At 41.8% G+C, this 52,543-nt stretch overlaps 1 protein-coding gene across 7 annotated transcripts; it reads right to left on the bottom strand.

Moving 5' to 3' along the window:
• Positions 1 to 6,032: 6,032 nt before the first annotated feature.
• Positions 6,033 to 49,168, bottom strand: PELI1 (pellino E3 ubiquitin protein ligase 1). Of its 7 annotated transcripts, none has more exons than XM_088053457.1 (8): positions 48,880 to 49,168; positions 45,200 to 45,443; positions 13,947 to 14,088; positions 13,575 to 13,704; positions 11,915 to 12,016; positions 9,736 to 9,933; positions 9,431 to 9,619; positions 6,033 to 8,454 (listed from the first exon to the last, which is right to left on the bottom strand). In XM_088053457.1, exons 3-8 carry the CDS (start codon positions 14,015 to 14,017, stop codon positions 7,888 to 7,890), a joined length of 1,257 nt encoding a protein of 418 aa, XP_087909583.1. In that variant the 5' UTR covers positions 14,018 to 14,088; positions 45,200 to 45,443; positions 48,880 to 49,168; the 3' UTR covers positions 6,033 to 7,887. The 7 variants fall into 7 exon arrangements, with proteins under 7 accessions (XP_087909583.1, XP_014110172.1, XP_087909582.1 ...); XM_014254697.2 differs by lacking the exons at positions 45,200 to 45,443; positions 48,880 to 49,168 and adding exons at positions 36,579 to 36,743; positions 40,215 to 40,274; XM_088053456.1 differs by lacking the exons at positions 45,200 to 45,443; positions 48,880 to 49,168 and adding exons at positions 36,579 to 36,743; positions 39,067 to 39,189.
• Positions 49,169 to 52,543: the final 3,375 nt, after the last annotated feature.

The raw sequence follows: 52,543 nt of genomic DNA, 5'->3' as shown, positions 1-52,543 counted from the left end.
AACTTCTTTGATGCAACCTGTGAGCTTTTATTTGTTGTTTGGTTGGTTTTTGGTTGTTTTTTTTTTTTAATAGTACAGGAACTCCAGACACACTGATTTTTTTGAGTACCAAGAGCAAAGGTGGGTTAAATATGCCCCATCCTGGGCACTCCCATAGCTGCTTTCCTCTTCCTTTGCTGTACCCTGGGGAAACCAACCTCTGACATACCACTTTTATCCTTCTATTCTGTGAATGAGCCACTAAATTACAGTCTGAAAGATTGTTTGGGGCCAGCAGAGCCTAAGCCTCTTGCATGATACTATTCAACATATTTTTTGCTGCAGAAGCATAAATAGAGCCTGGCTTTATTAACCATCAGCCTATGAAGTTAAAAGTGTAACAAAATGCAGACACACATGGGCTATAAATATATTTATGCTGTTGTGAAGAACACTACTCCTAGGCCTCTATGATATGGAAAACACTACACTGTTTAAATAATGTTTATTTAGCAATATTGGTGTAGGGCCAGAGGGGATGGGTTGTTGTTTGGGTTTTTTTGCTTTAGGGCTGGCACGGGCTCCAGGCAAACCCCCATTCCGCAGAGGCACTTAGCCTGCTCCGGTGACGGCTTTCCCTGGCAGGCAGCGGCCAGGAGCTGCCAAGGACTTTTGTCATGAGCATGATTCATCATTGCCCAAAGGTGCTTCAACACACCTTCTGCTGCTCCTGCTCCAGAACAGGTGGAGTGAGATTTCCAAGCGATAACGAGTGACACTGGCAAAAAAACGCTGAGTAACACTGAAAGCCCCTGGAGCCATGGTGGAGCCGAAGTCACCTGGCTCCTCAGGAAAGCTGCTCTGGATCCACTTTTATCATGAAAAAGTGAAACGGCATTAAACATCCAAGCCCTGCGTGGTTATGTGGCATTTAAAGGCCTGCTGCTTGCTTTAGCTCCCCTTCAAAAGCGAAGCAAGCTGCTTCAACAGCTTTGCTGTGCAGAGCCTGGGCCCAGCTGTGTCCAGGGGGCCACAGAACTGTGGGAAGGCCATATCCCTGTGACCCATCTCAAGCAACATTTATCCTCCAGCAATGGGCACAGGTGACAGCACGGCTTCATCCTGGGGTGGGACCCATGGACATGTCCCCATTACAGAGCAGCACTCCAGGCAAAGGCCAGCTGGGCAGGAGAGACCGTGACCTCTCAGGCCACAGCACTTTAGAGCCTTTCAGCCCCTTTGAGGTTACAACTCAGGGGACTGTCCTGGCAAAACTAGAATGGGTACACCTGCATCATAGTCCTATGGAAATTGCCAGCCCCTGTGCCAATGGGAAGCACAGGACAGAAGGGAAAAGGGCCAATTAAAAAGCCAGGCTGCCTCTGTGTTGCTCAGGGCAAACTGAACAGATGATGGCATCGCTGGAAGCTGCATTTGCTTTTAATTGTCCTCATTCCACTGAATAACTAATTCTCTCCTCCTCCCACACAACAGCACAAAAAAAAAAAAAAAAAAGCATGGGATTTTTGGAAAGGATGAGTTGACTCAATTCCTTTCATCAAGCACATGACAGCAAGCTGCAGTTCTTAGCTTTGCATCCAGGCAAGTTTAGAATATCACTGCATGCATTTGTTTTGTTTCAAATCTTCTGGGATCAGCTAAAAATATTGTTTTGGAGAAATGTAGATATGGAAGCACTGAAGGCTTCGTGTTCATCCAGCTCCTAAATTGCAGCCAACCAAAGGGAATGACAGTGGTAGATCCCAATTGTAAGATGGTTATATTAAAAAGTTATTTTACAGAGAGCTGAGAAGTGGGAGGTGCTTGGAATCTGAGCATGATCCTTGGAAAGAAGTGGATCCCTTCAGCCCAGAGACAGGCTGTACACAAGACTCAACTTTCATGAGCTGTTTCCCAAGAGCCCAGGAAAGCCACTGTTCTTCCCTCACCCTTAACCAGCTTCTTTTCCAGCATTTTCCAGGACAGACTGAAGGGAAACGCTACCTAGGCTGCAAACTAGGTGACCAAAAAAACCTCAAAATACATTCTGCAGAGCCTGGGTCCAGCCAACATGGGTCAATGCATTAAAAGTCCCATCTTTTAATAACATCACTTAAGGAAAGGCATAAGCACAGCAAACACGATTGAGAAATTTTCATATAAAACATTTGCACAGAGAACTGAATTTAATTTTTTTTTCTTTGGGGGGTGTTGTTGAAGCAGAAACAAATATCATGGTCAAGACAATTGTATAAATAAGCAGACAGAATCTTGGGAGTGAGTAGCAAAGAAAACACAGATAAAAAAGCTTTTCACACTGGTTTAACTGTATTTAACCACACTCAAATCTGACTGACAATGTGAACTACCATGTCCTCCCTCCTCTGTCTGTGACGCTCATGCTCCGTGCAGTGTTCACAGAGAATCCTCAGGAGTCTGGCATGTGGCATGCCAGGGCTGGAAGAGGGGAAACATTTTCTGGAGACCTTTCCACTACAAAAAAGAAAAATAGACCATTCTGGCCCGAGTTCTAAGTCCAAAGAACTCCAAGCTCATTGTTTTTCTGGAAGGCAGCAGATCCCCAGTAGCGATCTCAGCACAGAACTGGTACTACAGATGTAGATGAGGTAAAGGAAGGAAGTCAGAACAGATTAATAATTTACTCCTGCCTCAGAGCTGTTTAGCGACACTAAATCAGCAAAAGTATTCAAAATAAAAACATTACAATATTGCAGGCATTGCCAAATTGCAGAGAAGTTGCATTTGTAACAGGAAAGTCCTTCTTTGAGTTGATCCTGAGGTCATTCTTACTCCAATGAAATATCCCTGCACTGGAGCAATGGGCTCTCAGCAGGGCTGGCAGAACACAGGATTTGATGATGCTTTGCTGCTGCCTCAAACACATCCTCATCAGCAGAGCCAGGCAAACACCACACCCAGCAGAGTGATGTTGGTGCTGGTTCCCATCCCCTCCTGCCAGCCCTGCAAGAGGGGCTTGTAGGACAAGGACTGAGAGCTGGGCACAACAGCAGCAAACCCAAGAGTGGCAGGGAGTGGGCAGGGAGCTCCTGACTGCCAGAGCTGGCACTTTGCCTCTGGTTACTCATCTTCCCTGGAGCTTAGCCTCAAGGACTGCAGCCCCAGGCGATGCCTTACCTGATCCCACAAGGGCTTGTGCTGGGCAAGGCAAACAGGACCTGCTTCTGCCAGCACCTGCTCACTGTGACTGCAGAATGGACTGCATTGCCAGGGCTGGAAGGCACAGGGAGGACGGGCAGCAGCAGCTCAGGGGAGCCCAAGGCAGGAACATAAAGATTCAGGCACTGGAGTTTACAGCTAATGCCATTCCCTAATGCTGCACCTGATCCCAGCCTCAGGCATGACATAGCCACTGGTCCTGCTGCGGTTCCCCGAGGCTGGGTTTGGAATAGCTGCTCTCACAGAGGCAGCACCTTAGGCTTGAGGGGATAAAAGCCCATTTTTTCTGCTCTTTAAATCTGACCCCTTTTGCTTTCAGGCCAGAGAAGCAGCACAACTGAAGGAGCTGGCTGCTCCTGCTGCAGTAGCACTCATCAGTGTTTCCCCAGCTCAGCTTGGTGGCACCATCCACGTTACCATGGGATACTGCCTCCCAACAGCACAGTGATGTAGAGAGCTGTCCTCTGGGAGAAAACAGGCACCTGAGCTCCTGCTGCTGCCCTGGAAGCAGCACCTGGGAAGGGACAGGACTGCTGCTGCCCCTGCACTTGCCAAGGAGTCCCTGATCCAAGTCACAGGAACCATCATAGCTCCTGCAGAGATGCTTTCCCAGATCTTCTTTACAGTATGCACAACAGTGCGGGTACAAGAGATCTGCTATAGTCACAGAAGAGCCTTAGAAACTGCATTTCTAGGATGATCACAGCCCTTATGTTAAAGCTGAGTGCTACAATTAAAAATAGATGAGCTCTGCCAGTGTTTTTACAGAAAGGGATGGGCCAAGACGAGGACCACAAAATCTGATCTAATTCAACAGCAACTAGGCCTAATCTGGGCTGAAAGACAGCATGCAAGTAGCTGTAGTCATCAGGGTAGATTTATATTGCAAACTGGAAATGTATTTTTAGAACTGAGCCTGGAAAGTGTCACTTCAGAAGGAGATCAAGCTTGCCATGGAAGAATCGTTATGGGATTTGCAGAGCACTTTCCAACACAGGAGTCTCCTGAGGTGACTTCATGTTAAAACTTCCAGAAGGCCAGGCTCATTCCTGCAGGTGCAGCAAGCCCAGCACAGCTGGGATGGGAAGGCCTCATCCCCAGCCTGCACCACACTGCTCAGGGCCACACCAGGCACTTGTGGGGCTGCTCCAACCCAGTGGCTGAGTCAGCAACGGAACCAGAGCACTCTGTTCTCCCCAAGGAAAGTCACAGCAACCTTCCTGTCCATGCTCCTGCCCTCCTGCCAGCACCCTGTGCTGCCCCACTTCTGCTTTGGGGAAAAAAAAACCATAAAAACAAAACAAAAGGGCTTTATTAGCCAGCTGCTGCCTTCCAGCGGTGTTAAATCCATGCAATTTCCTACAGCTGAAAGGCAAATTAGTTCATTAAATCACCTGCTTTACACACTGCACAGAACAGGGCAGCCACACACAAACCAGAAGACTGGCTGCTCATTTCCAGAGGCACTTCTGCAGGGCTTCACTGAACTTTAAGAAACGTACCTACACTAAGTGTCATTTTCCCATTCATTCCCTTATTAGTTCCTTATACCTGCAGTGGTCTTCCAGGGAATAGTCCTGTCCTATCTGCTGCTTGCACCACCAATGCTTCTTGCTAGCCCAGCAAACCCTTAAAAGCAGGTGAAAGCCACAGAGCTCACCTGGGGCTTCGTCTTTGCAGCTGCAAGGGGCTGCTTTAGGCTGTCACAAGTGGAGTTGTGATTGTATTGAAGCCAGCAAGATACCACCTCTTGCAGCACCAAAATTTGTTCAAAAGGGTTTGCCTTAAAGTTCAGAGTGCTTCAGTCATCTGTTTGAGTACTTTTAATCTGAAATACACTTTACCATTTACAGAGGACTATTGCAATTATTTATCGAAGAACAGAAGGCTGGGGAAACTCAAACAGGGTACCAGAGTCAGAGGTGCTGTTGTTGGTGTTGGAACTTGCTCCTCAAACTACTCAACCATTGCTATGCTGCCTTTGACAGTAGGATTTCCCTCTCTCAAGTGTTTGAGTGCCCATGTTCTGCCCTTCTAAAAAGGGGATTAACAAGCTCAACTTGGGTGAAGAAAAGTACAAAACAGCAGAATGTGGGGCAGACTGAAGAGTGACCTTAGCCTAACACTCACCAGAGACACAGCCAGTTCTGCTCAGACACCTTTGTCTGGGTTGTCTTTTTTGGGGGGGTAAGGAGTGGGGTAGAGAAGTACAGTGTAAGCATAATGTATCATCTTAAATGGGGATGAGCCTTAACAAGGGCTGCATGTTGGGCATGACCCTCTCTTCTTCCCCTCTGTAGTTCCAAATGTACCCAACTGCACCCCTGGCTCCACACCAGCCTCCAGCTGGGCCTCCAACACCACTTCCCATATTCCTCCTACCATCCTGTGCTCCTTCTGTGCTCACAGTTCAGCTCTGTGTTACTCATACTGCTTTGCAGCTGTCATTGTGTCCTTTAGTCATGTTCCTATAGTCAACAAGATCAGGACCAGAGAAGTGTCAATTAGACTTTGTGGAAGATAGAATCAAGAGTTCTTGTCATTTTCAAAGAGCCCACACATTTAGTTCAGTTTTTGCTTACATATCAGTATTTGTAACTTACTCATTAAACTGTGTCTTTTAAACAACAAACTCACCTTCAACACAGAGTTAAATATAAAACACATTGAGAGGACACATCTGAAAGGAGCCATTCAAAGCCATGACCAGGGAAAACATCCGAAGTCTTTACAGCTGCTGCTTCTCTGTGCTCTTAATCCGCATGTGCAGAATAGAGAGACACCTGAGGTGACAACTGAAGGGCCACCCCCAGCCACCTTTCCCATCTCTTGGAAACAAAGCCAGAGTCCCAGAATTTCTGTTTTTGAAAAGTGTTTACTCACGTAGTTTAAATAAATTAATTTGCAAATAAAAATTAAAACTACAGTATACTATAGTTTGAATAAGATGATTAGAACAACTACAATACAGGGATTTCTTGCTGCATAAGTTTCATTACTTAATGCATATAATCTGGAAAATGTCAAAAATCAGTTATATTTCTATGGAAAGGGAGTAACAGCAGTTACTTGTCCATGACAGCTAACTCAACTTATAGTACAGGTTTCCTGACACATGCATTTCCTGAGTGAACCAAACAATATATATAATTTCTTTTTAAAAATGGAGAAAGAATTGACAGTCAAAGTAAGTAATTCATGACATCTAAGCAACACAGGTCTCTTTAAACAAAGAAAATTTTAGAACAGCTTCAAAAGAAAAATGAAAGCTTTGCTATAAAGTACAGAAATTTGTTACTGTCAATTATACAGTACATATTTTTTTTTAAAAAAAAGTACGAAGCTGGCCGAAAAAGTTCAAATCAATCCTAAAATCGTCAGGTTGTCATGAAGCACAGTGGGCTGGCAGCAGAGCTGCATGTAGTGCACTGGTCTTTTCTGGTAGATACAGAGGGGAAGGAGGAGGAGGAGGAAGGGGAGAGCACAGAGAGACCAGAAACCAGAGCCCACGGCAGCATCTGACGCTGAGGGTGTGAGCCCAGCCCAGCCCCAGCACTCCCAACAGACTGCCAGCTGTGCCCAGCTGCCTGAGGATGCAGGGACACGGGTACACATCCCCTGGCTACCAGGCTCCACCTCTGTTCCACATGTGGCCCAGATGAGCATCTGCACCTGGCAGAGGAGCAAAAGCCAGGCCTGAGCCCCCCCCACCTGTCAGCATCTAGCTGACACAGCCCTCTCACGCTGGGACTGTGGCCAAGTCACAAACTGCTCCCCACACACGGGCATCCACCTCTCCCCTTGTCCCTCCCCCATCCCTAAACAGCAAGGAACAGAACAAGCCTCATCTCTCTGGTCTGTTCATGTTTAACACTGAAAAAACCCTCACAAATGTCACTAATGCTAAATAAAGAGAAGTGTTAGCGTGAAGGGAGAAAAAAATCCTTAATCTAGACTAAGTTGCATATTCGAAGAGTCTGGTAAATATTCTCCTCATAACCAGATCTTAAGTACAGTCCTACCAAAAAGACATTTTAAGAAGTCCTTCTTAGCTACCTTTCAACACGGTTAAAGCACAACTTTATGCCATCATAATTTGCATTAGCTTTGTTTAAAAAACATTTTAACTATTCTAAGAACTCAGTATTTTAGATTAAAAGATTTTTCTACCGTTTTCATCCCACATTCTTCTCCATCCAGAACTACTCTACACATCCAATTGCTGGATGTAACACACTATGACCATGCTACTCTCTAAACATTCTAAATATTTTCAGTAATAAAGATAAATAGAAAAGAGTTAATATACATGTTATATTTTACAATGTTTGCATCCAAGCTGTAAACTAATGTTCTTTGAACTATTTATCCTCCATATACAAAAAGAATGAAACACCTTTCAAACACTGTGGGCATGTGATTCAAAAACCATTAAACCGAAGGCATTGAAGTTCACTCTACAACACTTTCTTCACCTCTTCAGAAGTAGTTATTAACTAAAAAAAGCAGGATGTCTCCCCCTTCTCCCCCCATTTCTTCTATTTCCAGACTTTTCTCAATAAAGAGGGATTTAGCTGTTGTAACAAAAAAACAAAAAAATTCTTCATCTTAATGCAAACCAGCAAAGCCCAGAGAATACGAAAAACAGTTGGTTTAAAAATGAGAATCGCTTAGCTTATCAGTTTACTGCAGTCCTTGGGAACACCTGTGTTAGTCGAGAGGCCCTTGGAAAATGAGCCTGATGTAACCCTGCTCACCAGCCAGCTGATGCGCACAGAAGGGACAGGCTGCGTGAAAAGTGTGAGTACCATGAGGAAGAGGAATTTGGGACCAATATGCAGTTGTCTTTTCTGAGCACACGTGTCCACACGGGCTGAATGCATGAGTTGGAGGTCCAGCATCCACATAAAATCCCGCTTCACACCCGAGCCACAGAGGCACGTAGGGGCCGACGGAGCGGCACATGGGGCACTCGCGGTCCTTGCCGTCCCTCTCCTCTTTGTTCCCCCAGTTGTGGTAGCCGTGCACGTGGCCGCAGTTCAGGTACACCCACGGCTGCTTTTCATCTACGACATCTTTTCTCTTCATGCTGGGGAAGGCCAGGGTGTTGAAGCCCACGGGGCACTGGGGCCTGGCTGCATTGATCTCCTGCCTCAGAGCCTCCAGGTGCTTGACGGTCGGCGTGCGCGAGAGCCCCTCGGCCGTGCGCCACAGCAGCGTCGCCCCGCACAGGTCGATCAGGGAGCCGTCCTGCAGCTGGTTCGTCTCGTTCTCAACCTTCACATAGACACAGACACAGACAGCTGTCACCTAAGGGTCTCTGAAGACTAACAACGTGCACTTCCACAATACAAATCTGCCTGGAAGAGCCATCAAACTTTCAAGCAGCTTTTGACTGTCTCCACAAGACACCCACAGAGAGCCCAGTATCAGCTTCTCTCTGCCTATTTTTTTTTATTTTTTGGAAAAACCCCATCCCAACACCTTAAGAGATTAATGTGTGCATTAAAATAGACCGCAGTGAGTCAAGAAAAGCTCCTCTCCCATCGCAACAACTCCCTATTCCATCCCTACAGCGCTCCCAGCTATGTTACTTGAAATTCCTCAAGGAGTATCACAAGACTGTTTTAGTTCTCCATCATATTTTAGACTGTTTTCTTAAAACACCCCTTTACATATGGCTTTCCCCTCATCCCATTAGCACTTCTAGCTAAATATGCCACTTAAAATGTGCAATGTAGCATTTCTTTTTGATGAAACATCCCAAGTCACACCAAACCCAGATATCTCCAGGAAATGTCCCCAAAGCTTTGGAAACAAGAGGAAGAGGGAAAACTGAGAATGCCAACATGGAAATGAATACCAATAAAATTATAACTATTCTTCATTATTCTATAAAAAAGGAAATGTGGGAAAACCTAAAAGCATAAACTCACAAGGGAGAACCAGGAAAATACTTGTAGAATGTGCAGCGGCCTAGGAGAGTTTGCAGAAATACAGAGTAGACTGGGAACTCTATTTAGGAGAGCAGCCTAGATGTGCAATGAAGTACTAGTTTGCAGATAAATTCAGTCAGTTATTCAGGTTGAGTAAGACACTTTTGTGCACACAGACACATAAAAAGCAGTGCAACTAACTGCAGAGGTGACAACTGCATGGAACTCCAGCAGATTCCAGCTCTGTGCCCAAACTGTAGCCCTTATAGCTGCACCATATTAAACAGGTTGCATAAAACACCGGTCACTCCTCTCACCATTTTTCCCCTCTGTTGAGCTGATCTGGTTTCACGGAGGCTGAACACATTCCCACACACAGAAATCTCTCTCCACACCCCTGGCTTGGAGTCTTCTGTGAATCCATTACGAGGGTGCATAACAAGAACTCCATTTGTTGTTAGTCCATCCATTTGCCCATCTGATGTCTTCCATTTTGCAGCTTTCTCCTAAAAGAAATCACATCAATGAGAACCCTTAATTTGGCTGAAGTGGAGTTATGAGTTAGTTTAAAAAATAAACCTGCACTTAGCTTTTAGTGTAAAAAAGAAAAAAATTCCCTTACCCCAAGAAAAATGTTTTTTGAGGAGTCAAATCCTGCAGCATATATTCTTGCTGTAAAGGGAGGGTTACGTTCACATATGATTCTGCAGGCAAACCTTGATATTGTGCTCTGCACAGATTGTGTATCCGAATTACTCTGACTCCCAGGAACTGTATCTGTTACTACAAAGTCTATAGGACTCTCCGTTGACCGACCAATCTGGAAAAGCATTTAAAAAAACAAAAAACTGGTCAGAGGTTTTTCTTTGGGTCAAGGACTATTCAAATTCAAAGCAATTAAAAGCAATGATACAAAAAACATTACAGTTTAAAGCATTCCTGTCCACCAGTCTATTAATTTAGGTTTCTATAGCTTCATCTGAATTGATGAATTTTTCTGCCTCCAAAAGATCAAAGTTATTCTGAAAGCTGGGTAGAGCCAAATGAAGGAAGGAGAAATAAAATGATGTAATTAAGTCAGTTCTGAGATGATTTCCCATTGAAGGCCTTTTCATCAGAGAGGTTACACTCAGGTCAGGCAGACCAGCTGCAGGGGCACCAAAACAGCCAGAGAACAGCAGTTAGAGGGAAGAACACTGACATGCAGTCACTTTTTATTGCCCAGAACATTCTGAATGGTGCCAGAATAAGTCAATGTATAGATGTATGAAAATCAGATTACATGAGCTGTCTCTTCAGCTCTGGCAGGCACTGAGAAGCAGTAAAGCTTTTGTGAAAGGCCAGGTACCAGGTGGTTGTGGTGGAGAGGGGCTACATTTACACACTCAGAACACAAGAATGTAACATCTGAGTACAATCAGCTTTTCCTGGTAGCTGTACCTCCTTTTCTGGCTGCAGGGAACTATGAGTTTTGCAGTCCCACACAACTGTACTGAGTTTGATAGAACTGCACAGGTATCCCTGCTTTTCCAGTCAACTTATCTTGTACTTTTCCTTGCAAAGAAGAAAAGTAATAATCCTTTCCCAAACATTCACATAGTTTGGTTTAAAGCCCCCTTACACACTACTACTCTCACTTCCAGAGCTCTCAGTCTTCGAAAAAAGGTGGCTATATTAAGACTGATTAACTGCTGAGCAGGAGACCCAAAAGCTTGAGGTGTTTTTTTGGTGAGGGCAGGGGAGCTTTCATGAGAGTAAAACTGCTTTGTCAGAATTTATTTTTCTACTGCTTCTTAGGTAGGATAACCTGTGAGTACACGCCAGAGGCGATTTCAGAGCAGCACACATGCCAGAGCATGCCTGAAGAGAGAACACTCACACAGACATCAGCTTATGCTGCAGTGATTTCATTACAGTCCTTTTGCTCTGTTGTAAGTATTTGCAGTTGCAAAGCAGCTTCCTCCACCACTTCCCAACACCTGCCACCTCCTTAGATCCTGCAGTGGCGTCAGAGCTAAATGCTGTGACAGCAAAACTCCTTGCCATAAACTAGTGGCAACAACAAGGGGGAAAAAAAAAGCTACGCAAGATCAGAGTCTGGGAATCAGAGAGAACAAAGCACACATTAAAAAGAACCCCAAAACAAACCCCTTCCTTTTGAGAAAAACAGGAAACAATTATGAGATATGAGGGCACACCACAGCTGCAGATGTGTTTGTGGTCCCTTCTCATACACACAGGAACTGCAGCAAAGTTGTGAACTGCCATCATCAGCACTGAGGCTCCTCTCTTCACATTGTCTAGTGCTTTAGACATTTCTGGGTTTGCTTAATGAAGTTCACAGTATTTTTCGTATTAGTTGTGCCAAAAGCTTTCCTGTGTTTCCACACTGTATTTCTTCTACCCTGTCTCCAACTGGCTGATCCCAAATCCCTTTGGAACTTTGCTTCTGGCATTTACAAGTGCTTAAAGAGAATGGTGCCCTTTATTCTTCATTTTGCAAGGAGGGACTAGGAGACAGATTATGTGACTTGCAGACCAGCAATCAAGGGCAAAACCATAATCTTGTGCATTAGTCACAAACCCCCCCCCCAACTTTCACCTTTGCCCAAGACTAAAAGAGATGTATAGACACACACACTTGTTCACAGGATAGCCTTTGGAATGAACAGAATTAAACTGCTCTGAATAGTGAGTGCAGAAACTGACACAAACTTCTGGGTCTGAAGGAAAAAGCCTGCTGAGATGCTGCCTTGTTTGAAACTACCAAAAATGAGAACACACACATTTACTTCACGTACCTGGAACATATCTGTGTTGCTGTCATGAGTATATTCAACTACTACTGTCTGGGCCCGAGACAAAGTGTAAGATATGCTGTGTTGGTCCTTATTACTTATTGCCTAAAGAAAAATACCAAATATTATTGAACCAGTGCACAATAATTCTACAGTATACAGCAGCAAAGCAGCCTAAATATAGATATATATATATATACACACCAGCCTCTTGTGCTACTTAATGCATTAAGGCAGATGGTAGTTAATGACACACCTGCAGCTCAACTCCACAAACCCCAGTCCTGGCCACTAAAAAAAAGCTGCAGGATTGATTAAGCAACAGACCAAACTGGTCTCTTCACCACATGCTGCAACTAAATAAACATTACCAGGGCATATTATTAGTCATATTTTGTGTTAAGGCAACATTGGCCTGAACACAAAAGGACAAAACAACCAAATGCAAAGGCTAAAACTGAATGTAGCAGCTTCACGGCCATCTCAGTGTGAACCTGGCTAACAGCAAAGTGAGGACAAAAACTTAGGGACTTCATTCTAAAAACAGGATTTGAGTTAATACTAAAATCAGTAATGACTGGTTTAAGATACATAGATTAAAAAATGGTGGTAAATAGTGTAAAACATAGTGTAAACAGAGAAACTCAACATAGGTTGCAGAAGTTGTAGCAAAGGCTTGTTTGTTAGTCTAGATGTTCATTCTGCAATTACCTTCTAAGAACTAACAAACACTTCTAAAAGTGCTGCTAAACAGCACTTACCAGACCATAAAAAATTTGCAAAAATAAATATTCTTTTCACAGAGCTACAAATGTAGCTCTATTACAAGAATTTCAGTAGAAAAATGCTTCTGATTTCAGAATACTTTATACCGTTCCCTGAATTTAGAATCAAGATCCTTAGGTGTCAAGGTATTCTGGGAGTCAAACACTTAACACTACCAGATTTGTTTAAAGACCTGATCTTGTCACTAAAGTTTCTAAACAACCACTAAGCATCCTCAAATTCCATTGTTTTAGTAGAAATGCTTCATTAGTTATTGAACACAATTGCACACACATTTGAATAGCCACAATATTTCACAGTAATACCTCAACTATGATGTGTTAGTTTTGACATGAAATACAGTTCAACTTCAGGGCCTAAGCTCTTCCTTTCCTGCTTCTGAATGGGAACTCTGATTACAAGCCCTGTGAAACATGCCCAGCAAAACCCACCTGTCCTGATCCCTGGGGAATTCCTACCCACTGGATGGAGCACCAAGTGCACGTGGAGCTTTGCCAAAGGATCATTTAAAAGTCAGCTGCACATCAAACAAAGTTAGCCCTGAAGCAGAGTGAGTGCAAAACCACAAAGTCTAGAACAGATATCTGTACTAAGTTTGGAAGGAAAACAGAATATGAAGTTTTTTATATAACTAGCCTGTGCCCAGAGCATTCATGTTTCAAAACTATTTCTTTTTTTCCTGGCCACGGCAAGGACTATGCACCAAATCTTCGTTGAATTGTTTTTTGCTAACCCTGACAGGTACTAAAGAACTTTGGATAAACACAAACCATTCCTTTCATAGTCAGATATTTATGCTGTTTAAACCATTTCCTAACAGTTCCTTATATGGCACAAGGAGAAATCAGACATACTTGAAGGGAGAAATGGAGCTTACCTTTGCTGCTTGAGGGGTACAGGCAATGTGCACAGTGCTGGGTTTCACCCCATTTGCCTTGGGCCTTTTAAATAAAGCAAACCTACTTTTCCTTCTTCCTCTATCTCCATTTGGGAGAGACCCATTGTACCTACCATACAGCACAGAAAAAGAACAAAATCAATCATTTGTGTATTACTTAGTTTCTCATGAGATACAGACCCACAAGAACTTTCATTCCAAGCACCAGGTATTCTCAATTAGTATAGTGTTACTAATTACAGATTTTCAATTAATCACATTTAAATCAAAGAATTGATTAACACAATATTGAAACATGCCCACAGGATTGCAGCACAGAAAACCATCAGACTCTTACACACAAACACTTACCCCAGTACAATCAATTCACCATATTTGACTGGTGCTTTTGATGGATGATTTTCTTGATCAGGAGAAAACATGAGCTTAGCTAATGACTTCTCAAACTTCAGGTCTCTGATCAAGAGTTGTGGCACACTTTTTTCATTATTTCCTGTAAAAATAAAACCAAAATTAAGTGTAAGAGAAAATACTCTACTCCAATTACACAAACTTGCACATCAATCTGCTACCTTAGGTACAACATTTTGTTTTGGTTTTGCCTGAAATAATTTTTAAAAACATATATATATATATATATATAAAACCACACAAATTAAGACTGAATTGCCTTGAAAAACTGCCAATCATCAAAAAATTAGTTTAGAAAATTCCACTATGGCCTTAAAACATCCACACTTGTTTTCCTCCATGCTAGTTTTTAGAATAAATGTCACATAGTTTCATTTATTATATTTCATTCAGCTGTTGAAAAATAAAGCCAGATAGGCATTAAATTTAAAGAAATAAACCACAAATCAAGACCAGCCCATTAGCTGCAGAGGCAGAAGTTTTCATTAGAAGTGTCTAATTCAGAGCTTTCCAAGAAGTTTCTGGATTTGCATATGGAAGTTGTATGACAATTTGATATTGAGCCTACCATAAAAGTTTAGGGTGTGCAATGTGATTTCTCATGTTTAGCCAGAGACAGAAGTGATATAAACATCTGTTTTAAAGAGATTTCCTGAGGGAATTCCATGTAACTCCTAATGAAAACAGTCCTGAAGTGCATTTTTTTACTCAGACTTCTGCTTTGAGGAACAGTTCATATTATATTTTTTACAGCTTCTCATTAGTAGCATTTCCAGACACTTTTGACCTATGCAGCTCATGTCTGACCTTCCTCTAGAGAAAGCCTATCCAGCAGAGCACTTGATAAAGTGCTTGATAAAGAATAAAGCTGATGAGAGCCTGTTTGAGGCTTTCTTTAACAGAAATAAGAACATTCCCTTGGTCCTTCCAGGTGAGTTTTCATACCAACTCCAAGAGCTGCTAACCTTTTTTGGTACTGATGGTTAATATTCTGCCTTCTGTGCAAATGCCCTTTTCGACCCACACAGCACTTTTTGAATCCTGTCATCAACTTTGATCACAACTACAGTGCTGTATCTCCACTTTCTTCCACCTTGACTAGGCTGTGATTATTAGCAGAAGAGATGGCATCATGCAGATTTTATCTATCCCCATGTTATGTTGTAAGAACAAAGAAAAAGACGTGGCAGTGCTTGACAGCCTGCTCACATTTGTTCTGAAGCTGATGCAAATATCCCTTTACTGACCTTATCTCTACACCCTCTCCCAGTCTTTGCTCCTCCACAGAGAAGCTTGGCCTTCAATATGTTTTCTCAAATCTACAAGCTCATATTCAGCATGCATATGTTGGTTGCCATCTGCAATCAGCTCACAGTACTCTCTAAAATCTCCAGTTTGCTCCTTCATGCTATTCCACATATTTGGGATGGCTTCTCATTAATACAGGCAAAGACATCACACTGTCCTCCAAAGCATTTGCTATGATGCCTGCAGAACACAACCAGGAGAATAAACAGACATCTTTTAGTTTCTCCTTTCATCTCTCATTATTTTCCAAATCTCTTCTTTTTTTAAAGTCTGAGTACTGTAGATTTCATAGTGCTTGAAACAAGTTAACTGCAGCTTGTCTTTGTGGCTAGCAAACACAGTATTACAACAGTACCCTGACCCACTGAGAGATGAGCACATTGCAATAAGCCTTTAGTACATTTAAAGACACTGCTGTGACACGCCTGTGTCCCCTCTCCAGAACAGTGACACCAAGCTATTTCTGCTGCCTGGGAAGCAGCGGGCACTTTCACTCGGCAGCTGTCCTGGTTCAAGCCTTAGGATACCCATCACTCAATTGGTGCTGAAAGTGAATTTTACTGATCCAACAGTCTCCCCCTGTCCCACAGGAACAGTGGCATTGGCACAGGAGAGAATCAAGGAATGTAGTTTGCTCCAAAGCATTTCTAGATTGCTGACCCAAGTGTAGCAGTAACTCCCCTGGGATTGTCAAGTTACTCATTGTTGTAGGTTTTACCTTTAGAATTCTAAAATGAAGACACTAAAGCAAACTTATCACATGAAAATGTAACCTTAAATGATGCCAGCAATCACAACACATTAAAGTGGAGAATGCCCCATTTGATAAAGAGAGCCCCACAACATTAACTGTGTTCATAATTTTCATTCCAGGACCCTCCTTGCCTCCTGGCATCACACCCTGCTTTGGAGCATCACACACGAAACTTTGTGCCTGTGAACCTCAGGGCAGTTTTACTGACATTAATACTGAACTATATAGATCCTAGTGTTTCACAGTGCTCAGTTCTTTACACTCATTTCCCTTCTGAAGTATTTCTACTTATGGAGTATAAATCTTCATTTATACATGATTTATACAGATAAATCATGTATATAAAAATAAGGATGTATTTTCTATCAATTATTTTTACAATCAACTTCAGCATTTCTTGCTTTATTTTAAGATCTTCTTGCATTTTATTTGCTTGCACAATTGTCTTCTGAAAGAGCTCATCTTCTCATGTCCCCCCCTTATGGATAACTTATTTTCTGCTTGAATACTGATCTTCTTAACAGCCCCTCCCCTGCAATTCAATCTTCTTCAGAGACAACTAATTACATCTTGGCCAATGGTTGTCCTCTGCCTTCACATTTAACAACTCACAAGAAATACTGCCATGAAACTACAGCAGTGCCTGTAATGAATCAGCATAAGACTAGGAAACACCATGACACGGTAAGCAAAGATTTGAACAGTATAACCCCGTATTACTGTGTTAAAGAGCTAATCCTTTCACTCAGAGAAAGTGGGAAGGCAAACATTTTAAATAACTTTAGCCATTAGTACAAGAACAGGTTTGGTGCAGCTTCTCCTCTTCCTCCATTTATCCAAGTGAACATTTTTAATGGAAAACTAAAAGAATACATGTCTCGGTCTGAGTCAACTTCAAAGGCTCATGAAAATAACACCTGAACAGTTAAAGGAGACTCTAATGCTTTACCTGCACAAGTGACCAGAGAACTGTGCAGAAATGATAAAAGGGGTCAGCAGTTCCCAGGGACAGACTTCAGCAATACCAGGAGTTATACAGAAAATCTGAGTATAAGGAAAGATGTCCCACATCTATTGCTCAGTTCCTCTTTAAAACTTTAAAACTTTCTTTTGCTTTACATTTAAAGAAATCCACTCAAGTTTATTTTGCACGTGATGGAAATCCACTTCTTACTAGACTTCAGGAAGACTTGAGCATTAGACATCTAGAGCCATCATTAATAACACACCCTGCTCATCATCAGACTTTGAAAAGTCTGTCTGGAATGTTTGAACTTAATTTTTTTTCTAATGCATCTCAGAACCTTTATGAGCTTCATACACCGCTTTCACAACTGCTACACCCCCAGGTTATCTTAACTCAAGCACATACAAGATTCAGCACTCCTAAAAAAATAATCAGTCCAACATACACACTACTTCTCTTCCAGTGTGATTGGCCTGCTGCACTGTACCCAAAAGGAAGATATTTTTGTTCCCAGAAATAACAAAGATCAATTATATCCTTCCAGTGAGGTCCTGAAGATCAGCCCAAGGGAAATTGCATGTCTCCAAATAAAACTCAAGTGTTGTCCCAGTGAAGATGAGCCTAATCTGCCATGGGATAACATCTCCACTCCTGAAACAAAGCAGGCTTATGGATCATTTGAAGCTGAGTGAAGAACTTACTTGAAGGAACACTGCAGAGTAGAAAAAAAGGATCCACCAAAATATATAATGGGCCTTCTCTTGTAGTATAACCTAACCAGTTTTTTATTCCTGGAGTACTAGTTTTCTTCAAAAAGCCTAATTGAAAAGACAGCTTGGCTCTGAAGGGCCAGTATATAGCTAAGGAACCAACAGTTTGAATAAAACAAGCAAATTACATTTCTGCTGCTTTTTGCAGCAGTGTTTCCAGACATCAGTGGAACAGGCTTCAATGGAGCAAGCTCTGAACAAAACTCTTCTAAACTCCTCCAAGTACCTTCAAGTACTCATAAGGAATAAGATGTCAATTACAAGATCTCATCTCATCCAATGTTCTTCCAAAAATCATAGAAGTGGCAGCAGCAAACATTTAATGTCAAGATCTCTGCTTCTGCCAAAGAGAAGAGACCGAAGCCTGAAAATGCTTACCTTTGCACAGTCCTGTATTATGGATTTGAAAAGATTTTGAGAGTAAAACAACTCCCATGGCTAAAGGCAGGCACAACTGTTCATGGTTAGCCCCAGACCACAATGGGTAGCAGTTAAAATCCTTCAGTATCAAAAATAGGAAAGTGGAACAGGAAGAACTCATCAACAGGTAATACCTTTTTATTCTTAAAACTGGTTCCTCTGGGGGCAGCAGAAAGTTCAATGCTCAATGCTCACATGCAACTGTTTTGAAGGACTGCAAAGTGACAACAACTGAGCTGAGAAAAGCATTTAAAATTTGTTAGAGGAAAGTAAGTCTGGTTTCTTACAGACCTTCCTGCTCTCTAGTACTCACTGAAGTGTGTTCTTCACTTAGTGAGTATTTCAAAGAAGACTGCTATAGCTGAGAAAGCAAGCCACAGATTTCTGACTCCATTCCAGCAGAAGGAAAAGTCCTACCATAGTCTCTCCTGTCTCACGCAAATACTGGTCCCTGAATCCAGACTATCCCCTGGGAAGACCTCCCATACAGCACTTCAGAGTATGTGAGGTTAAGAGCTAACTTTCATTGAGCACATCATTTTCCATGGGCGACAGACAGATTAATTTCAGTTGGTTTTGAAATACCAGCTCTAGCTTAACCAGTCACCTGCAACCATTCAGCTGCCTCTCCTGGTCATGAGACTCACAACCAGTCTTTACTTGCTTCAGCAAGTCTTCAGATTTTGTTTGAGTAAGGCACAGAACCTTGTGAATTAAGTTTGCTATTTTGTAGACCAAGTATAGCTTCTGGAATTGCAGCAAGAACAGCAGTATCTTAATGGTTAAAATGGGGTGGGGGAGGGGAGAACATAAATTCAATGAGCCCAAGCAGAGATTCATTAAACACTCGGCTGCAAGCTAAAAATACTAGAATAAAAGTCTCTTTGTAATAAATTACCGTCATTTTCTAAACACAGAGCCAGCATTATAGGCTGCTAGCAACTGTAGCTAGTGCCAGACTAGCCCTTTTCTAAAATACTGCATAGAAAACCACTTTCATAGTATAGAAAGAAGTCCTCTGTCAGTGAATATATTAAAATAAAAATATGCTGATTCAGATGCAAAAAATGGGAATTTTCCCCTCCCTTTTTATATTATATTTATGTTCTATATCTACATATTTTAATGTTTGGATTTTTTTTTCCTTTTAGAAATAAAGCACAAGACATTTTATCTGTCAGTGTTTTTATTTTTTTTACTATTTGCAGTTCTGCATTGACTATCCTTGCAATTCTCACATCCAGCTCTTCCCTCAGCAATTCTGTGCTAAACCAGTGGGAATAGGGACAAAATGGAATCTAGTCCTTTTGAGAAGTATAAAGTGACAGAACAAGAAGCAACAAACAAGACAACACAGAAAATCCTGATTAGCTATTATGGGAGGGAAAAACCTTCAATCCACAGAGGCTATGAGATCTCCATCCTTGGTGATCAGCTGCATGTGGCCCTGAACAGTTTGATCAAAGGCAGTCCAGTCCCATTCTGAGTCCAGGGACTACACCAGACAACCTTCCAGTCTAAATTATTCCAGGAATACAATTAATTTTAGGAAGACCAAACAATTCTATCAAGCAACTAGAATATGCACTTTAGGTACACTTTTGACCAGTTAGACAGAAATTATAAGTAACTCCATTACCAATGAAACAAGATTTTATCCTTATCCCTCAGGATTTACAGGTTAGTGTCTACAGCTTTACTTGGATTTAAAACTCCATGCTGCAAATAAACAATTCACATTGAATAGTGTGACAATACCTGACAATACACAAGTAGGACCCAAGTTTGCCAACATCCACCTACACATTTAAGCTCTTTATCACTCCATTTCCCACTAGGTAAGTCTCCAGTGACTGCAAGATCAGAAACCAACATCCTCTGAATATACATACAGTATTTCAGCACTGCATATTCTCTTCTATGGTTACATCTCACCACTTCAAAGGAAAAATCTTGATTTTCAGATTTAAACAACCAGAATACTAAAGTTAAAGTCACTGTGAGACACTAACAAGCTGTACAGAATACTAGTCTCTCAAGATGAAGATATTTGCAAGCATGGAAGGAGAAGGCAGCAATAAGTAAAGAGAGAAGGAAAAAAAAAGTAAGAAAGATGAAAAAAACAACCCAAAGCCCCACAGTAATTCCCATCAGACTGACTGCATATTTGAGTACATTCTCCCACCAAGCCCAGGTTGCCAGGTTTCACAAAAAATATCAATAATGTTACTGATCATCACTGGTGCAAGCAACAAGGAGTCAGCTCCTCTCATCACCATGTTTCTGAAAGCTGAGACAAAGGTTGAAAAATCAATTTCTTCTAAGTGATGGGTGAAGTAACTTTCACCACTGGAAATTTTTTCTCCTTTAACTGTTTTTCCTATGAATTGTTTTGTAAGCATGTATTTAAATAGTTTTTACTGAAGTGATCACTGGGTAAAAAGCGCATGTTTATCAACCATGGTTTTAACACTTCTCCCAGTTTCCAGTCAAAAACAAGCTCACGTTTCCTTCCCACACACACCTGCACCATTTTAACATCAGCAGGTTTTAGACTCCACTTTTGAGATTAGCTACATCCTGTATACAGCTTGCATCCTTCACTACAGATGCACAGGGGTGCCACAGTGAGGCATATAGTGCAACTTAAATGCCTATCACTTTAAATCAGTAGCCATACACCACCTTTCTAAGGAGGGAAAATTCATTTTCTTATTCATAGAAAAGGGAGTTTTTCAGCATCAAAAGTCCCTAAGAATAAGCCTTGGGAGTGTGCAGTATCAGTCCAGCCTTTTGCCTCAGTATGGTTTATTATTTCCTTAGTCCGTACTGTACACCTTTTCCTTTGTAACTCAGAATAAGCTTAGTCATTCACTATACACACACAAGTGTCTTATGATATGAAAGCAAGACAAAAACAAGACATCAAAAACAAGACAATGAGGCCAAGCTCTGAAATGAGCAGGGAGCTGATCCTGCACACAACACCAAGCATAAACCAATACAACAGCTATCTACTACTATGCCTTGAGAACATCTGTAAAATCTCAATAGAGAAGTTTTTCTTTGTCATAAGCAGAAAGAAAGCATCTTTTTACCATGGACACCTGCCATGAGTGGGCTGGTCATCCTAGAAACAAGTCATGCAAGAGTCAGAGCACATACACACACAAAAAACCATTGTCTGTAGACACTTTGAAAGGGGCATTAACTTGACAGACAAGAGAAAATCTACTGTTTTGCTCTAAGGCCACAGCTAATTTTGTCCAATCTAAGAAACAGCAGTTTTGATTGAATTGGCATCTAGCATTCTGCTTCAAGCTCTGTTCCAGCCTCAGAAGCAAGTCTGAGAAGTTCTCAGTAATCTCAGGAAAGACAGGAACAGTGCCTTGAGGACAAGGAACCTTGCTCAATGAGCAAGGGTAGTGTTTTAGAACAGGACTTCTATTGTAGACACCTATATGAAAATCTGTACTTTATGATAGCACTCAAAAATAGCATTCCTCTTCAGAACACTGAAAAAACCCAAACTATCTAAGCACAGGGGCCTCTGCTAACTTCAGTTCTCTTATTCTGAACTGCTACTGATGACATGAGAATGTGGTTGGGTGTATTAAACCTGGAAGATTTATGTAATCAATAATGATCCACTCCAACAGACTGACAAAAATCAATTCTGAAAATATTCCCTTGGGAAAAGAAATAGTCCAGAATTTTTTTCAGTTATGAAAAGTAGCAGCTGATCCTCCTCTGAGGAAACCACGATAACCTCCTACGGGTTATAAATGATGTAATTCAGACTGCGTGTGGGAAGCCAAAAACATTTGTCTTTTAGCACAAGGTGTCTATTTTAAAGCTGTCACTGCAATATTATCTGTATCCTTAATTAGCTGAGAAAGTTCTTCACCAGTTAACCTGCTCCATTTACACGCAGTCTGAACCCCCTTGCCCCCCATCTCCTCCACATCACCTTTCGGATATAGCGGTGACAACACGCGGAGCCTCGCACAGGGCTCAGCCCCTCCGGTGCGAAGGCCAAACACCACAGCTTGTCCTTGCTCCATCAGCTGAACTACCTGTCAGAGTTACTCACACAAGCTACTTCAGAAGATAAATTTGCAGCTTTCTCCATGAAGTTCTGGCTACACATGCACTTTGTCTGCTAGTACGAATTATACTGAAAAAAAATACAGTTTTGATTTTATTTTCATTTCATTCAGATTATCAAATGAAGTTTATTTGTAACCTGTAACCTGTATGAAAAAGCCATAAAATAATACTACATAGAGGCATGCTAGGAGAACATCAGGTGTTCCTCTGTCACAGCATACCTATTTGTATCTTTAGAGAGTGCCTTGCAAAAGTACAAAAATAAAAGAAAAATCCTTCGTACAATACTAGTACAGAAGTATAGTTCTGCTGCAGAGAACTCTACAGTTAGAAACCTTTAACATTATCCTCTCCCCTGCTTCAGACAAATTACACAGTATTACCTTAAAAAAAACCAAATGGCAGTCTCAACTTTCACTTAGAGTCAGCCACAAGAGTAAAACTTCCTAGGAGTTAAGACCAAAGCAGAGGCTTCTTGTTCTTACACAAAGCAACGGAGCTTTTCAAGTCCAGGAAAATCTACTGCCTGATGCACCTGTAATGGAATATATGGCTGAGGAGACTGGGCTTGAAAAGACCACAATGACTTCTTGTTCTACATGCCCGAACGTTACAGTTTTGCTTTTTATGAGTCTCGGACTTCCTGATAAGGCAGTTCATGTACCAAAATATCTGCCAAACAGCTGTTTGTATGACACTAAAGTCTTTTCACACAGCATACTATACTATCTTACAAAACCAGGAGTTACAGTCATATTTAAATCCTTTTTCTCAGTTTAGACAACAGAAATATTCAACAGCTCCATGAGAAATTCCCCTTGGTATTTTGTTAGGTAATGACAGTGTCAAGGCACCTTGCTCTGCACCCTAAAAATGAGAAGTGACTGACACTTATGATCAAACAGCACTTACTATGCTGAGCACTTTAAATGTTTCTGCCTCTGGTGGAAGGGGAGCCTGCAGACACACTGCCCGCTCTCAGATTTCTTTTCCACCACATCACTGAAAACCACTGCAACTGACGAGACTTTTAGAAGAGAGACTGAAACAATACCACACTAAAGGGGAAAAGCAACGGCATGCAGAGCACTTACCAGGATATTTGTGTCCTTGCAGTATTCCTACACAGTAGAGAAGAAAAAACCCAACCCTTCGATCTTGTTAAAAATCAGCTGAAATCCACCAACTCCTTTAAACCCCCAGCAACTGCCAGACTGAGTGACTGCTCTGTGTGCTTTTACTTGAGCCGTGGGAAGCGCCTCCTGCCTCAAGAGGGGCTGGCTCTGCCTTGCGTAAGCTGGGTAAACACCACGGCACCACACAGCATTGGCTGGAGGCAGAACAAGCATCCTGCTCCTACTCCATCAATTCATCCATCCCTGGTCCCAAAAAGGAAAAAAGGAAGCAGAGGGTGTGTTGAGAACAATACTGCAGCCCAATTGCCTGGCAGCTCTGCAGATGAGGTTCTCAGAGAAACACTGATTTATTTCCTTCTCTTACATAACTGTACCCATGCATGCTATACCTTTTCTTCTTTTTTTTTAAACCATAATTTATTAGCCCAGCTAGCTTTCCTCACCTCCCACACAAAGAGTAATTTCTTAATACACGGAGAATTATACCAGCAGAATCTCTTCACGCATTGCTATCTCCATTTTCACTAATACTGTAGGACTGGACACATGACACACCTGCAGATTCCACCGGTGTGTACTGGACCAATTGTCAGAGCCAATGATTCCACAACAGCTCAGTCCTGTAGGATGAACGTTTAGAAAGGCAAATCTGCATGTGCCAGACCAGGTTATGAGCTCATTTCTCATTCCACCAACATCAAAATCACTGCATCAAGCCAGTGGGTGGGATAATTTAAATGTCTGAGCCATAAAGTGGTGATCAAGTTACCACAGCTTCCAAGTTACCTCGTGAAATTGATCATGCAAATGCTGTGAGGCTGCTGCAGTCACGATGTGACACAGCAGCTTAACCTTTACATCAAGCTTTACATCACAGCTGTAGTGGGTGAAGAAGGGGTACCTGGTTACCCTGGCTCAAGCAATGTAGATACAGCCTGACATTTCACATCTGTGTTGTACATGTAACTGTTGCTCCTGTTTCTGCTGCTCCCTCCTTGGCTTGCCACCTCAATCTTTTACACACAATTTTATGGACTGATCTGCCAACATTTTAAAAACTTTGTTTATCTGCTCTGTTATTTTTTACCTGGATCTTTTCCCCAGTTCACCTCACAGTACAGCCACTGGGTAACACTCAAACCTAAGAACTGTCAAAACAGCTTTTCTGTTCATAATGCCATAACACAGCATAATTTGCAGCTCCACAGAAGTCAGCTTCACTGCTGAGAACAAAGTGAAGGTATCTGTATTTTCTTTCTTCTTAACCTGTACTCCACAGCAAACTTTCCCCTAAGTAATATAGTATAGCTGTCCTGTTACAGGACCTTGTCACCTACACAGAAAATTTAGCTGCAAAACACTTTGTCATAGGTTATTCTGGATAATAAAAGAACACATAGGCTCAAAGACACTTCTTTTTCTCCTACCATAGATGCCACTTTGCTCCACAGAAGTGGCTGAGCCACAGCTGCTGAACACTGTAAAGTGTCTGGAGAAACATTGATGGACAGGTGCCCCCTTGTTTCCACTCTTCTGGTCACCAAAAAAACCCACAGAACTGAACACTGCTCTGAAAAGGTATGGTCATCATCACAATTATCAGATTACTAAGCTGGCAAGGGTCTAAGAAAAAAAAACAAAACCACACACAAATCTCCAACTATTTCAACCCGAATAATTTCGCTTATCTGTTTGTGTATTTATTCTGTAATCCCACTATACCAATGTAAATGAGGCGATAGGGACCTTCTGCATCAATCTCAACAGAAACACCAGAGACTTATGAAGCCAAATCTTGAGACTTAGGTTGAATCTTTCTCCCTGCCAAAAATCAAGAGCCTCATGCTACTGGCACACCAACCCAGCTTTTCCACTGGTAACATGCAGATCATTAAAATGGCAATTTTTACTGGGGTAGAGGAGTCACACCACCCCACCTCTCCCATCACTTTCAAGTATTTTCTGTTTTGTCCCAGCCTATAGTTGGCAGCTTGAATGCTGTTTTAATCAGGGTTAAGGGTTGCTTTTGTGATTTTGTTTTAAAAGAAAAAGAAAAAGGAAACCACATCAGGACTGCATTAGTATCACTTAACACACAGATATGGCACCAAGAGTACAAAAGGTGCTCTGTATTCAGGTATTTAACTACAGTGATTAGTTACATTGCTATGACCACTTTCAGGTTGCATTACTTTTCTCACACAAGTTGTAAAACTTGAGTTGTACTGTTTCAAAACATCCTGAAAAGCAGAACTTGAAGAGTAATTTGCTTCTAGAATTCCTTTATTCTCATTTTACAGGCACAGCTGTTCAGTGTTCAGGTTAATAAGCTTGTAGATTACTTTATGCTGCAGCCACCTAAGAAGCAGCTGCAGGTGGATTTGCTTTCTGACACCCCACCCAGACTCCTGCAGATAACAATCCTTACCTGCCTCCATATTAGTGACCCTCTGGAGCTATCAGGCAACACCACATAATGTCCTTTTTATAGCTAATCATGCCCCATCTTAATCCAGGCTTTTTGAGGGTTTATTTTGCTCCTGGGCACACTTCTACGTGGCTGTCTCTAAATCTCACCCAACCAAAGTTTGAACAACCTTGTCTCCCTGCCTGTGTTTACTCACAGCCATGCTCTACTCAGCTGTTCTTGTGTCAACATTGTCCCCCACTTTTATGGTGAGGAGGGTGTAATGTTTTTCATGGAATCACAAGAACTATGCCATACCTTGAGGACTGGAGGCAAATGCCTCCAGCATGCTGTCGCTAGGTGAGCTATCTGAATTCTCCTGGAGTACAGATACCATGCCAGACTAAAACAATGCAATCTGTAGCCCAAAATATCACTGCTAATTTCATGAAGTGATGCTGAACTGCAGGGGAGGTTCTTTCCTTGAAGTTGTTAAAGAAATAAAGGGCTGTATCGTCATGTTCTTCTATCTGACTCACAAACAGATGCTGTACAGTTTGATACAATTACGTGATTTCACATGACATTCAACATGAGCTCTGAAGAGGAATGCATTTCTGGCTGTTCCAGCTAAAAAGACAGCCGTAATCACAGAGAGGGGCAACAGGCAACACTATGGCTCTAGTGCCCAGACTGGCAAGAATCCTGAAAGGCAAACTCTTCATGCTGGAGTTAACCTGATCATTATATTACAGTTATATTTCAAGACTGGCATTCTAAACACCTGTTGATAATTTTATTCAACAAAGCAGGCAAGGAGTGGAATAAAAACCCCACACAAGAGCTTGAAATTGCTGCACATAGGGTATATAGAAACAGAGACTGAAGGAAAGGGAAGACTGAGAAAAGGGAGCAAAACACCTGGTGGAAGACCAAGACGTGTAATGATCACACAGGGGAGGTGTATTTGTACACTGAATGTTGAATATACACTATACACAACCTGAACTCTGTTTCCCATGAAGTCAGGGGCTGAACTCTGATCAAAGCCAATGATATCCAAATAAGAAAAATATTTCATGTATTGTAAGGCATTAACACTGTTAGGGGGTTCCCAGAAGCCTAATATCAGGTGCATGGGGGAAGAAGAAAGAAGGGAAGATTACTGACTTACCACCCCTATTAATTTTTTATTGTGTTACGTCACATGTAATCTCTGTGCAAGAAGTTCCCATGTCACACTACTAGTAAAAAGTCATACTACAGTGTTTTAAAGAGATTTTGGGGGGGACCAGCCTGAAGCAAAGAACATGCTATTTAGAGTATACAATAGAAATGCTAATCAAATAATCTGCAGGAAGAGGAGAAGGGAAGGAAATGACTTAATCCTCTGCACTACTGTGTGGTGGCTTATGGCAAGAAGTAAGAAAGTTCTTACAAGGGCTAAGAAAACAAAGGTCCATTGTTAGTGCTATTGCTTCCAGATAAGAACCGTTTTCTGCATCTTAAGTTTCTGTGACATGTAGGGTAGATGGTACTTTATGAACTTTTCTACACTGACCACTTCTGGAAGGGGTAGGAGAGGTTAATTAGATTTGCAGGACAGCTGAGTAAAAGATCAAAATAGAATCTGGAGTTGTTAAGGCACAACAAATGCTCCTTCAAACAGATTGGCCAACTCCAAAATGTTGTTCATTCAGCCATGGTGATCCTTAAGCAACTGTGGAGTAATTTGTCACCGAAGCAGCCTAGTTACAGAGTGACAACAAGTCATCACACTGCACAGAGGCATTTCCTGTCACAGGAGTCACACTTTGCCATCAGACAAACATAAGGAGCATTTCTTACCAAGACCTGTTCCACCCTTACATCTTTGTGCGCCTGTTCCTCAGCCCACCAGGGAAGTCCTTCACAAGAGAAATGGGGCCCAATGAGCAATTCAACACAGCAACTGTTGCCCAAGTAAGGCATTTGGGAATTAAGCTGCTCTTAAAAGAATGCTGCCAACCCCAGCCAGTCACCATGTACCATGCAGCCTGCTCACACCTCCCCTGGCCCCTGAGAAAGGCAGGAGAATCAGGGGAAAAGGTAAAACCCTCAAGTTAAAATAACAACAATTAAGTCATCGAAACAAACTAAAACAAAGAGTAATAAGGAAAAGGGAAACAACATAAAAGGAGAAATTAAGGAAAACCAAGAAAGTGATGCACAATTTCTCATCACCCCACTGACTGATGCTCAGACCATCCATGAGCAGCAGCCAGCTCCTCCCAGCCAATTCCCCCCAGTTTATAATACTGGCCATGATGTTGTCTGGCATGGAAATCCCTTTGGGCAATTTGGGCCACCTGTCTTGGCTATGCTCCCTCCCAGCTTCTTGTGCAGCTCCTGGCTGGCAGAACATGGGACCCTGTAAAGTCCTTGATTCAGAGTAAGCACTGCTCAGCAAAACATCAGTGCATTAACACTACTATCATCCTAAACACAAAACACAGCACTGTACCAGCTGCTGCAAGAATTAACTCTATCCCAGCTGAAACTAGGACAGATTCTTCACCTGGCTTCAAATACCACCTGAAGCATCAGATGTGCTGAATTCCTAAAAACTCAAGACCGAAAGAATGATAGGCAAAGCTTCATTCTGAAGAAAGCACACTTATTTCCAAAAACATCAAACTGATGCAAGTCATCTGCCAAGTCAGAACCATGTAGTTGCACCAGGCTTCCTTCCAAGACAGTAAACTTTAATTTCCAAGGTACCTGGAAAAAGCTATTGTAAAAGAGTCCTTTTTAAATTCTCCAGGATAATTTCTGGTTCAATTAATCTTGGCTATGCACAAGCACTTCCTTAAAGAATTTTTTAGATATTTTTTAGATATTGTTTTTTAGATATTGTTTTTTAGATATTGTTCAGCAGTCTTCAGCCCAGATTCACTGAGCTTTAGGTATTATGGTTTCCCCTAAATAAAGAAAGGGAGCCCAAATTTGAATTCATTTCCAACACAATTTTTGTACTTGCAAAACCTTTAAGGTTATAGCAGAACTAGCTGAACCTGCATTACCTGAAATTTTTCATTCCTACAAAGCCAGATCATTTGCCCATGGACCTGTACAGAGAATCCTAAGACAGATGCTAGAAGAAATAACACTTTCAGTTCTGAAAAATATCTTTATCTCAGTGATGAAAAACATTTTATGTTAGATTATTCATTCAGATTAGAAAAAAAAAAAAAAAGGAAAATAATTCAGTTATAGAAATTTAGCTAGAACTGTCTGTCTCCCCACACTCACATTCTAGGGAAAAAATATGCTAAGAGGGAAAAAGTTTAAAAACTATTCTGTACCATTTCTAATCAACTCCCACATCACACAAACAGATCTCTTACAAGAAGGCAAATATATTTTCCCACAAAGAGATCATGAAGCAAAAAGTAAAGTCTACCCAACAGCCCTCTGTTTTCTCCTAAATTCCTAACCACACTTCCTAGACTCTTGACACTCACCATTTTGACTGTAGTCCCTGTGATTCCAGTAAAAAAAGTGCTGCATAACCTGAAAACAGCTCCACTCACTTCAGCACGTCAGTGTCCCAAGTCCATAGTTCATACCTGAATATTTTGCAAATCACTGCTATTAAACATGACAATCTTACTATATTCTTCCTCATTTCAAGCTTTAGACAGACTTTACACAAGGTAGAAAACTTGCTCCTTTCTAGACCTATCACCTCCAGCATTTACACATAAAAGCCTATGACCTATATTTCTCTGGAGAGCTGTCAGAGTGCTGCCTCTTCTCTGGCAAGCCAAGGGTCAGGTTTGCACAGTGGCCTGCTAGGAGATGTCAGAGCTCTGTACAGACACACAGGATTCAGCACCTCTCTCTCCTGTACTTCTGACCATTTAGGAATACTTTAAATACGGTTTTATGAGCTCAGGTACAGAACAGATGTTACTTTAGGCAGTAACCCAAGAGAACAAGAACTGATTACTTGTCACATGCAATAGATTTGCCTCTTCTAAAAGAGGTATACTGAAATATATCCAGATACACTAAAAGCTGCCCCTTAAAAACTAAGGTAAACCAACTTTTATGCTAATACAACTTGCATTTATACATAAACACAAAACTAGTGTTTTGCACACTTTAGTTCCCATGTGCATCACCTCCTACAGCCAGCAATTCAAACAAGACAGTTCCATTACATTATCGTGTTGGATCACCTGCCTGCTCACATTTTGTTACTACTCAGAAAAAAATTCCATGCCAGTTGATCAAATCTTTTTCTTTGCTTTCTAATCTCATAGGCAATGTATGATCTGGCATATACAAGCACAATACTTTACTTCCTACACTTCTAATCCAATTTGGGTAAGAGGTTTACTGCTTATAAAAATAAAAAGGCAGTTGCACTTTACCTCTACGCAGGCACTAACACCTAACAAAAAAAGTCATTCCCAAATAGTAGCAGTTCAGTGCTAGAGATGTCATCCCTAAATTCTATTCTTTGGCTGAGACAGAAATGGTTGCTTCTTTAGAGGTGCAAGGGAGAACTGGTAGCTACTCTTGGGTCTTGTCACGTGCAATGCTTGGTATTATTTTGCTAAGCAAAATAATACCAAGCAAAAATACCAATTTCTCAGCAAAAAAAGACCAGGACAAAATATTTCACCCATGGAGATGGAGCTATACTATTTCTATGGGGACCCAAGGGACCACATGGTCAGGTTTTAATTAAGAGCTAAGGAAATAATTATGTTTCACATTTGACTTACAGCTGCAGGTTTTCAAGGTCATCACTAGTTTCAAATTTTCAATTTTCTATGTCCAAAGAAAAATGTTACCTTCAAATAAGGGAAGCTATCTAGCTCAATATGTCAACTTTAAGTTAGTACAGGCTTCAGTTACAACCAAAAGAAGAAATATTCCCAAGAGTGTGGGTCATAAAAGATAAGGAAAGGCATTTTAGCACTAGGAGAGTGGCTTGTTTGTTTTCAAAAGAGCCAATCATTTGAAATCTGTATTGCTTCTAGTCTATTCAGCATATGTCAGACAAAATTTAGCAGATGAAGACAAAAGTAATTTTAGATTGGTTGAGTACAGCAATAGTGACAGGCACTGTGGCAGAACATTTTTCCAGCAACTGCTAAAGTGATGCACCCATTGTGAGGCAGTGTTAAAAAGTTCAGCTGTATTTTCATGGACCACTCCAGCATTTTCAATGATGCTACGTCACATTACAAACTCTAACGTAATAACAGCTTCAAGTGGAATTTAAAAAAACTTCAAAATTTGGCCTAGAAACTGTCTTAAAATTGAGGTTTGAGAGCACAAGTTCAGCTATTTCTCTCCAACTAATGCTCGTTTATTTACTTGACATAAAATGTTCAAGCAAAACAGCTCAACAATTTCTTCTGAAAGAAAATCCAAAAAAACCCTAAAACACTAAACAAAAGCCCATGTTTAAAGCTCTGTCTTGGCCAGGACTCTGGCTCTCTGTACTTACCAGCTCATATTTCAAAGCTACCTGGAGAAGCCACCAAAGCAAAAAAAAAAGGTTGAACAGTTAAAGATGAAGTTAGATTTGAATGAACACAAGCATGAAACAAAATCCACATTTCTTTCTTATTCTGGCATTTTTCTGCCATGCAGAAGTATCTCCACACTTGGCAACTCACTTCTAGGAATGACCTCTGCTTTGCACTTTGTACCTGTACGCCTTGAGAGGCAGGCTTTGTGCAAGGAATTACTTGTTGTCTCTCAAAGAAGAATTTTTACGTTCAGGAAATAGGAAACACTGTTGGGCAAATACACTGAAAAGAGCACACAGCCACAAAACCCAGCAGTTTTGACAGCACCACAGCCAAATGGTTTTTGAACAGTACCAGATGATTCAGAACACAGTAGTACTTCATTGAGTTTGGAAATAAATTTCACATGATTTACAGCATCACTTATTTATTAACCACATTGACTGGTTAATATAGCACAGATTTCTTCCTTTCTGAACCTTGGGAAACAGATTAAGAGAAGCCTCCACTTTAACCCATTGTGTGCCCTCCAGATACGCTCACAGGCTATGTTTGGGTATCTTCCACAGAAACCTTAGGCCCTGTTTTTCTTGTACAGCAAAGTTAACAGCAACAATCTCATCTGGAAGAGCCATTTCACTTGCCCCTTTTCAGTCAGCCATTCAGCCCAGACCCATTCCTCCCAAGAAATCTGGCTCTTCAGAAATGATCTTCCCAAGCTTTTTCAGGGTAGATTGGACCTCTCTGGAGTGATATTGTTTGTGAACATTGTTTCAAATTGCCAATAGCTACTCACAGCTCAGCGGTGCCTCGTTCACACCTATTGACAGAGGTTTGTGGAAACCCTGCTCACATTCAATTTACTCATTGTCATCAGTTACTCTTATGCTTAGTGATGCCTCCTGCCATCCCTCTGTAGAGCAGAAGGCTCTGAGGTAATGAACTATCGTAGGCAACCTTAACTCAAGAAGTCACTACCCAGATTCAACAGAGACGTCTGATACATTCGAGCTTCTGGACCAATGCAAATTCACAGTAAAACAAAACAACCAAAAAACCCCTCAAACATTTAAGGAATACCATCTATGTAATTAACTATTCATAGACATACTAAAAAAACCTAAAGAACTTCAAATACGGCAAAGTCATTGGAGCCAATTTGACACTTGACACCCAGCATGACTTTATAAGTGAGAGGTGAGTTTTGATGGAAACTGCAAGTTTGTCAGGCTGATCAGAGCTGCCTTTAGCACTCACTGTGTGTTGCCTCAATGCAACTTAGAGGCAGAACAAATTTTCAAGCATGCTCAGTCTCACTCCAACCACATCAACCCCAGCTGTAGAACAGATACTCTCTAAACATAAAGAAAACACTTCCTTTGGCTCAGCAGCCACTGTTGTACCTAAACTTTTTAAAACAATGAAGTCATTCTGTACTTTTAGCACTTCACTGATGGAAGTGTGTGGATTACACATCCTCAAAATAAACCTTGAACCATACAAATAAATAAAGCAGTGTCAGAAGCTTGCTCTCCTCAAATTTGTAATAGGTATTCCTTGCGTGCAAATATGACTGCTAACAAAAAAATGCAAGGTCAGCCACTCTGAAATGTTATCAACACTATACAAATGTTACAAAACCAACATGAGGAGTACATCAGCTCCAATAATTTTATTAGTTTCTGAGGTGAAGCATTTTTCTTTTAGTAGCCACTTCCAAGATGAGGCATTTTTCACTGTTAGAAAGGAGGCACCTCATTTAAATTGCAGAAAAATTAAAAAAAAAAAAAACCAACAACAATAAAAACAGGTAAGCACAAAAAAACCAGTTTTCTATAACAGTCTTCATTTCAAAACTAATTTGAGGCCTAAGCTCTTCATTTTGAAAGTACAGTTTAATATTCTGGTGGGAAAGAACCTGTAACTTTAGATATAAAGTTATTTAACTTTAGTTTTACCTAAAATCTAACAGAGTAGCTCTCTCGTATCAGGAACAAGATACACTTTTTCATTTACTCTGAAGACTGATGTAAATATTATAGGCAAAATGCAGACATGCAACTGTCGACACAAAGTTTCAGCCCCAAAACTTGCCCAACAAGAACTGTGAGCTAGAGCTCAGTGCTTCTGGAGCAAAGCACCACTTTTGGGAACAACTGCACATTCCCAGTTTTGTGACAGAGACCTGTATTTTACTGCTTCTGGCATTAAAACTTGCAACTAAGCATCCTCACATTTGCTGTACTGGGATTTGCCAAAGTCCAGCTGCAGGACTAACAATATGTTTTACTTGTTCTAGGTCCTTCTTTTTAAAAACAGGACTGAGACTAACATGAAGGGGTGCAAGTTTAGGAATTACTGGATTTCTTTTCATAGCTAGTCCTGTTTCTTCTAGTCATCCTCCCTCATCTGTAAAATCCTTACAGATTACTTACTAATTATTTTATTAATACATTTATATAAATGTCTTTGTTTTCCAAAGATATAGCATGGAGCTTATTCCTTAACTTTTAATAAAGAAGTCTATCTAAACCATAAAAATTGTATAAGAAAAAGGCAGCAAGTCTCACCCCCAAAACAATACCACTATGATTGTATACACTGAAGCAGCAAGATTTATCTTTACTGGCAAAAAAATAAGGTCCAGAATACCAAAGTTAAGCAAAGATAACAGAAGGCCTAACACAAAGGGGCATTGAAATATTACAGTCGAAACTCCCAGTGAAGTGGCAGCCAACTGAAATCAAAGATCATAAGAAAAGCTTTCTTGTTAATTGAAAGCAATATGAAATCTCTTTTTGATTACAAATGCAGAGTAACCTAAACCAGCCCCAGTGTACAGAAGACTGAATCCTTTGACAGAACTTTAGCCTTTCAGGTAACTGCCTACAAACTCAACATGCTCCAAAGATGGCTTTTAGTGTTACAAATGAAGATTCTCTAATTAAATTTTAAAAAGTTAAAATATTTGCAGCCTGTAAGGTTAGCCCAGATTGGAATTCTGCAACAAGATACGCTTCCTTAAGTGTCTTTTTAAAGCATGTCAAAACCATTAGTTAAAAGGATAATCTAAATAAAGCCATTGTTAAAAAAATAAAACTACATCATGCCATGGCTGGAACAGCTAAGGTAGTGGTCAGCAAGGAAGGATTATTTCTTGGCACAGTAACAAAGCAGCAGACTTAGTTCTCCCTCTCTTTTCACTATTTTATTAAACCTTCCCAATATTTCACAAAAATAATACTGAGATTTGTAGCTCATCTTGTTAGCAGATGATCAACTGTACAAAAAAGCAGGACTTTGTTTCTAAGCATACCATTAAAAAAAAAAAAAGCATGCTAAGTCAGGGAAAGAAATTAAGAAATTGAAGCCCATATTCTGTTTTTCATCATCTACCAGATCATTTCACCAAACCTGATGCTTGAACCCAGTTATGCAGGTGTAAGTAAGGATTCAGCTGCACTGAAGGCAACTGAATTCAGCAGCATAAGCAAGATCACTATCAGCCTACCTATGCAAGACTGTACTAGAACAAATCTTGGCTGGACATGTAATTTAATTCATCACTCTGATCCTGGATAAGCCCCAGACCTTCAAAATAATTTCACTACTGTCAGAGACAATGTTCACTGTCAGGTGGAATATTTAAGTTGCATACTCTTTCTCTGAAGAGATGAAGCACTCAAATGCCAGATACACTCCAGTTTTTCAAGCCACCAGCTTCAACACAGCTTCACAGCTCTTCCTAGAGTTTTTCCAAGAGTTTTTGGCCTATGTACAAGTACTTGAACACAGCAAGTCTTCTCTGACCATGTTTCATTAGATAGAAACTTCTTCCTAATGCATTTTCCAACAAGACTCTCAAGTTTATAAAACAAAGCTGTAACATCTAGATCACTTTCAAAGGTCTAGACCATACTGCACTACCACTAGAGCTTCCCCTTGAAACACACTTGCTGAATTAAGGAATTTTGGACTAAGAATTCACTCATGATAGAAAAACTTGACAGCAAATCAAGAGGCACAGTGAAATACAGGGCTGATCAGAAACTAAAATAAATATGCAGCATGAATTCAAGTCAGCAAACTCATGCTGAATAATGAACTGGTGTTTCCCATACCTAAAATGTTTCAAGCTGTTCACCACCAATACTGATTGCTCATAACTAGTTTCAAGACTTTGGCAGTTGAAACAGAAATAGCAGCCATTGAAGAACTGATAGCTTTGATCATGAAAAACATTATTACGATAAGCATCTCATACCTATTTGCTCCAATTCCCTAAGATGTAAAATAAAACTGGTCTAAGCAAGATAAAGTTGATGTTCTCACAACACCACATTACTACTTTGGTTCAAGCAATACTGAGAGGAGGCAGCAGCTGTTGTCCTCAAACCAGAAGGCTAAGGAAAAAGACCAAGCCACAGATACATTCACAAACAAAGCTACAGAAAGCAATGCAAGAATTTTAAGTCTACCACATCAGAAGGATATACAGTCAGTCTAATAACAAAACTTAAGGCACAGCTCCCTGAACCTCTTAGGAAACTCCCACAATTAATTTGTTTCCCTTGAGTTAGTGAGAAAGCTCATGGAAAAACTCTGGTCAGCAGGTCTGGAGTAAAGACAGGCCAAGGACTGCATAGCTCAGATCTGGGGAGGGGGAGCTATGTGTGCACAGTCCAGGGAGATGAGATAGAGAAGGCATCGCTCTCATCAGCCAGTAAATGTTGTATCAGAACCTCTGGAAACAACCTTGGGTAGAAATCCAACATTAGGGCATGAGAAAGTAAATTTAGCACAGTTTAGAAGGCATGTCACAAATATAATAACCCACATTTTATAAAAGCTGTGGTTGCTGTAGAGAGATACTATCCAATGAACTACTTAAAGCATTCTCTTTCACTTATTTTAAAAAAATATAGTGATTAGAGAACAAATATCTTTACAGATAGTTACAGCAAGACAATAGAAGTAGTTTGTATTGTTCTACACTCGTACTTTTAGCTGCTTATCACAATCAAAATCTTCCAGAAGTAAATAAAGGCTCTATTTGAAAGGAACTCTGGAAGTAGCTACCAAATTCTCTAGATGAAAATTTTGGCAAGAAGTTCATGTGCAAGTAAGAAAGTTTGTTCTTGTAGAACAACTGCGCAGATGCAAACTCACCGTGTCCAAGCCCCTCGAGATTGTAACCGCGCTTCCACTTGGATTTACGATACATAATCAAAAGTCTCACGCGCAGAGAGAAAGGGACCTGTTGATGATGGTGGCTGTCAACAATGAGCTGAGATCAGTTAGCTGCTAGTGCAGACAGGACACCGATTTTCAACACTGTGAGAGAAAGCCAGAGTGAGACCATATGGTTAAGCCCCATCCACATCAGCAATTGAGAACTGTCAGCTGGCAGAGGCACAGGTAGGAGATCTACCTGTCACTCACAGCCACTGTAAAGAATGGTTTTGCAGAGGTTGGCTCAGTGTCTCCTGGAATAAATGTGTCTTTGAACACAGCATATACCCTTCTTTCCAGTCAGTACTCCTAGCGCAAAGCAATTCAAATGCTCAGTTCTTCAACATTATTAAGGGAATTCAGTTGCCACTTGCTGTGCTCAGGGTTTACTGAAATTCAAGAAAATGTTCTGGAATTATACTGGATAAGTCATAGTTTCACATTTACAGAAGACTGCCAGTTGCAGGTAAGCATTAGACAAGCACTGTCAGCAGACACCCTGGCTGTGTGTTATTCAAAACCGTGCAAAATAAAGAGATGAAAGGGCTGGCTCTAACTTCAAACTACTTGGAGTAAGGGGAGTTGGACCAGATGAACTCCAGAGTTCCCTTCCAAATTCTTCTCTTCATTGACAAACCTGGCCACTAGCACAGAGGCATGACCTTTGCATGCAAAGACAGAAGCCCTGCATCACAGAGCTATTATTTATCACCTATTTGCATGACTGCAGGAATTCCTGAACTTAATTGTTAAGGTATAGCAGAAATACATTCTGCAGTTGAACAATTTTAAGGTGGCATAAAGCACTGCTGCCTGAAAAAGCAGCAGGCCTGCCTGTGGCCCAGCAGCTACATGACACAAGGTTCTGCACAACCATGATTACCACAGACCCACGCTCCAAACTGCTTCTAAACTGGATTTACTCAGTGCTGAGTGCACCTGAACAGACAACAGGAACAAAGAGCTGGGACTACCTTCCATATGACTGTGTTCATTTCCAGAAAAACAGTAAAATTATGTATTTTTAAACCCATTGATCAATGAGTAGTGAGATAACAGGAAATAAGAATTTATTTCTCAGCAGTACTTAAAAGCTATGTTAAATCTTGAAAAACAAGGAAATTTACTCCCATTTTTAACTACAGCTAATTTTGTTTTCTCACTCTTCTATTCAACTTTTGTTCTTTTAGGTAATAGAAGCTGTATTCATCACTAAAAGACTGCTTAGTACAGCAATAATCTTATTAGCAAGCATCTGGAGCTAAAACTAAGCTTATATGAAAGATGCTGTAAAATTAAGCTTGAAAACAAGTACAGTAACAGCCATGAATGAAAAAAATTAAAATTCTGTCTCAGTTAAAAAAACACACACTTGGAAAAACCTATAGATCTGTCTTCACCAAGGCTTAGTCATTTCCGGTACATTTCTTCACAAGGCAGTATTTTGTCTGCTCCCATTAATGTGAGGTACCTCCATAATCAGTCGCTACAATAAAACCTGGGATACACCAACATTAACACAGGTTATGGTCCAATTAGAAAACTCTTCCACCAGCTCTTCTGAACTGGTCACTTGGTTGCATGCTGGAAAAGCATCTTCTGACACTGCCTGGACAAAGATAACCTGCAGAAACTGAACAGGCTCCAAGAGACTCCAGTACAAGGAGTGGAATGAGAAGACAGGTATAGGCCACAAAATACAGTCTCTGAAGATAGTGAGATAATATCTGAAGATTGTCAAAGTTTAAGTAACATTCCCAAAGACTAATCAACATCTCTGAGGTGGAGTAAAGGGTAAAATAGACACCTGACTTAAAACCATGCTTAGTACCTCAGCATAAGAGTGAGCCAAAGAAAAACCACCAACTGCCACGGTTAAGCTTCCAATACAGTCTAATTTGGAATTCCCACATAATTTAACTACAATGATCATTATTAATAGGGAATGTAGAACTCCCTGGGATTTTATTCAGCTCAAGAGACTCCCACACTTATATGTAGGTCTCTGAAACACTGAGCAAATTTACCCTCTGCTAGAGTTGTTAAAGTTGCAAAGCAGAAACCAGAACAGACTGCCATTTAACAAAAGCAGCCTCAGCAGAAGGAGTGAAAGGGAAAACCCAGGCTTTACCGAATGCCATGCTGCTCCACATCAACACAATGGAGGGGAATCCTGTTCCACTCTGAGTGCTATGAGCCATCTGGCCAGAAGCCATGCTTATGCACAGCTACTTGGCTTTGAGGGTTGAAAATACAAGATGAACAGCCAAAATCTGAGGCCAGCAGACACAGCTGTCAGGCAGGGATCAGCAGACCTGAGGACTGACTGTAGCATTACAAACACTCCAGCCCATATTGGTTGGCAGTTTTGCACTATACCCTATTCTTTCCCTCAGTTATTTCCTTCCTCTCTTTGTCTACCTACCATAATTCCTACTTGTGCTCTGCTTCTCTCCCCTATCTCTTCCGTTTAATGTCTCTTTGGAGTCCAAGGTCTTTCTGTCAGGCTTCTTTCTATTCATACAGCATGGAAGTGCTGAAAAATCAAAGTTCACAATTTTTGGTACATTCAGTTTCTCGTCTCAGGATTTTAAAGAAATCAAGTTTCTTGAAAGACAGTTGTCAGACTCTGCTTTTAACAGTCCTCGGCCACAACATCTCAGTTAGTATTGAAGAAAGGAGTTCACAAATAATGCAGTGTGCTGATTTAGCTTCTACAAATGGTGAGTCTGGCCACTGCAGAGACATCTGATCTACAGCTCTCACTGACACGAACAGCCCCTAGCCACACAAATAAGACCGTCGTGGTTCTTCCACAAACTCCTGCAGGTAAAAAAATGAAGATGATAGCCGATTGGATGGAACAGCTCTAAGAAAAATCAGTAACAGTAACTGCAAAATCTAAAATTAAAGTAAGTCTGTTTTTGATGCTTTCAGTACACATGGTACATTAAATTTGGCAAAAGCCCAATGGAACATGAAGTACTTGTGGACAATGTCTGCCAAGAGCTAGAAATATAGTACTTAGTCTTTAAAGAACAAACAGAGCACCTCAGTTCATTTCTACTTTATGCATCTAAAAAAAAAAGTTAAATCAAGGTGATCTTTCTGGGGGAACATTTGTATTAAATCTAATTGGCATGCATTGTCCAATGCTGAATGGAACCCATGCCCATTAGCAAAGAATCACTATTTGTCATCCTATAATCCCTTCCACTTGTGACAAAAGGTTAAAAACAGATGTTAGACCTCACCACGTTCCAAAACACTGTGCTTTCCCGCTCAGCATCAGGTTTGTGCCTCACGTAAGCTCTCTATGTGGACCTCAGTCATGCTGACACTTCTAAACATCTGACACAGTGAAAGCAGAAGAAAAATGGGAAGCCTGAACTCAGGGAACTCATGCTGCACTATCATTTTTTTTCACCTACCTTCACATTTGTTGCTACTTCATTAGTTTACATGCCTCAAAGCAGAGCAAGGTTTGATTAGTAACAGAATGCTTATTTGCATTTCTGTAGCAGCCTCCAAACATTAACAAATTAAGCATCAACACACCCGTGAGTTCCTTACCTTTCTTGAAATAAGGACAAAAAACAAGAGACAAGCCTGACATCCCTCTGGGGCTTTGGAGACATCATGCACCATCTCAGCACACAGGTTCCTCTCCCTGCCATCTCCTATATCCTGCACTCTTTCCTAGTTGAACAGGAGAGTGGAGCACAATTCCAGCTTTGTTACGTCTCAGCCGCAGCCCTGCCCTGGGAAACTGGAGCAGCAAGAGAAAATAGGCAATGCTACACTTGACATCAGCCCAAAGTGAGGCAAGAAACTTCTCATGCCATCTCAGCTACATGTCAGCCAAGCACTACCTGAATCTTTAAAGCTATTATTTCTTGGTGGTTGATATTTTGAAATATATAATGCAGCCTGATAAATCTGACTGTTACTCCTCCTCATTAACAGCTGTAAAATAATAGCAGAATGTCTACAATAATTGCTATTGTGGACTTGAGACTGAAAGACAGCCTGATCGGTCACGTGACTATTAACATGGTAATGTTCACTTCTCCCTATGACTGGTCTCTTGGTTTTAAAGTAAGCATTAACTCATCCCTCACCTTTCGGATCAGGCTCCTCTCTCTGCTCCTGTTTATACACTGGCAACTTGAACAAGCTCCTCCCCAAAGTTGGGGGGTAAGGGAAAGGCAGCAAAAATTCTTTTAACACTTCCCCTCTTGAGGCAGAGGTTCCTCTTGCTGTCTGTGTACATGTGAGAAGAGTGATATATGAATGCTTATTTCAGTGAGGAAAAAATTAAATAGCCTATATATATTAGCACAGGAATTCAAAAGTAGTTGCTGTATCTAAGTCACAAACGGCTTATAAGCCCACACTTTCTACTAGAGCACCCTGACCTTTCTCAGCCAGCAGTGAGAGGTACAAGAACCTACTCTTTGCTCACATCTGCTGCTCAGAAACCCTCTGACAAAGCTTAAAATACAGGCCACAGTACTGACTGTATAAATATGCACACGTGCAAGAAAAAAAATGGATAAAAATAAAAGCTAGTTGTGCATTTATTTGCCTGCATGATCAAGCTGAATTCCTCAACTTCAGCAGGTGGCTGACAGCCTTAATACAGTAATACATCACTTTTAAAAAAGACAAGAGAAAAAACCCTGTTACCCTCACCATGGTACACTCCCAGCCCTCAGGAACAACCTTGAACAGCTCACAGAAACCTCATCCAACAGGCAACACCTCATGCTGCACCAAAAGGAAAAGCTGAACTGGAATGATATTTCACATCCACCAAATGAGCGCCTAATAAATACTAAAACAATTGATGTGGGCTACCAGCAGCATAGCAATTGCCTTATTATTAAAAAAAAAAAAAAAAAAAGAACAAAGAACCAGTATGATGGATCCACCTACCGCAGGAATCAAGAGATGATGACTTGGCCATGAAAGTCATCTAAGCACAAAGGGGTGATCACCTGTCTTCAGACTATTATGCATTACAATGTAATTTGTCTAAGGCTTGGTCTGCTAATCCCAGGGTACAAAGTGCAGTTATAAATATATATTATATGTATATATATATCTATATATATATGTATGTATGTATATTAAAACACAATCTTTTAACTTTAAGAGGCACAAGGACAGTAGATTGGAGCAGGAAGAAGTCTATCTCCAGCGTCAGCACTACCATCACAAATTTGCCTCAACATCATCATATGAGAAAAAGAACAAATGAAACATCAAGTGTCTGCTCTTGGGCCTTCTGGTTCTCTGCACTACCTACTGAAGAACTGTTACACCTTTGCCCTGTTCAAAAGCAGTTTTTAACTGTTCTAAGTTTCAGGCCATTCGACCTGGTTCTCTCCCAGCTCTTTAGTGAACGTACATTAAATAAATAAATAAATAAATAAATACCCTCACAACTAGCGGGTGCTGAAATTAGGTGTTACCACAATGACTTGTTTTACAGCTGGACTATTATCTTCTCCCCTTGTGACTATTTAACTGCACAGACAATGTACTCATGCCACTTGTGGGCGTGATACGTTTTTTTGTGGACTTCTGAAAGCAGCATCCTAAAACTGAAACCAAATTACCAGGAAAGCTTGATCATGAAGACGAAAATAGCAGTATGGACTGAACAGACCGTAACTCTGGCTTCTCAAATATTACATCAACTACCCTGGTTTCCTACACAGGAGGAACTACCAGTTTCTATCAGAAGATTTTGTAGCATGTTCCTAAATTCAAAACACGTCAGTTGCCCAGCAAAAAGGAGTCCAATCCAAATCCAAGAGGGAGCACATACCCTACCTCCAATACTAAGGTAGTAAGGGTTGAAACCACTTTATTCTTGCACTGCAGCACAGAAGTTCAAAGTCATCTTCTGCTAACTTTAAAGTACAGCAGCAATCAAAATACAGAAGCTTGTGTCTACCTGCATTTATTTTCTTCCACGGTGAGCACTCAGAGTATTAGAAGTGGCTCAGGAAAAAAGTAAACCAAGCCAAACAGAGAAAAAAAGATTAGCAGGAAATGACAGAACTGACATTTTTAGAATACAGCAGTTTATCTCAAAAGGTGCATCAAAAAAGCAAAATGAGCAACAAGTTCTTTAAAAATAAGTAAATTACTCATAGTAAGCCCTCATATATGATAAATTGTGCATTTTTACCCCTAACATCATACCAATTAAACAATTCAGCTCCATCATCTGACATAAGAAACACTGCTTATTTTCCCTGTTGAAACTTGTGTTAAGTCATGATTAAGACAATAATTACTCTTGTAAAAATATTGTATGGAACTACAGCTGCTTCAGGTAAGTGGAAAGGATATCAAGGTAGCATGAGACAAAAATCTCAGTATACATATTAACACTTAAAGAGAAGAGGAGCCTTGATATTTCTTAGAGAAAATTCTTCAGGGACCACTTTTATCATTTAGCATGAACAATTTGTCTTAGGACAAAGAAAATACAGATGCAGTACTCAAGACTGTATGATTTTAAAAATCAAGTTCTTATTGTTTAATACTGCTAGATTATTAAAAGCAGAAGGACCTGGGAAGAGAGAAAGTGGGCACTTTGGGGCAGACCTGCAACTGCCAAAAAGGCATGAACTTGACACAAGGAAAGGAACTACAAACATATGGAACCCCCCTAAGCCTAACTTTGTGACTAGTTAAACCTTGCCTTACAGCATCCCATAGGATGTGATGTTTAAGGGGGCACTATGTGCAGGCTGCACAGGCACACAGGCTCCCATTCCTAAAGCCCATAGCTCTACGCGGGTGCCTTGCAAGCTGTTCCAGACAATTCAACTGTTCACTGATCAATTTCTGGGCAAAGATGACCAGCTGGGTGAAACATTTCAAGTTAGATCTAACCCAGAGATGCTGGTATGACTGCCCTGACCCGAAGAACAATGAAGCCATTAGTGTTTTTGGCCCAGATCAAGGGGTTACCCTCCATGGGGATAAGCTGGCAGGGACAAACTAACCCAACAGCTGCAACTTTCCAGTTGCTCACTACATGGTTCAGATAATTAAGCAGAAACACTGAAGAGACAAGCAGGACAGTGTGAGATGTACAAATCACACCACCAAATTTCTTCTCACTATGCCTTCACAAATTCTTGCAGGCCTTGAGCTCCACCAGTGTCAAATCTTGACAGCCTTCTCAACAAAAAATCAGTGCCCTCAAATACAATCTCTTTTCCCTACCCTGTCCATAAAGTAAGGAAAATAGGTACCCCAGATACTCAGAAAAGAGTATTTTTAAGCATTTGCAATAAAACCCAAAGAGTTATATAGTTACAGAGACATTACAAACTTGAAATACAAGCAGCTATGTACATCCAGACAGATGAATCAATTGGCAATGGAAGAAAAAAAACATCTATAGTGGTCTACTTTAAAGAAAATTCTGGCTAGGCAGGGATTTGTGTTCTACTATTTTTCTGGGTTTTGGTTGCTTTGGGTTTTGTTTTGTTTGCTGTTTTGTATCTTCAAGTCCTAGCTCCAACAAACTATCCCCCAGAGAATCCTATTTGACTAACTTACTCCAAATCCATAACCTGCAAGAACCTACACATTTATATATCCCATTCAGTCAAAACCTCAATCAATCCACAAAGTATCATTATCTAGTAGCTATTCATATTATCAACTACCCTTAATAATAACAAAAAAAAATATTCCAGAGATCATTTCTGGTTTGTGCCTTTTTAGCTATAGCCTTTCAATACCCTCCTTGCATTCACGCAGATTTACACACCCCGATGTAGCAGCACCTCCCTGCCCCAAATATCTCTGTACTATTAAAAAATACTTCTCACAAGGAATGCTTTTCTCCTTTCTAAAAACACATTTGTGCAATTAACTTCTACAGACAAGGCTGGCAAAGAAAAACATCTGGTTGGCATAGCTGTCTAGCCAACATCAAGGCAGACCAAGAGCATTTTGAGCCAACATTGACACATGTCCCAAGTCTTCTACAACATCCACAGGTGAACAAGGAAAGTGAGTGTGAATTGAACAAATCCTCTTCCTGACAGGAATATAATTACTGGAACAGAGTAAGAGGTTTTGAACGTTCCTAATCTAAAAACTGCAATATAGCTTTACTTAGAAGAGTAAAATTATAGGATACTCCCAAACCACAGCCAGAAATTCACTGCAAGGTTTAGGCCTCTCTGCTCTCAAGTAGGATTCAAGCCCAAAACTCAGCATTTACATAAGTACCATGGGTGGCATTCAAGTCCCTGTGATTAAATCCAGCAGCATGGATTAAAACCAAGGTCAGCAGATTAACTTTTATTACCTGTTCATGAACTGAGCCGTGCTCCTGCATGGCAGGCCCCAGAGGATACCATCAATCCTTAACCAAACACTCCCACCCAGGCACTGCATTCAGCCTCAACCAAACAAGCTGCTGACTCTTTCACACTTAAGCCCACGTCCCCAAATGCCACCTCACATGCCCGCCAGGAGACACTGCTGGAGCAGGACTAGTATTGATGAGCACCTACCTCCAGCACAGGGTGCCAGCAGAGGACAACAGCTTTCCTGCAAAATCCTGTAGTTTCCAGTCGACTACTTCACAATCACTCATCACTACAGGGTTATTCCAGAAAGGTCACTTTGAGCAGCTGGGAACATTTGGTGCTCCAAATCATGTCACATGGGTCAGCAAAAGAAGGTCATGGCATAGGGCTCACCTAGGTAGTCCAAATGCTGTGCACTCACTCATGCAAAGCACCCAAGAACCTCTGCCTACCTGAAGAAAAAGTTTCTTTATAAACCAATATAAATACAGGATACTTGTAAAAGAACATGCTCACAGTGTGACAGACTGTCATTTTTCTGCAAATCAAGTTATTGTCAAAGAGTTTTTACTGCTTTTAGCATAAGGCAGAAACAAGGTAGAGCTTGCATTTTTTTAAGTTTCAGGAGGATTTCTAGCAGGACAAAGAGCTTCCATCTTTTGTAACTTGAAAGGAAGGCTTTTGAATACATTCATTCAAACATTTTAAACAAGAAACACAATCACTTTTAACTCCTAATTGCCACATCCATCACGAAACATTAAGGCCACAAAAAATATGCCATGATGTTACCTTATTGTCCCAGCCCACCCCCAAGCACCCACTGGGGAGCCAACAGCAGCACAGGGACAGGCAAATGCATCCCATGAGCTGCCCACCACCTCCTGAGAGGCACAGAGCCACTTGAGTTTTACCCAACTGACACGATTTTTCATAATTAAATTGCTATTTTACCTTCTTTCCCATTAATCTTTTCACACAGGTAGACTAACTGGGCCTGACTGGAGATACAATATTAATTTCAGTAGGACTGGGGAACTACAGTAGAAGTGTGACACTTCCTGGTGCATCCTGCTAACCAGTAGATTGAAAAGAAACAGAAACAAAGATCAGATGGAAACATGCTCACTTTTTTTCCACTGAAACTCAGCAGCATTCAGCAGCACTCAACCTCCTTCCTACCCCGTGTCTTTGCTGTCACTTCCTTTGACAGTTTGTCAGCACGCTTGTGAATCTGGAGATTAAGGAATGAATGTCTAGGAGGCAAAAGAGCTGGACTTTTTCATCCCGATGTTCAGTCAAAACTTACAATCTAACCAGCAAGGCACACAGTGACCAGCCAGCAACAAGTATCTCCAATTACTGGCATCCAGCAGGAATTGCTAATCAACTGTGTAATTTTGCCTACAAGTATGCACTTAAAGGTGACCGATTTCTCATGAAACAGCCTCATTCTCCCTTTTTTAGCTCAGGGCATGGATTAGCGTCTACAAACAGCTCTGGGTTTTCCGTTTTCCTGTATTCTAGGGTTCTGAATGTCTGAAAAGACATTTTATATCAAAAAACACTTGTAATTAGCTCCTTACAAATGAATAGGAGTTTTAAATACCACTGGCTCCAAGCACATGATCCTCTATTTTGTACCTACAAACACAGTCACTAGCTGTGAATGCTGAAGTGAAAGGATCCTGTTGTCTGTGCCTGGTTTCCTAACAGAAACCAATATCGCTACCAAAATACAAAATGGTTGTAGCAGAGGTAGTAAATTAATTTCTTCTTTAACTGAAATACTAGTAGTTACTCAAAATGTTAATTTCTAAGATGAACACTAGCACAGTGACCTGCTGTGTTGAGAAATACATTCCAGTGTTTAGTAAGAACGGAAACATTCATGAGGCACACATTACACGACTTTACTCGGTGTAACAGTAGGTGCTCCTACATGTTTAATTCATTTGAAATAGGATATGTTGAAGCTTAAGGTACCCAGTAGCAACCTACATACAACCAAAATGCATTCCTAAAGCTTCCTGCCAGGCCATTCACACGACTTCAAAGAGTTAGGACACTTCTCTTGCACAGCACCAAGAGTGTCTAATTTTCCCACTACCAATGCTCAGCAATACCAAAAAAGCAAACCATGCTTTTTCTGGGGGGACAGTGGTGGAGAGGAAAGGGGGAAGTGTCCCGGGCAGATGTCTGAACTTAGGCTCTACATTACTCACTCCAAGATTGTCGGCCTAAAACATTACAAAGCCACACAGACCACACAACAACACATGCAAACGAAGATCTGGGCAGCCTGTTCATTTCCACTAACCTACCGGCGCCTTCTGGAACAAAAAGCAACTGAAGATGTATCATCAACAGGTCATCAGCATGCTTCTTTGTGGGGGAAAAAAAAAAAGCGAACCGCTGCTGAACAGAAACCGGAAACGGCCTTTTTTTCCCCCGGGTCTCCCCCCGCCCCCCATTTGCGTTCAAAATGGAAAAAAAAAAAAAAAAAAAAAAAAAAAAGATAAACCTATCGTCCTTCAGATGCAGAAGCGCCAGCTTCTAGATCGCCGAAAAGCTTTGTCATTTTTCTTGCCAAGTAGTGTTTTTTCAAGGCAGAGGAGTCCCGGGGGAGGGGGGGGGAAGAAAAAAAAAAAAAAGGGTGGCCTTTAAGGCCAGAAACACCAACATTACAGCCAGACTGCTTTTTTCTTGCATGTATTCCAGAAGCTGCGTTTTGCAAAGGTGAAGTAGCTGCAGTTTTTGAGGTGGCAGTTAAAACAAAAACAAAGGGGGGGTGGGGGGGGGGAAGAAAAATGCTTCTTGTATAAAAACATAACTGCTTTAAAATATACCCTTCATCAGACGAAAATTATTCGGCTGTAAGCACAACTGCTCCTTCTCTCTCCTGCCTTTTGAATATCTTCCCTACAGCCGTTGCAGGCAGAAATGTCCTCCTCGTACTAGATCCTCCTGAAAACGCATTATTTAACTAGGTGAAAACAAGAGTGAAAAGAAAAACCGGACACAAGTTGCGCCGGACGGCGGGCTGCTCACAAAAGAGCCAGGGCTGAGGAGATGGGAGAGAAACCCTGCAATTCCTCCAAAATGCTTAAAATTAAAAACACAACTTACCTACCGCCCAGCTGGATTTTTCCAGAGTAAAACAGCATCAAATTTGGAAGAGATAGGGATTAAAAAAAATAATCAAAAAAAAAAAAAAGCAAGCTTTCCCACCAAGATTTTTCAGGTTAACAACAGCAAAACAAAATCCCCCTTTGTTTTGTTGTCACCCGCCTGCGTGCTGCTCCCATTCCGCACTCCGGCACGGGAGCCTGCGATCAATGGACTTGGCGGGGGGGGGGGGGAAACTCGTTCTTACCCCCAAAAAATAAACCACCGCCAAAAAAAAAAATCCACCTCCGAATTCAACAGAACCCTGGTGTTCAAGTATTGAGAGACTATCTTTTGCTTTTATTTTTTCCTTTTTTTTTTTTCAAGTGATGTTTTTCCCGAGGGCAGACGGCTCGGCAGCCGCTCCATGACAAAGAGCTTCCCCAGCACACCCAGCCCCAGAGCGGGGCCAACTCCGGGCGGCTGGGAAGCAAAAAAAGATTAAACAAAAAGAGGAAGAAAAAAAAAAAGACAAATAAAATAAGACAAAAAAAAACTTCCCAAACCCCAGCGGAAGAAAAAAATAAGAACGGAGAATTATTTTAGAAACAACCACAACAAGGGAGCCCTGCGAGGCGCAGTACAAAGCGCGCAGGGCGGCGAGAGGGGAGGAAGGAGCCCGAGGAAGGCAGAAGGGGGCAGGCCCCAGGCAGGCCCCCCATCCCTTCAATAGCAGCGCGGGGATGGGGCTCTGTCGCGACAGGCGCGATACTCACCCCGGGGAGGAAGGAAACGGGCAGAAGAGGCAGCCCACGCCGGCAGGCCGGGAGCGGGGGGAAGGGGCAGCCTCAGCCTCCTCACGGCCGTGCGGAGGGCGATAGTTCCGACTGGGCGACAAGGGAAGAAGGCTCAGAGAGTTCACCTCCGACCGGCAGGGCTCGGGCGGGCCGGTGCTGCGAGCCACAGGCCAGGGAGCAGCAGCGGCAGCTGCCGGGAAGCGGCCGGAGAGAAGAAGCCGATGGACGCCGCCGGCTCCGCCGCCCTCACACCGACTGCCGCGCGCAGCCCCCCCGCCCCGCCTCACCGCGCGCCACACCGCCAGGGCGGGGCCTGGCGGGGCCACGCCCCCTGCCCGCCCCGGGGCATGGCGGGAGTTGTAGTCCCATTCCCCGCCCACGCTGAGCGCAGCCCGTGTGCCCAAGCATCTGTGTGCAGGTGTGTACCTGTGTGCAGGTGTGTGCGAGTCCACTTACCTGCGCTTCGTGTGCTGCGCAGCTCTGAAAGCTCGCAGAGTCTCGGGCTGCCTCAAAAGGAGTACAGCCAGTAGGTTACCCCCCCTCCCATTCTGTTCTTTTGAGACCCCACCTGGAATAGCGCATACGATTCTGGTGTCCCCAACATAAGAAGGACATGGAACTGTTAGAGCAAGTCCAGAGAAGGGCCATGAAGCTGATAAGAGGACTGGAGCTCCTCGCACACAAAGACAAACTGCGAAAGTTGGGACTGTTCAGCCCAGAGAAGAGAAAACGGTGTGAGAGCTCATAGCAGCCTTCCAGTACCTGAAGGGGAACCTTCAGAGGAGCCAGAGAAGCTGTAGCGATAGGACAAAGAATAATGGGTACAAACTGAAAGAGAGGAGATTGAGGCTGGATATTAGGAAGAATTTTTTTTAGTGTGAGAGTGGTGAGACACTGGAACAGGCTGCCCAGGGAGGCTGTGGATGATCCAACCCTGGCAGTGTTCAAAGCCAGGCTGAACAAGGCCTGGTCTAATGGAAGGTGTCCCTGGCCAGGGCAGGCTGTTGGAACTAGATGATCTTTAATGTCCTTTCCAAATCCTTAACATTCTACAATTCTACAATTCCATGTGTGCACGTGTGTGTGTGTGTGTGTATGTATACACACATATGGATGTATAGAAAAATGTATGTATGTGTATATGCCCATATATGTATATATATATGTACATATATATGTATTACATGTATGTCTTTCAACTGAAAGACCCTTCTAGCCACCTAGAAGCCCCTTTTCTATAGGGAAAGACTATATTAATTCATTTTGTTCTATGTTTTCCATAGCTTAAGAGAAATCACAGCCTTGATGTGGTCTTCAATTTTTTTTCTTAAACATGGTGAGTCAATGGAGATGCTTTTGTAGTCATCACACCATGAGCTGCTGAAGAATTATCCAGGGTCAGGAATATTAGTGGTGCCAGGCTGTGTAAACTCTACCCATCACTAACTTGAGTTTCACTGGCCCTGAGGTTTTTAAGGAGAGATTAAGAGATATAACTCAAAGCTCCCAGATTATAAGAACAAAAGGGGTCTGGGTGATCATCCCTCATGATCTCTGATGTAACCCTGCACATCCCAAAAATAGCTTTTTCCTCAAAGGCATTATTCTTTTAAAACACCTGAGATAAAAATAGCCCTGATGGCAAATTCACCACACCCCAGCTTTTGGTGGCTGCTGCAAACAAAGCCTGGTGTTAAAACTGAGCTCTTCTCGGAGCGTTTATTGGTTTGCCTTTGGATTTGCTGTAAATTTGTTCTCTGCTCGGCAGCTCACTGTTCCCTGCCACATTTCCAACCCAGGTATTTACAGCCCTCTGATCAGGGCACACTTTAATCCCCTCTTTGCTGAGCTCCTGTTACCGACGTCACCTCATCCTTCACTACGGTGCAAGTCAGACCCTCACCCCTGAGCGGGAGCATGTCCCACATCTCCCCACAGCTGCTGGAGGTTCCCATGGGATTCAGGCAGGAGGGAGTAAGGAACACACGTGCAGGCACGTGGCAGATGGGTGGCAGGTGGCAGCAGTGTGGAGGCACGGGTGGAGAAGCTCCTGGCTCCTGCTCTGACATGGAAAACCTGCTGAGTCTCAGCTGAGAGCAAGTCATGTTTCAATCCAGGGACCAGGTGCTGCCTTTCCAGGGATGGTGGGCAAAAGTTGAAGGAGATGGGATAGGGAAGAAGGCAAAGGATAGGTGGGAAACCGCTGCAGTCACGGACAGGTGCCGTGCTGGAATGAGCGGCTGCTGCCTGACCCCTGCGTGCTGCCTGATGTGCTCAGAGCTTTGCATGTAATGAATCACTTGCCACACACGTGATGTAACACGACAGTGGTAACAGATCTCATTATTATCCAATTTACATGGGGAAACTGGGGTGTGGAGAGGTGAATATTATGCCTGGGGCATACTGAGACCAGATTACAGAAGGCCTCACGCTGCCCTCCCATGCTCACTTTACTAAGCTGTACAGGAATTAGGTGCAGCTGGCAGAAGCAGACATGGACTATGCTGGGAAAGCCTGGGGGGAGAGGATGAGCTTGGCATTCACAGTACAGAGCCTTGCCCCCAGCATTTGTGTCCTGCCACAGCAAACAGTCCCTCTTGCTGTGTTGAATGGGGTTCCCTTCAGGTCCCAAGAGCTGCTCCAGGTTGCTGTCACATGCTGTGCTCTTCTGTAGCATCTGATGTGTTTCTCACTTTAACCCTTGGGAGGCTCTTTCCTCATTTGCCTGGCCATACCACCCTCCTGCAGGAGAGGGAATGATGGTGAGATATTTCCAATATCCCAGCATCCTTGCTGCAGCCTTGTCCCAGCTGCCTCAAGGAGGAGTCCTGGGTGCCAGCCATGCCAGTGCTGAGCCTGGCCCTGTCCTGGGAGAGCACCTGCAGCCAGACCAGGGCTTGTGTCCCATTGCTGAGGGACCATCTTTTATCTAAGTCTAAATTAGCACCTTTATGATGGATTTCTGTTTCATTAATTGGCCCAATCCCTCCTTATATCCATGCAAGCATTTATCCTTTGCACAACCCCCTGGCTTAGCACTGCTCCCAGTTCCCTTTTCATCTCGATCCTGCCTCAGGGTTCATTTCTTTCTCAAAGACATTTCAGAGGAAGCTTAAGAGACAAATCAGCATTACAAAACATTCCTCTCATAGGAGAAAAAAATTTAGAAAGCTTTTCTCTCCTTACTTAAAAAAAAAAAAAAAGGAAACAGATGAGTTCGGTGACTCTTTTCAGTATTTCCTTATATTTAACACATGTCCCTTGCTATGGAAAAAGGGCAATCACCACTGACAGCTTAAAGTCCTCTGCGACATGTCCAGAGATCTGGAGAAGCTGGTGCTAAAAACTGGGATTCAGAACTCAGCTCCTTGCTGAGAGGAAGCCTGGGGGCTGCTTTTCCCTCTGATCTTGCCATGTACCCTTGTACCACAAGCTTGTACCACTACATGGAGAGACAGCGGGAAGCTGAAACATAAAATTCTCAAAGTTTTGGCGGAGTCAAGCTGGACTGAGATGAACTAACACCATGGATGATTCACTGGAAAAGGAATGGGAGGTAGGTAGACCATCACCTTTGCTGACCCATCTCATTTTACACCAATTTCCCCTCCCAGCACTGAAACTTGGAGCTGCGACTCAG

This window comes from Pseudopodoces humilis, chromosome 3 (genome assembly GCF_049639895.1).
Source record: "Pseudopodoces humilis isolate 2021_Gansu_Grassland_sample_001 chromosome 3, ASM4963989v1, whole genome shotgun sequence".
Taxonomy (NCBI): Eukaryota; Metazoa; Chordata; class Aves; order Passeriformes; family Paridae; genus Pseudopodoces; species Pseudopodoces humilis.
The sequence above is the reverse complement of the archived record's forward strand: the minus strand, read 5'-3'. Positions and strand labels throughout refer to the sequence as shown.

What these genes read in the sequence shown, in the direction of transcription:
- PELI1 (XM_014254697.2), bottom strand. Translation starts at nt 36,633, where the DNA reads ATGTATCGTAAATCCAAGTGGAAGCGCGGTTACAATCTCGAGGGGCTT. An exon ending in TCTCGAGGGGCTTGGACACG is followed by an intron (nt 14,089 to 36,578) that starts GTGAGTTTGCAT and finishes TTATTTTTACAG; the next exon opens with GAAATAATGAAAAAAGTGTG. An exon ending in CAAAAAACATTTTTCTTGGG is followed by an intron (nt 9,620 to 9,735) that starts GTAAGGGAATTT and finishes GATTTCTTTTAG; the next exon opens with GAGAAAGCTGCAAAATGGAA.